Source organism: Dipodomys merriami, unplaced genomic scaffold (genome assembly GCF_024711535.1).
Source record: "Dipodomys merriami isolate MVZ:Mamm:240054 unplaced genomic scaffold, mDipMer1.0.p SCAF_1, whole genome shotgun sequence".
Classification (NCBI taxonomy): Eukaryota; Metazoa; Chordata; class Mammalia; order Rodentia; family Heteromyidae; genus Dipodomys; species Dipodomys merriami.
Window position 1 is genome coordinate 92421467 of NW_027202270.1, and position 69747 is coordinate 92491213.

The window sequence follows — 69747 nt, forward strand, 5'->3', positions numbered from 1 at the left end:
TGCTGAATTTTAGCTTTTTCACTTAAGGTTGTTGCTCTACCACTTTTGGCATTTTTTGGTGGTTAATTGGAGATAAGAGACTCATGAACTTTCCTGCTTTTGCTGGTTTGAACCCCAGTCCTCAGATCTCAGCTTCTTGAGTAGCTAGGCTTATAGGTATGAACTACAGGCACCTGGCAGGAAATAATCTTGTGAATAGTCTAATGTATATCTTGGGGACAGAATGGGCTTCAGTATTCCCTAGCTGATATTGCTCTTCTTCTTGTGCTAGAAACCCCTGTGCTTCCCCCTCTGGCCTGGAGGCCTTTTTACCCTTTGTCAAATTGCTTGGCTTTGGGCCTCTGCTTATTGGCTGACAATCTCATCTGCCATTCTCATCTGTTGAGCATTGGCATGGGCATAGGTGGCAGGAGGGAAATTCCCTTCCTGAGAACTCTGCCTCCTGTGTCACTATCATTCATTTACTTGTTATTTATAAGGTACCTACTGTGTTCTGGGCTCTAGGTGTGGAGCAGATAACAGATAATGTGACTGACATAATCTCTGCCCCACTGGAGCCCATAGTCAAGTGAGGGAGAACAACAACTGAAGAACTAGCTGGTCACCAGCAGCTCACATTTCTAATCTTTGCTGCTCAGGAGGCTGAGATCTGAGGATTTAGGTTCAAAGCCTACCTGGGCAAGCAAGTCAGTGAGATTCTTGTCTCTGATTAGTTAGCAAGAAGTTGGAAGTGGATGTGTGGCTCAAGTGGCAAAGCACCAGTTTTGAGTGGAAAGGCTAGGGGACAATGCCCAGACCCTGAGTTCAAGCTCTAGTACCGGCACAGGCACACACACTTGTACACACATGACAACTGAACAAACACATGCAGTTCAAAACGATAAGGGAGACAGATGTCAGAGCCAATGGATCTCAGTTCACATGTCATTTGGAGAAGGCCTCCCTGGAACCCCTTCACCAAAAGCAATACATCACACTTCGTTCAGGTCAGAGAATAAAAGATGCAGAAGTGGAGGGCTGAACTGGGAAAGCTTAGCAAAATCCCTTTATTTTCTATCATAGATTAAGAAGGAATCAAGTTTTATTCAATTTGGTTTCTGCGTTTTTTTTCCTTCACTGTTGAAAAAAAAATTCTGAGCAGAGATTTGAGATTTCTTTTGTTTTTGGAGATGTGGAGGTTTGTCCACAGTCCAGTCCCTCATTTATACCCATCCTCAGCTTTTCCTTCATAGTTGGGAAACAGGTAGGCTTTCCCAGCTCCAACAGAGAAATGATAAAATAGCCAGTATGTAGATAGTACCATGACTGGGAAAATACTCCATTCCCAAGTTAAAATTCACATAAACAAGTTGGGCATTGGTGGTTCAATTCTGTAATCCCAGTTGCTCAGAAGGCTGAGATCTGAGGACCAAGGTTTGAAACTCAGGCAAAAATGTCTGTGAGATTTATCTCCAATTAAACATCAAAAAGCTGGAAGTGGAGGTGTGGCTCAAGTGGTAGAGCTCTAGCCTTGAGCAAAATAGCCACGTTGAAAGCATGATATCCTGAGTTCAAACCCCCTCCCCAATTTTTTTGTGTGTGAGATTAGAACCACTTAAGCCTGCCATACCAAGCTTTCCTAGCAAGGATTTACTAAGTTTTTGTAGTTCAGAGATACAAGTGAACAAACTTGGGAGAAAGAAACATTGTAACACATCCAAGGCCACTAGTAAATAAAAAAATCATCTCCTATCCTTTTTTTTTTTTTTTGGTTCCGGTTGTGGGGTCTGAACTCTGGGCCTGGGCGCTGTCCCTCAGCTCTTCAGCTCAAGGCTAGAGCTCTACCACTTGAGCCACAGCACCACTTCTGGCTTTTTTTTTTTTTTTGCTTATGTGGTGCTGAGTAATCGAACCCAGGGCCTCATGCATGCAAGGCAAACGCTCTACCACTGAGCCACCTTCCCAGCCCCATGTCTTATCCTTTTAAAACACTGCTCAGGAGTCCTTGGGATACATGCACAATTTGCTTGTTAATTCTTATGGTAACAGCAATTTACAAGTTGATACTGTATATTATACCTCTGCTGAGTGATTTCTAATGTTGTGGGACAGATACAATTAGACCTCCATTTTCTAGTGGAAGAAAATGTGGCACCAAGAGAAGAAAACTCACTGAGGTCAAATGTACCTACCACCATGGGAGCTTGGATCACTGCCTTTATGCAAATGTATTCACTTTGTTAACTCTGGCTTCTCTTTTTGTTACTGCATTATATAGTTTCAGCTAAGATTTTTCCATTTCATTCTGGTGCCAGTGGCTCACACCTGTAATCCTAGTTACTCAAAAGGCTGAAATCTGAGGATCATGATTTGAAGCTACCTGTAGCAGGAAAGTCCATGAGACACTTATCTGCAATTAACCATTACATAGCCAGCAGTGGAGTTGTGGGCTATATAATCATAGAGTGCTAGTCTTGAGCATAAAAAACCTCAAGGACAGTGCCAAGGCTTTGAGTTCAAGCCCCAGGATCAGCACGTGCACACAACATGCACACGCACCACTTTTTGAGTAGTGTGATGATGGGGAGGATTATGTTAGGGGAGAATGAAGTCAAGAATTCAATGTATATCCAAAATTAAGAAAAGTAAAGAAAAGGGTGGATTGGGAGGGATGGGTGAAAATGTTGAAATGAGTGAGGCAAGAGGTCAAGAGGCATTATATTAAAAAACTGACAGTTGTAGACTGACAACTCCTTTGTACAACTGCATAATAATAATAATAGTAATAGGGGCTGGGAAGGTGGCTCAGTGGTAGAGTGCTTGCCTTGCATGCCTGAGGCCCTGGGTTCGATTCCTCAGCACCACATAAGCAAAAAGAAAAAAAAAGCCAGAAGTGGCGCTGTGGCTAACGTGGTAGAGTGCTAGCCTTGAGCTGAAGAGCTAAGGGACAGCGCCCAGGCCCAGAGTTCAGGCCCCATGACCGGACCCTCCCCCCCCCAAATAATAGTAATAGTAATAATCAGTCTGAAACTAAGACATATCCTTGTTTATCTCTCCTGGTCTAAGAATGAATGACTCTTGTGGCTTTGTGTGTGTGTGTGTGTGTGTGTGTGTGTGTGTGTGTGTGTGTGTGTGTGTGTGTATGTGTGTGTGTTTGTGTGTGTGTGTGTGTGTGTGGTTGTGGGGCTTGAATTCTGGGCCTGGGTGCTGTCCCTGAGCTCTTCAGCTCAAAGCAAGTGCTCTACCACTTGAGCCACAACACCACTTCCATGTGGTGCTGTTTTGACTCAAATTTTAAATTCTATAGTATCTTTTCCCAGGAGTATCATTCTCTCTGCCAGGTAGTGTTATTTCTTAGGTCTTCACATCGTTTGTAGATGGTTAAAAAAAGAGTTAGTGGAAGTTGCATTAACTAGATTGTGAAAGACCTCCTCACCTACATTAGGCAATAGGGATTTCATTTAGAGTCCACCTTGAGCTTTAAAAGATAAACATCACAGTTAATTTAGACATAGCAGTAGGGCAACTGGAGGGATCTGAAGAAACTCAGGGAAACTGGAGTCCAGGTAGCCAGTTGGGAAGCTTCTATAAAAATAAAAGGCAATGTCAGTGCCATACACCTGTAATCTTAGCTACTTTGGAGGCTGAGATCTGAGGACAATCTAGCCTTGAGCAAAAAAAGCCAAGAGAAAGCATGAGAGCCTGAGTTCAACCACCCCTACCCCCCAAACATTTGTGAGATTGGAACCACTTAAGCTTGCTATACACAGCTTTCCTAGCAACCACTTACTAAATTTTTGTACTTCAGTGATAAAAGTGAACTTGGGAGAAAGAAACATTGTAACACATCCAAGGCCACTAACAAATAAAAGAAACATCTCATATCCTTTTAAAACACTGCTCAATAGTCCAGTGCAGAAAAACATTCTCAAGACTCTTCTCTCCAATTAACCAGCAAGGAGCTGAAAATGGAGGTGTGGCTCAAGTGGTAGAGCACAAGCCTTGAGTGAAAAAGCTAAGAGTTCAAGGTCTTGAGCTCAATCTCCAGTATTGGCAGAATAATGAGTGACTAAACAAGTAACTTAATGAATTATTTAAATGAATAAATGAATTTAGCTGAGATATAGGTGTTTTGTGCCAGGGTGGATAGAAAACAGTGAAAGAACCAGTAGCTGTGAAGGACTGGGCATGGATTATGAGAGAGGGGTGACTGGGAGGGTAAGAAAACTGAGTAATGAGAGTGTCAGAATAAAGGAAAGGCAAAAAGCAAACTCAGTAGATCAATAGGCTTTATTTGGGAGGGAAGCTGGGGAAAGGTGACCAAGTTTCCTTCAGCCTGGCTGAAGGGGAAATGGTGCACCCTCTTACAACTAGGGTTTTTTAAGTACTAGGAAGAAAGAGTGAAGTTGAGATGGTTATTTGGAGGCAGGGTGGATGAGCAATGTTATTCTGACAGGAGTTTCAAGGTCTCAACAGCATCTGTGTTTGTCATGGGCATCAGCGTCAGACATGGCCTTGGTCTCAGACTCTCTTCCAAGACTGTTTGTTCAGGGGTGAGGGGAGGGGAGATCATTCAGCTAGGTCATCAGCAAGGACAGTCTAAGATACAGCTGTCAGGGGAAAGGTGAGTGTTTTAGGTTAAGTCACTTCCCATCAAGGAGAAAGGCCGGTTTCTGGTTTAGACATTAAGAAACTTCCATTTACAGAGAGAACAAGGGACAGAGGAGAGATTTAGTGAAAAAGTCTGTACGTTTAGTTTTTAGCTGTTTGTCTTTCGGTTTGTATTAAAATATATGAGGTGAGATGTACTAACTGCTGGGGTATATATAGCTGACCTGTATCCCTTTATCTATAGCTTCTTCTATACCTCTTTTCTTTTCTTGTGTATTTGAGAGTCTTAAGCTCTTAAATCTTAACTGGAAGTAAAGAGGGCAGTAAAAGGCAATGTTAAATGTTATATGTTAAAATGTCAAATGTGAGTACAAGGTTAAGAAGGGTTAGGATAGAGATAGGGAAATTGTCAATACACATATGGACATTTGTGCTCTTGATATTGAGAGTATGTTAGAACTAAAAAAAATTCTAGGAAACCAATATTTAAGAGAGGAACACTAGCTAGGTGCTGGTGGCTCATGTCTGTAATCCTAGCAAACTTAGGAGGCTGAAACCTGAGGACTGTAGTTTGAAACCAGTAGAGATAGGAAAATCCAAGAGACTTATCTCCCATTAATACCACAAAGGCAGAAGTGGAGTTGAGGAGCAGAGTATCAGCCTTGAGCCCAAAAGGCCAGTGGATGGTGTTCAGGCTCCGAGTTCAAGCCCCAAGACTAGTGTGGGGTGGGGGGAGAGAGTAAGAGATGAAGGTTTGCTGGATGTGGTGGCATATACCTGTAATCCTAGCACAATGGAGGCTGCAACAGGAGGCTTGAGAGTTCAAGGCTAAGCTACATGGAAAGACTCTGCCTAAAAAGCAAGAGGACATGATGGGAGATTCTGCAAAAGAAGCTGGGGCATGAACAGAGAGGTGGAGGGAAAGCCCAGGGGATCCTCACTCAGGAAAGTGGGGCAGAGTACTCTGGGCAGGGTGTGGGCAACAGGGTTAAATGTTAAGGACAGCCTGGCAGCAAGAGGACTAGGAGGGGTGTGTGGACATTAGTCATGCAGAGTTATGAGTGACTGGCTGAGGTCAGCTTAGGTGGAGCAGTGGAGGCCAAAGTTTACCAATGATTAGCAGGTGAGCATAGAGTTTGTATTAGAATATATGAGGTGAGATATGCTAACTAGCTGCCGGGGTATAAATAGCTGAATTGTATTCCTTTATCTATAGCTTTTTCTATACTGCTCTTCTTTTCTTATATATATTTGAGAGTCTTGAGCTCTTAAATCCTAACTGGAAGTAAAGAGGGCAGTAGAAGGCAAGAACATGTCTGGAGGGAATAAAATTCATGACTGGTGGATGAAGATAGCTACCTTGACAGGAGGCAGAATTCAGCTTTCATCGAACCTGACAAGAAGAAGCAGAGATGAGGAAAGTGAGTTTGTAGGTTGGTGGAGGGAAGGGATCCTTCCTGGTGTCAGGGTGTGTGTGTGTGTGTGTGTGTGTGTGTGTGTGTGTGTGTGTGTGTGTGTGTGTGTGTGTGTGTGTGTGTGTGTGTGTGTGTGTGTGTGTGTGTGTGTGTGTGTGTGTGTGTGTGTGTGTGTGTGTGTACAATATGAGGGCTTGAAGTCAGGGTCAGGGATTTGTCTCTGAGCCCAGCTTTTTTAGTGCTTATTTGGAGATAAAAGTCTCAGGACTTTACTGCCTGGACTAACTTTGAACCTTGACCATCAGATCTCAGTCTCCTGAGTAGCAAGGTTGACAGGTATTTACAGCTATTAGTTCCTGGCTGGTGTCTGTTTTTCAGTGAAGTTGAATTTGAGGTTGTCTGTAGCTAACAGTGGGGGTGATTTTGATGGGACTAAAGGTTGATGGAGAGCATAGAAGGCTGACATTGGATTCTGGGAAGGAGGACAAGGAAGAAAGAAACTGAAAAGAAAACCAGAGATTGCCTACACTATTGAGGACCAGGTGTGGCTGGAGGTTGTGGGTGTACATTCACAGTGGGTCCTTCAACTTCAAGCTTTTTTTCTGTAGTACTCAGCTGCCAGGCTGTGGGCAGAGTAGAGTGAAGGTTGACAGATTCTATTTTTAGGATCATTAAAAGCTGGAAGTGGTTTGATGGGCACTGGTGCTTCACACGTGTAATCCTAGCTACTTAGGAGGCTGAGATCTGAGGATTGTAGTTCAAAGCCAGCCTGGGCAGGAAAGTCTGTGAGACTCTCATCTCTACTAAACCACCAGAAAATCAGAAGTGGCGCTGTGGCTCATGTGGTTGAGCACTAGCTTTGAGCTGAAGAGCTGAGGGACAGCACCCAGGCCCAGAGTTCAAGCCCTATGACTGACAAAAAATAAACAAACAAACAAATAAATAAAAATGGATGCTATCCCAGTCCTTTGGGTGTTTTGGATTGTTAATACATTTTTCATTACAGCCTGAGAATTGATTTATTTTCTAAGATGATTAAAACCTGAATTCATATTTATCTTGTACATTATGTACATTTTCAAGCCCACACATTTTCTTTGCATTTAATATAGATCTTTTCTCTCCAGTTCAAGCTATTGTGTATGTGTGTGTGTTGGGGGGGGGGGGTTAATTGGAGATAAAACTCTCAGGGACATTCCTGCTCCAGCTTTGAACTGAAATCCTTAGATCTCAGCCTCCAGAGTAGCTAAGATTACAAGGCATAAACCACTTCTGCCCAGCAGGAATTGAATTCTAAATGAGTTTGGAAGTGGATTCCTCCTCTCTAGAAGAAGGTCATACTGCTTTTACTTTGCTTATGACCTTGTGAAACCCTGAGCAGAGGCCTAATCATGCCTTTCAAGAGTTCTGATCTAGGTCTGGGAAGGTGGCTCAGTGGTAGAGTGCTTCCCTTGCAAGCATGAGGCCCTGGGTTCGATTCCTCAGCAACACATAAACAGAAAAAGCCAGAAGTGGCTCAAGTGGTAGCATGTTAGTCTTGAGCTGAAGAACTCAGGGACAGCACCCAGGCCCTGAGTTCAAGCCCCACGAGTGACAAAAAAAAAAAAAAAAAAAAGTTCTGATCTATAGAAAATGAGAGAATAAGTTAATGTCTTAAGACTTTGAGGTTGCTGTGATTTGTTACACAGCAATAGTAAACTAATAAGGTGATTTTTGGTCATTATAAACAATTTGCATTTCAAAAAACTGTCTTCCTTAAGATGTAATGTCCCCTTCGTCTTGAATTTTAGTTGGACATGGATGAAGTGTATTTCTTAGCCTATCTTCCTGATTTGGTGGAGCCAGATGTGACTAAATTCTAGGCAATGAAAGTTACCAGAAATGTTGAGTGCAGGCTGGGCACCAGTGGCTCACGCCTGTAATCCTAGCTACTGGGGCTGAGATATGAGGATAGTGGTTCAAAAACATCCTGAGTAGAGAGTCTATGAGACTCTTATCTCCAATTAAATGCCAAACAAAACCAGACCAAATCAACCAAACAAAAAACAGCCAGAAGTGGAGCTGTGGCTTCAGTGGTAGAGCACTATCTTTGGGCAAAAAAGTTCAGGGACAGCACATAGGCCCTGAATTCAAGCCTCAGGACTGGCATACACACACACACACACACACACACACACACACACAATGGTAGGTACAACTTTCAGAAAGCTTTTTTTTTGAAAAGAGTGTGCCTTTCCTTCTTCCTAGGCTGATACAATGACTGGAGCCCAAGGAGCCATCTTGGGTCAAAAGATGGTATGCTAAAGATGGTAGATATTGCATTTTGATTATCATAAAATGAAAATCCATCCCAGAACTCTTTATTTGCAGAATAATCTCTTACCTTGTTTAAGTCTTCTTGGTCACAAAGTATTGTCAAATAGTGAAAAAAAAATCCTTTTTACAGTTCCAGGGATCAAATCCAGAGCCTCATGAAAATCACCATATTTACACTGTCATACTTCCACTCTATTATTTTCAATCACAAATTCACATTTTCTTTTCATTTTAACTTAAGCATTACTAAATCCTTTATATTTGACTATAAAACACAGTGTTACATTTATTCCCTTCACAAAATACCGTACTTGCTTGTATCCTGTACATGCTACATCTCTGTTCTAGTGAAGCTATAGTGTCTCATCTATCACCCTTCTCTAGTTGCTACAGTGATAGGTTCACCCATTCTGGACCATTAGAACTGTAGGATAAAAGACAGTTTATGATACAGGCAGCAAAGTGGTTGGAAGGACAAATCACAGAATTGCAGCAAATAGGCAATTTAGGATGAAGAATAAGCACAACTCAGGAAGAAAAAGAGAAGCAGTAGGGCTGCAGAAAATACAGTAGAGGTAACAGTGAGAGGTGGAGAAAGAAGGTGATAGTCACAATAGAGAGACTGAAGCTTGGACTTCAAAAGTGGGGGTCACTAGGTGATAGCCAAACAAGAGGATGATCCATATATACCTTCTACCTCTATCTCTAGCTGTATCGAGTATCTCTGCTTAACAATCTTGTTGGCCAGAGCAAACATAATACACCCAAGTCTGGGGGGTGGGAGTGGGGGTGGGATGAGGCAAGGGACAGAGTCCACTTGGGACCTGGCACATAGAGATCCCTGACTGCTGGCTATCCCAGTCTAGCTACACAATGCGGATCTTGTTTAAGCTGTGCCTTCTTTCTGTCCCAACAGCCTGGGACTCTACACTGTTTTGTGGTCCTGCCCACACTCCTGCTTGTAACTGAGCCTCCTTCTAGTCTGTATGGTGCTTGGCTGAGATACCGATGCTGGTATTCCTCACAGGAAGAAACCTGCAGGGTACACTCAGGCACTCAGGCCAGTCCATCTGGGCACCAGTGGGAGACTATTAAGCTTACCTGGGCCAACTGTCCCCTAATAGCACTGAGCAGGAGGGAGGCTGGGATGGAGAAACAGTGGGAACAGAGACAGCAGTAGTGTAGGTCTCCTTCCTACCAAATCCTTCCCTGAGCCTTGGGTGGCAGGCAGGAAGAGGTGTGGCATGAGGCTGGGAGGGCAGCTGTGGGGGGTGGGGATGCTGAGAAGGGGGTCCAGGGCTGCAGATGCCACAGTCCTGCTCTATTCTTAACCTTGGGTGTTTGGCACAGAATCTCATGCGAGGAGGAGGGTATAGACAGCTTGAGGGAGTCTCTCCTGTTCCAAAGATGCTGTTTCTGGGTTAGAGGATGGCAGAGAGCAGTGATGAGGAACTGGATTTCTGTCTTTCCGAGGATGGGACCCTCAGAGTGGGAAGATGAGGAAGCCAGAGAAACTTGAATACTTCCAGCCACCCAGCAGATTTCCCCGACGAAGGCGCAGGGACACCCGGTCCCCAGGATCCAGGGGAAGCAGCACAGAGCTTGTAGCTGCCTCTCGGGTCACATCAGGGTCATTGGCAAAAGCAGAGATGACAGGCCATGTGTTCAACATCAGGCTCACCTGGAGAGGGAAGCCTAGTTAATATCTATGACCTCTCCCAGCTCAGGACCCTCACTTGCCCAAGGGTGTTCTCTTGGGGATCTGGGACTTGGTGGACTCTCCTGGCAGGGGCTGCAGGATGACCAGCAATGAACTGTACAATCTTCCACTCTGTGGTACTGCACCTTTTCTCCCTTGCTGGTGGCATCCAAGGTCCCCTTCCCTTCCTCCTGATCTAGGGATGGGGCCCAGGGCTCAGATTACCTGAACTGTTTGGCGGTTGTACACCTTCACCACATGGAACCGGAAACTATAGACTCCTCGAACAGGTGCCACGAAGGAGCCGGAGGTCCGATCAAAGCCTCCTCCCTCATTCACCAGCACCTAGGGGGAAGCAGATCCCACTGAGTGGGGCTCAGGGACGCCTGTGTCCCTGATACTGTGGAGCTGGAGTGAGTAAGGAAGGAAGGAAGGAAGGGGTGTGAGTAGGAGTCAACAGGAACATCCTGATTCAAAAGAAATGGAGAAAGGTAAGGAGGGTGGGAAGGGAAGATGTAGAGTTGTTCGCTTAGTCTAAGGATAGGTGGGCTTAGACATTGATTGTAGGTCATTGCAGGTCCCCTAGACAGGGCTGGGGAATTACCTGATCGAAGTAGATGGCTCCAGTGGTGCCATTGTTGCTGGTCTCCCCTGCTGGCTCATGATGGTGGCTTCGGACTGCAGCAAAAGCAACCCGACCTGGGGGTGCCTCTCCCAGGGCTGCTCCCCCGGGTCCCCCTGCAGCAGCTCGGCCTGGTTCACAGACCACCAGGCACTCACCCTCCAACAGGACAGGTTCTGATCCCTCTTGGGCCCATCCGGTCCCCAGGGCCACAAGCACCAGGGCCAAGGGCAGCCCTAGGCGGTGTAGGGGGGTTGATAGCCATGAGTGCTTTTCTCCCAACATGGCCAGTGCCTCTGCCACGCTCAAGTGTCCCTGTCTTCTGGCCCTGTCTGCTGCCTTTAAATTTTAGTCCTCTGTCTCAGGCTTGCGCCTCTATTCTCACTCTGGTTCTCACTGTCACCTGGCCTCAGCACCTCCCTCTCCATACTCTGTCCCACAGCTCTGCACTGCCTCACTGGGTTTACTCCTGCTGTCACTGTAGCTCCCTCCTCCTTGGCAGGGCATGAAGTGACAGCAAGCCGTTGAGCTCTGGGAGGGAGAGATGAAGATAGGTCTGGAGGGTGACTACCAGGGCTCTGGGGCTGCCCCCTGGATGGGAGAGCAGGGGAGGCTCAACCTAGGGTGATGGGGAACTCGTGTGTGTGTGTATGTGTGTGTGTGTGTCACACAGATGAAGAGGAGGAGGAGGAGGAAGGGGAGAGGGAAGAAGGGGGTAGGGAGAGGAGGAAAGGAGAAAGTTTCTAACTCCGATAGTCATTCTTTGGATCTATTTAATTTGATTATCTTGTTATCCTGAAATCGTTGTGTGAGGAGTTGCATTTAAAAGGTCAGTTTGTGAGTACAACCTATTTTGATCAATTTTAACGAATTTCAGAGGCTTAAACACAAAATCCCTCAAAATCCAAACTGCCCTTCTGGAAAAGCCTTTCCACTTGTTGGGGGGACGTCCCAGTCACCCTCACGGTTGTTTTGGTGGCAAGTGCTGGGGCCTGTCTTGTGACCTCTGAGCTGTCGCCTTATCTCTTTGGAACTTGGACAAGTGGTTCCTCCCCCTCACCCCTGGGAAACACCTGCAAAAGCGTGCCGGGACACACGCGGCGTGGCGCGGAGGAGCTGGCGGGGAGGCCGGGGGGCCGGGGGCCGTGTCTGGGGCTCGGGTTGCTGGGGCGACTGCAGGGGAGGGAGCGCGCGGTGGGCGGCGAGGCGGGACCGTGGGGCCACCCCGGCCGGGGCGGAGCAGGGCTGACTCCGCCCCAGGCCAGGAAGTGACTGAAAACACCGATCCAGTTGAGTGGAGCAGTCCTGGTGGGGTGAAGAACCCGGCAAGGCCCGCCCCGATTCGGGCCCCCTGCTCTTGTCCCCTGGGCCAGGGGTGCGGGTGAAGTGGGGGGCCCGAGGGTACCCAGAGGCGCCGTCTGGACGGTGGCCGGAGCTGGCGGCCCCGTAGGGTAGGCGGGGCTCGGGCCGCGGTGGGCAGCGGGGGCCCTGCAGGGGAGGTGGGCGGGCCGGGGTGGAGCGCGGGGCCGGACCTCGCGGCCCGGTGGCTGGCCGCTGGGGGAGGGGAAGGAGGAAGGGGTGAGGGAGGGAGGGGGGGGGAAGGAAAAGGGGGAAGGTGGGAGTGGCTAGAGGCGGGAAAAAGATTGGGGGCCTGAGGACTGCCCAGTTCCGGCGCCTGGCCAGGATCTCTCTTTGACGACCTTGGATTTGAGGACTCGGACCAGTGTCGTTCCGTCCACTCCTTTTGCTCTCCAAAGGCTGGAGCCCCACCCCTTCTCTGCTCAGGGCTGTGGTCTCCATTGTCCTAAAGCCGTTGTTCATTCCACTTACCCGTGTGTTTGGACACTGGGGACACTGGCCCGTGGTGTGTGTGTGTGTGTGTGTGTGGCCCGTGGTGTGTGTGTGTGTGTGTGTGTGGGGCCCGTGGTGTGTGTGTGTGTGTGTGTGTGCGCGCGCGCGATTTTTGTGCTCAAAGCTAGTGCCTTTAGTTTCTTGTTTTACCACTGTTTTCTTTTTGCTCTGTGTGCGCTAGTACTGGGGCTGGAACTCAGGGTCTGGGCGTGAAAGAGGATCCCACACATCCATCCCAGGGGACCACGCAGAGGCAGACAGGCACAGGAGAAAGATTATAAGGTTTATTAGAGGAGCCACATTTCCCCCAAGAGGGAGCACATGGCCTCTGCCCCCATCCAGGTAGCAGGGGGTCTGAGGGGTAGGAAGTGAGGTAGCTGGGAGTTCTGGTGGGTCTGGGCCGGAGAGGGAGGGGCCAGCTGTTAGGCAGGAACTCCAGGAATAGGAGGGGACCAAAGGTGAGTTTAATACTAACAGGGCACTATCCTTGGGCCCTTTTTCTTAGGGCTAGCTACCATTTGAGGCACAGCTTCACTTCCGGGGTTTTGGGAATAGTTCATTGAAGACAGTTTTTTTTGGCTTTCCTGTGAGAGCTGTCTTTCTATTGTGATCCTCAGATTACAGCCTCCGACTAGCTAGGATTAGGTGGGCCGTTTGGGGACGTAGTCCTGTGGTGTTTTGTAATACCACACCCTCCCTGCCCCCGGGGTAGATTCGTAGTGTTTTGCGGCTGTTTATGAGATGTGTAGGCCTGCAGGCTAGGATTTGGGTTGTGGAAAAGGTGAGAACCAGAGCTACCTTCTTTCTCCTTAGGACAGCAGAAAGAAGCCATGCTTTCTTGGGGGGCTGCCTCCCTGACTCCAGACCGCTTTGCGGTGTCTGCTGAGGCAGAGGAGAAGGTTCGGGAGCAGCAGGCCTACTTGGAACGCATTTTCAGTGTGAGAATGAGCATCCTCCCCAAGGACTGTCCGGAAAACCCTCACATCTGGCTGCAGCTTGAGGGCCCCCAGGAGAATGTCAGCAGAGCCAAGGTGATCCTCCTCTCTGGTATTCCTGGAAGCAGCCCGAGGTGGGGACCGGGAGGATCTCTGGTTGGTTGCTTTACTGATAAGCTGTCCCTGAGCCCTTGGAGACTTCCCTGTTTTCCCTGTGTAGAGTTTTGGTTTCACTTCTGTGTCACCACCCTGGCTGTGCCTGGACTCTGGGAGGAATCAATCTTTGCTCTTCTAGGAGGGAGTGGAGTTAATCCAGCTGAGCAACTGGGCTCCACCCAGGAATTTACTGGGGGGTGGGGTGGGAGCTGGGCCACATTACTTCCCTTCCTGTCAGCCTTGTGATTTGAATTTTGTTTCCTCATCTCCAAGATGTGAGTTATAGCAGTAGACATGAGTATATTCCAGGCACCTCTGAGTCTAGGAGAGCATGAAGAAGGTAGTTTCCAGCATTTTCCTTTTCTGATCTTTCCCTCCAGGATTACCTGAAGGGTCTTTGCAGCCCAGAACTACAGAGTGAAATCCACTACCCACCCAAACTGCACTGTATCTTCCTGGGAGCCCAGGGCTTCTTCCTTGACTGCTTGGTTTGGCGCACCTCAGCCCACCTAGTGCCAGGGGCACCAGGCTCACTGAGGATCAGTGGCTTAATGGAAGCCTTTGTCATGGCTCAGAGCCTGGTGGAAGCCCTGGTGGGGAAGCTGAGCTGGGACTTTGAGCCACAGCCACACCCAGAAGCCTCCTCCCGTGCTGGGGGTGTGTTGAGAGATTTCTCTGCTCTGCTGCGGTGCCAGGAAGATGTCCATAGCGAGGCTCTCCTGCAGCTGCCTCTGGCTGTACAAATGGAACTGCTGAGTCTGGTGCAGGAGGCATCCAGGGGGCAGGGGCCACAAGCACTCCCCTCTTGGGAAGGGAGGACCACAGGCCTGTGGGATGTTCAGAACCAAGGAGTCAAAGGGCTCCAGAATGAAGGTGGGAGGTCTCTGGACACTGCTGTGGCTGTGGGGCAGGAAGAATCTAGGGGAGCAAGAGTTAAGAGTCACACCGTGAAGGAGGGTGGGAAACAGGATGTCTCTAGAGGGGTGGATTCGGGATGGAAGGATGTCGCTGGGGAAGAGGCCTGGGAGAAATCAGAAGCTGTCAGGCCACAGTCAACAGGTGGAGGAGCAGAGGAGGTAGGGTTCCTGCAAGGAAAAGTCCTGGGAAAGGACAGAGCACCTCAGGAAAGAGGAGGGATGAGTGTCCAGGGTGGCTCCTGGCAGAGGGCAGCTCCACCCTCTTTCCTCCATCACCTCCATAATGGGGAAGTCTCCTCTCCAAGAGTGCCTAGCATCCCACCTGCGCCTGAACCCCAATTGCCCAGTGGAGACCGAGGAAGAGATCGGAGAAACAGGGGAGACAAGCAGCAGGCTGTGGCTCGAAGTCGAGGAGGGTCTCCTTGGAAACGAGGCACACGTGGGGGCAACTTGGTGACTGGCACTCAGCGTTTTGAGGAGGCTCTACAGGATCCTTTTACCCTGACCCTTGCCAACGTGCCTGGCAACCCAGACCTCCGCCATATTGTCATCGATGGCAGCAATGTGGCCATGGAGTAAGTAGCTGGTGTATAGGGGGTGCAGAGTCCTGGGGAGGGAGGATGGTACATCTATATATTTGTCTGCCTTGGGGGACATGGGCTGAGGGGTCTGACCCCTCCTCTGGGTGTTGAGTGCAGAACCCCCACTTCAGGCATGGCCGCCAGCAGTATTTCTCCAGTCGGGGCATCGCCCTTGCTGTGCAACACTTCTGGGACCGTGGGCACCGAGATATAACGGTCTTTGTGCCTCAGTGGCGCTTCAGTAAGGATTCTAAGGTCAGAGGTGAGTTGGGTCTGGTCATCTGGATCTGGGATAGGCCCTATTTCCACTTGGAGGAGAACCCTTTTGTATTTTTCTTTTTTCTCTAGAGAGTCACCTCCTGCAGGAGCTGTACTCCCTCAGCCTGCTGTCCCTTACCCCCTCCCGAGTTGTGGATGGCAAGAGGATCTCCTCCTATGATGACAGGTACTTGCTGTGTGCCTGGCCCCCAGGTTTCATATTTAAGGAGCCCACAGCGAAGTTGAAGGAGAAAGAGATGTTCCTGATTGCTCTTTAAGCCTCAGTAGTAGACAGTTAATCTCCAGATGGAATACAGAAAAAACATGCTTGCGCAGTCATCATTTATTTTTCATCCAGTGCCTTGCTGTCTAGAAAATACTAGTTTAGCCGGGTGCTGGTGGCTCACGCCTGTAATCCTAGCTACTCAGGAGGCTGAGATCTAAGGATTGTTGTTCAAAGCCTGCCTGGGTAGGAAAGTCCATGAGACTCTTATCTCCAATTAACTACCAGAAAACCAGAAGTGGTGCTGTGGCTCAAGTGGTAAAGCGCTTGCCTTGAGCTAAAAAGCTGAAGGACAGTGCCCAGGCCCAGAGTTCAAGCCCTATGACTGACAAAAGTGAAAAAAAAAATATCCTGGTTTAGTTTCCAAATGTAGAGAAATCTGGGAAAACATTCTGGGAAAACTAGGGTAGATACTCCCAATAAGTAAAATGAAGAAGCAATATCCACAAGTAACAGGACTATACAAAACTTTGAATAGTAGAGAGCTTGACGATGGACTTAGGTTAGAGGATCTGAGCCAGGTGCTTGTGGCTCACACCTGTAATCTTAGGTACTCAGGAGGCTGAGATTGGAGGATCACGGTTTGAAGCCAGCCTGAGCAGGAAAGTCCATGAGACCCTTACCTTCAATAACCAGCAAAAAAGCTGAACGTTGAGGTGTGGCTCAAGTGGCAGAATGACAGCCTTGAATGAAAAAGCCAAGTGAGAGCATGAGACCCAGTATAAGCCCCAGTATAAGCATACTCATGTGTGTGCATGTGTGCGTGCACCCACATGTGCATACACACACAAAACACATGCACGCACAAAAAAACTGGAAGATCTGAATTTGTGCCCCACATTTTGCTATTCATTGGCTTTTTCTTGTTGGCTCATCTTTACATGAGTCGATCTCTTTGTCGCTGGATCCTTCCCCACTGTTTACCTTTCTTGTGTATTTCCAAGGACGATAACATATGATCTTACCTCCCTCAAGAGTCCAGTGATTTTCTTTCTGAACGTGTTGCATGGACATAACTTAGTGATGTGTAAAATACTATATGTTATAGATGCGGAGATCCAGAGTAAGAATGGGTAAACCTTCACAAAGGAAAAATAGATCCTAAAGCTGCCAGCTAGGTTAAATAGAAAATACAGGCCAAACATGCATGTGCCTGCATGGCATGGGAAATGTGCAGATTTTTTTTTTTTTTGTCGGTTGTGGGGCTTGAACTCTGGGCCTCTGGGCCTGGGCGCTGTCCCTCAGCTCTTCAGCTCAAGGCGAGCGCTCTACCACTTGAGCTACAGCGCCACTTCCGGTTTTCTGGGCGGGGGGGGGGGGGTGGGGGGGGTGGGGTGGGGGTGGGGTGTGGGGGTGGTGGGGGGGATGGGGGGGTGGTGGGGGTGGGGGGTGGGGGTGGGAGGGGGAGGGTTATTGGAGATAGGAGTCTCACAGTCTCTCCGGGATAGGAGTCTCACAGTCTCTCCTGCCCGGGCTGGCTTTGAACCAGGATCCTCAGATCTCAGCCTCCTGAGTAGCTAGGATTACAGGCGTGAGCCACCAGTGCCCGGCTAAATGTGCAGATTTTTAAAGTGAATTAGCCAGTTTCAGACTTTGCCACTACAACTTCTTTATTCCTTAGAACATTATTCAATTTAAAAATACCAGTTTCCAGCGGGGCGTGGGTAGTTCATGCCTGTTATCCTTAGCTATTTTGGAGGCTTAGATTGGAAGGATCTTAGTTCAAGACCAGTCTCAGCATAGACCTTTTAAAACCCCTTCTTAACCAATAGCTGGGCATGCCTGTCATCTCACTTCCATGGGAGTCTAAGATTGGGAAGATTTTAATTCCAGGCTAGCCTGGCACAGAAGATTCTTCAAGACTGTCTCAGTGAATGAATCTGGGCATGGTAGCACAGGTCTGTCATCCCAGCTACAATGGGAAAAGCACAGGTCTGTCATCCTAGTTACACTGGAAGCATAAAATAGGTAGATTACAGTCTAGGTATAAGCCTGGACAGAAAATGAGACCTTACCTCAAAAATAGTGTGAAAGGGCTGGGATATAGCTCAGTGGCCTAGTAGCTCAGCTTGCCTAGCAAGCGAAATGTCCTGGGTTTACTCCCCAGTACTAAAAAGGAAAAGACAAACAAAAAACAGTTTAAAAAAACCCTCAAACAAAAATAATGTAAGAAAGGGCTAGAAGTATGGGTCAGCAGTAACTAGAGTGCCTGTCTAATAAGTGCAAGTCCCTGAGTTCAAGCCCTAGACCTGCCTCCCTCCCCCCCCCCCCAAAAAAAAGAAAATACATTCCAAACTAATGGTTATATGTTGTCTTGTCAAATGCCTTAGTTTTTTTTTTTTTTTTTTTACAAGTAAATGGTATTCTACTGAAAGGCTGTTTACTTTCTCCTGCTTTTTTTTTTTTTTTTTGCTAGTCCTGGGGTTTGAACTCAGGGCTTGGGCACAGCCCCTGAGCTTCTTTTGCTCAAGGCTAGCACTTTACCACTTGAACCATAGCTCCACTTTAGGCTTTTTCTGTGTTATGTGGTACTGAGTAATCAAACCTAGGGGTTCATGCATGCAAGGCAAGCACTCTACCACTAAGCCACATTCCCAGCCCCCTACTGCTGTTTTTTATGCCTAAATTTTACAGTTTATTTTAGATGGAGTGGTCTTCAAATCTTCATCTTTTGTCTCTTAGCCTTGGGGCTTGAACTCAGGGCCTGGGCACGGCTCCTGAGCTTTTGTGCTTAAGGCTAGCACTCTACCACTTGGGACCTAGCCTACTTCTGGCTTTTTTGGTGTTTAGTTCAAGATAAGAGTCACATGGACTATCTTGCCTAGGCTAGCTTCAAACCTTGATCCTCAGATTTTAGCCTCCAGAGTAATCCCGATATTTCAGCCTCCTGAGCAGCTAGGGTAACAAGTGTGGGCCATCAGTGCCTGGCTGGTTTTATTTTCACATTAGTATTAAAATAGAATTGAATCTGTAGGCTGAGTCAGTTTTAATGAATTTAAAATATGTGTCTGTGTAACAAGTAACGTAAACTAGCCTAACAGCTATAAGCATTGACTGAGTAGATTCACCTTTATTTCTTCTTTAACCTATGGTACCCTTGTAGTCTACTGAATAAACACTGATTAACATATCAAAATACAGTAATTGTAAAGTTCCCTTTTGTATACTGTGCATACTGGAGTTATCTTGGCCATTTATTTCCCAGAGAGAACCCAACATCTCTCACAGCTAATCCTGGTTCTGAGTCCCCTCAAATATTGTCACTGATCCTCAAATATTGAGAATACTCACTTCATACATGGTTTTCAGAAGGAAAGCTGAGAAGACCTGATTTTTTTGGTTTGGGTACTGGGGCTTGAACTCAGGGCTTGAGCACTGTCCCTTCAGCATTTTTACTCCAAGCTGACACTCTTTCACTTGAGTTACACCTCCACTTCCAGCTTTTGTTGTGGTTAATTGGAGATAAGAGTCTCATGGAATTTTCCTGCCCAAGCTGGCTTTGAACCTCCATCTTCAGATCTCAGCCTCTGGAGTAGCTAGGATTACAGGTGTGTACCTCTGACACCCAGCTTCAAGACCTGATTCTTGATGTCAAAGAGCCAAAAGAAAATATAAAGTCAAACACTAAAGGAACTCTGAGGAAAAGGAGCCTTCTTCTACTGGAATTTTGTAGGAGGAGAGGTTTCTGACTTTTTTGTTGGTTAAGAAGGATAGATAGGCTAGATCTCTTGTATTGTAAATCTGTTGACCCCTCCCACCAGTTTAATCATTACTACCCTGTAGAATCAGGATTACTGAAATGGGGGCCGGCATCATTGCTTACTAGCCAGGTTTGGGAAGCACTTTCCAGATACAGGGAATAGACTGAGAAACAGGGAAGTCAGACAGCAGTGACTTGAGAGCAAGGTATAATCTGGTCAATTTTGGCTGGAGTACACTAGGGAACACCAGGAGAGAGAAGGCTGTAAGGGTGGCACATAGCTTGATTTTAGAGGCCCCTAGCTGGACTTGGGAGATGAAGGACAAGTGTAGAAGAGCTCTGGGTAGGGCAATAGGTTTTGTGGGGGAGAGGAGGTAACTAGAGGGTGGTAAAAATTAAGAGGCAGTTGAATTGTTTAGGATGCTGTGTACATTTCATTTGTAATAGCCGAGCCACTCAAATGGTAATAGTGGAACTGGAGGGCAGTGTGGAAGTCTTTTCAGGAGAAAAGCATGTTTGATTTGTGAGTGATTGATGAGGTATACAGTAGAAGACGATGATAACCAGATTTTAACTGTGGAAGTGATACTATTGGGATACCATGTTGGATTTATCTTTGTTTTCTAACCCATGACATCTGTGTCTAGCTGTCACCTGTCATTGGGTCTAGGAAAGGTGAGGGGGTCAGATATCCATCACCAGAAATGGGTCACAGGAGTTGATAGCCCTCTTCGGTGTTGGGGACTTGGAAAATACCCAAATGAGTGCCTTGATTTTTAAAGGAAATCTACAGAATGTTTTGGTAATTTATAATTTACTGTTACTTTAATTGCATGTATTTAGAGGTGTGTTATAATTTGATAGATACAATGTGAAATCATTAAACCATGGCTTATCTTGCTAATGCATTTTTAAAATGACTGATGTGTTAATTCATCTGAGCACTACAGCACTGATGCATGGCTGGCTCTTCTCAAGTTTAGTGCTGTACTCAGTCCTGAAAGTGTGATTATCTTACTGCAGCAGGCCTTCTTAACTTGGGATTATGGATATTATGGGTGAGACAATTCTTCATTGAGGGGGATGCTCTGCATAATATAGGGTACACAGCCCCGTATCTAGATCTATCAATTGGATGCCAGTATCATCATCCACCCTGGCTTTCTGACATCTATGACAAACACATCTCCAAACGTGGCCAACATCCCTTATGTTTTTCTTGATTTCTGACAGGTTCATGGTGAAGCTGGCTGAAGAGACCAATGGGATCATTGTCTCCAATGACCAGTTTCGGGACCTGGCTGAAGAGTCTGACAAGTGGATGGCAATCATCAGAGAGCGGTGAGGGAGCTCTCGCTTGAGAATAGGGCACGGACTCAGGCCTTTTCTCTAAAAGCAGCTCTTCTCTGGCTACTGGGTGAGAACTCTGGGAAGGGGCTTGAAGATACCTCAAAGGATGATAGCCAGTGGTTTCTGGTGGTGTTGGTCCCAGCCGTCTGGGAGGTGTTTGGGGGCACCTTTGTGACAATATTTCCCTTTCTTTGTCTAGACTGCTGCCCTTCACTTTTGTGAAGAACCGCTTCATAGTCCCTGATGACCCACTGGGGCGAAATGGCCCAACCCTGGACAAATTTCTAAAGAAGCCAGCCAGGTAGCCCTAAAGTTTGTCCCTTTCTCTGTTAAACGGGGAGGCTTGGGTAGGAATTTCAGTTTGGGTCACCTTAGATGAGCCTTTAAAAATGTTCACAGAAGCCAGGCATTAGTGGCTCACACCTGTAATCCTAGCTACTCAGGAGGTGAAGATTGAGGTTCACAGTTCAAAGCCAGGCTGGACAGAAAAGTCCATGAGATCTTATCTCCAATAAAATACTCAGAAAAAGCTGAAAGCTGTGCTTTGGCTCAAGTGGTAAGAGTGCTAGCCTTGAGCACAAAGAGGCTCAGGGAGAGAGCCCAGGCCCTGAGTTCAAGCCCCAGGACTGGCAAAAACAACAACAAAACAAACCACAAAACAACCTTCACAGAGCTTTCTGACATCTTCCTGATTGGGAGAGAAACTGTTTCTTGTTTCTCCTAATCTGTTTGGCAGTTATTTGGCAGAGAATTGCTTGAACTGATAGCCAGTTGTACTCAGCACACCCTCTTCTAGCCATTAAGTGATTAATTTGGAAACAGAAGTCCATTATATAGTCAGAATTCACCTTCCTGGTTTCAAAGGCTGCTCTCCTCATCCAGGTGGATGGATGCTGCCACTCAGTGGTCAAAATAGGGAACTTCACTGTTGCTTCCTGAGAACTAGGAATAGGCAGCCAATTTCAGACTGAGAAGTCAATTGAAGGCTAATTTCTGTTTTTCTTTCTTTCATCTGAGACCAGGACTTAAACTTGTACCTGATAGTTCCACTCATTGGCTAGTGCTCTACCAACTGAGCTATGCCTCCAACCCCTGAAAGTTAATTTCCCTCCAGGATGCTCATCACCTCTTCTTGTTCTCCTTTTTCCCAGGCAACAGGAGTCTTCTAAGGCTCAGCATCCTTCTAGGAGCTTTGCAGAACATGGTAATAAGCAGCAGGAGAGGGAAGAGGAAAAGGGAAAGAGGGAAGAGGAAAAAGGCAGTGGTGGCATTCGGAAGACCCGGGAAACAGAGCGGCTCCGGCGCCAGCTGTTGGAGGTGTTTTTGGGTCAGGATCACAAAGTGGATTTCATCCTACAGCGGGAGCCATACTGTCGGGACATTAACCAACTGTCTGAGGCTCTGCTGAGTCTGAACTTTTAAGCCTACCTGCCCATATGGCTGCTGCCCTGCTAGCTAACCCCAGCTTCTCCCAACTCAGTGCCTTCTGTGACAAGTTCCTTTGCTGCTCGGACTTTGACTCAAGACACACGTGGAGTTGGTGCCTTGAGGAAGCATTAGGAAGAGAAGTGGGGGGAATGCTCTTGCCTGGAGCATTGGGACAGCTCCCTAAAGTGACCTCATCTTGAGTCAGGACCTCAAGCAGCTCTTGAGAGGTTCTTCTCAAGTCTTTTCTACCTTGTCTTAGCACAGGGTTTTTTGTAGGGAGTGTGGGACAGTTCCTACAAATCTGGATTATTGGCTCCAACCTCAAGCTGAGTAGAAGCTAGTGGACAGGATGCTTATCAGACCAGGTAGTGTTTTGCGAGTATCACAGAAAATGCTGGTTTTTAGGTGGGCTGGGCTGCAGGGGTGACAGCAGGTAGCTGGGGAAAAGGCAAAGTAGGCCTTCAGCCTCAGCTATGCTCATTTGGGATGACTGGCCTTTATTTCTGCCTTTAAAGAGTAGGAGTAGAAAATACCCTGCTTGTGGCTGCACAGGCTCCCTAGCCAAAACCTCACTTTTAGAGCATTTGTAGGCCAAGTGCAGGGCTGTGCCTTCTACATGTGTCTTCAGTATAACTTCCCCTAACATTTGTGTCTCTTTTGGATAACCTTCAAATCTACCTTTACAAAATAGTTAAGGCAACTGTTTTCCTTATCAGTATACTCAGGGTTCCTATAATGTGTTTGTTCAGAGATTAACAAATATGTCACCAAGTCCCTGGTAAAATCCTCTTGCTACAGTGTTTGCAGTGTATTTACCAAATTGATGCAATTGTGCTCTTCAATGACAATGTGAGGGTGATCTGCCCCACAAATTTTCTTCACGGAAGACAGAAGGTGCACAAGGTGACCCACACTTCTGCTGTGTGTGTATATACTGTGATGGTTTAGACAAACCAATTATCCAGAAAATGAAAACAAGAATCAAGAGTCAGAAGGTGCCTGATTAGCTACCAAACCAATTTCACTGTCACATGACATGCCTTCTCTATCCTGATTGCTGTAAGTCATTTCCATGTCTCTGCTTAAGTTCTCCCTGTGCCACGGATTTGCTACCTTTAATGTAGCATATTCTTCACACAGGCAATATTAATCAGTAGTTTTTTTTTTTTTTTTTTTTTTTTTTGGGTCCGGTCGTGGGGCCTGAACTCTGGGCCTGGGCACTGTCCCTCAGCTCTTCAGCTAGCGCTCTACCACTTGAGCCACAGCGCCATTCTGGCTTTTTTCTTTTTGCTTATGTGATGCTGAGGAATTGAACCCAGGGCCTCATGCATGCAAGGCAAGCGCTCTACCACTGAGCCACCTTCCCAGCCCTTAATCAGTAGTTCTAACATTGACTAAAATATGCTTTTGTTACTTCTTCCTTTGAGGCAAGTCATGCCCTAGAATAATACAGAGCCAGCCACTTCTTAGAGTCTTAAGAGAGAAGATGGAATGGACGTCCCTGGATTCTGTTCTGTTTGTGCCCTGTATCAAGTTCCTGAATAAGATCCAATTTTTAGGCTCTGACTTATACTTCCTTCACTGGCACAGGGACTTGAATACTGTACAGGGAGCTGAATGATGGGGGAAAAGGGTCTTTGGTCCCAGTATTTTTGCTCTTGTTTAAGATTTACATAGCTAGATCATATTGACTTGGGCAGGTGTACTAGACAGTTTGGTCAGGGAAATGCAGTGAGTCTCCAGTATCCTGGGAAAGAAAGGAGATTGGTTAATTTGGTCTGAACTGGGGGAATTGCTTCTGGCTAAGTTGTGGCAGCTATAACAACTTTAGGTAAAGAAGGTTCTAGATGAGCACTTCTAATTTATTTTTTTCCTGATAGGATTGAGTTTGTAATTCATGATTAGTTATCTGTCCTTTTCACTTTCCACGTGGTTGGTATACAGTAAATAGGCCAGAAGTATCTTCTGCCCTTTTGTGCTGAGGGCCCTAGTCCACTGAAGTGGCCCTAATCAGATGAGAGGCATAGCCTTCTTTACAGTCAGGAGAGTTGGCTTTACCTACTACTGCCTTTGTGATAGAAGTTGAAGGTGACCTATACTGGGTCTTTGTCCCTTCTTTTGCTGGTGTTCTGTGAACAGGTTTGCAGGGTTGTCATTATTCCTACTCTCTACCTTTATCCTACCTTCATACTTCCTATTTGTGACCAACTCTTTTGATAACATTAACCAAGAAAGGAAAGGGTGAGGAGAATATTACTTATTATAACTTTCAAGAACCCATGCAGGGAAGAGTCATCTAAGATGACATCCTTGAAATAAATTCCAGGAGGATCTGGCTAAAGAGATAAGCTGAAGCTAGTGAGATAATTTATCTTTATTGCCAAAAGTGCAAAGCAGTCTCTATATAACTTAAAGAATTGTGACAACCATGTAGAGAAACCAGACTTGGGCATTCTTTTATAAGGCGCTGAAGAAGTCAGGGTCTGAACTTCATGACTAGCTGTGGAGTTTCTCAGTAAGATGGAGCAACAGCACAATGGGGAAGAAAGTTGTGGGAGAAACCTCCCTAAGAATCACCTGCACCTATTCACAGTATCTACTGGGCACAAGCCTCAACTCCTGCTGTGAACCTCCCTACTTACGATGCTACGACTTCCTTCAAGGCAGTCCCCAGCTCTGGGAAGGAATATCGGTAGCCACTGGCCAGTGTCCGCCGGGGGACCACCTTCTGGCCCTCTAGCAGCATGATGGCACGCTCCCGCCCAAAGATAGCTTGCACCACAGAGGTGGGGACAGGGATGAAGGCTGGGCGGCCCAAAGCAGCACCCAAGGCCCGGGCAAACTCAGCATTAGTAGTGGTGGAGGCTGGAGCCACTCCATTCAAGATCCCATGCACACGGCTTGTTTCAAGGGCATGGGTCAGGATTCCTGCCAGGTCCCCGATGTGAATCCAAGGGAAGAACTGGTGGCCTGAACCGATGGGACCTCCCAGGCCCAGACGGAAGGGCAGCAGCATATGGCCGATGGCACCACCCCCACGGCCCAGCACAACTCCTAAGCAGGCAAAAGAGATGGCATTGGGAAGCCAGACCACCTTCATTTTTCCCTCTCTCCCCCGCCCCCCCATATGTTGACTTAACTGTAAGAGTGAAGGACTTTGGCTCTTGGGCTTCCCATCCTTCCCTCTGCAAGTTGGCCAAAAGCCATGACTCCCTCTCTTGCTCTCCCCATCCCCGTGTCCCTTACCACAGGCCAGAGGTCATTCTACCCTGCCTGGTACCCAGGCCCTTGATTCTCACCAGAGCGTACCACCACCTGGCGTGTAGAATCTCCGGGAATCTTGGCTGCAGCTTCCCATTTGGTTACTAGGTTGGAGAAAAAGTCAAAGTCCCCTCCTGGGCTGTCCTCATCATACTTGGCAGTCAGGCTGGGTTGGTAGTATGCTGTGGGTGAAACATGATTGGTTTGCTCTGGGTATCCTGTACGTTTGTAGTTAAGGCTCCACTTGGCCTCACTCTCTTTGTCCCTTGCGGAGAAAGCTACAGCTACTTTTACTTTGCGTTTCTCCTTGACCTGACTTGTACCTTCCTGGAAGAAGTCTTATCTTTGGCTGCCAAGAGTGGTTAACAGAAACCTGGATCAGGCAGCATGGATTTTAATTCCTGCTCTATCACTGAACTCTGACATTTGGTAAGTTACTTTGCCTGTTTGTATGGAAGTCTTGTATTTTTATAGTGGGAATAATAGTACCTACCTCAGAGGGCTGTTACAAGGAAATGATGTGATGTATATAAAACACTTAAGAATAGTGACTGATACGTGCGTTGTAATTCTTTGCAATTATTTGTTCCCAAAGGTGACAACAGGTCTTCTGTTCCTAAAGAACTGTGGTGCAAAAACACTTGAGTCGTGTTTCCCTGAAAACAGGAACGACACTAATTCCTCCTCCTCTTGCAGGTCTCCAATTCTCAGTTAAAAGTACCCAGAGGCGCGGAGAAACATGCATGTAGGAAAGGCCCAGAAGTTATTGTGTCTGGAAAACAACAGTTTTCTGGGGGTGTGTACAGCCTAAAGACCTCGATTACTCTCTCTACTCCCTTCTTTCCCCTAGTAGGTAGTTGGGGATTTTTTTTTGGGAGGGGGAGGGAGCATACCTACACCTGTGACTATGATCCAGGCCTTTGGGGGTTGTGGGGCGTTCGCGATGGCGTTAGCCAGCGTTTGGGTGGTCTCCAGTCGGCTGCGGAGAACCTCTTTTTGGAAGGCTTCATTCCACCTGCAGGACAATCGTAAGAGGATGTAAAAGTCCACGAGTAGTCGTACAGCGTACACACATCGACTTGTCCCTCCCTCTCCAATCCCTGGGGGGGGTCTAGCTGGAGGATGGGGTGAGGGGCCGGCTGACCTTCGGAGGGGGTTGAGGATGTTCTCCCCGGCCAGGTTGACGGCAGCATCGCAGCTGGGCAGCCCGGAGCTAGCGAGCTCATCCTAGTGGAGAAAGCAACACAGTGCCGCTCAGCCCCGCCCCCCTTCCCGCCGGTTCCCGCCCTCCCGGGCTCCCAGGCCGCCCTCCGCGTACCCACGTGATCCGGCCCGGCCCGGGCTTCCGGGACACCAGCGTCACCTCGTGGCCCTTGGCTTTCAGCAGCTGGGTCAGGGCGGTCCCCACGAAGCCCGTGCCGCCGCCTGCTCCGAGAACACAAAAACCGTTTCAAACGTCCCCGCCGCCCGACCCCGGGCCTGGCCCTATCCCTCCCCGCCATGCCGAGGTGACGTCCCCGCGTCACCCGACCCCAGGGATTCCGCTTCTGGGGTTAGGAGGCCAGGGTCGCGTTTTCAGTGCGGGAGGCAGCGTTCTCTCCACCTGGGACGCCGGCCCTCAAACTCTAAGCCGAGCCCGCCCCGTACTCTCCCTCTGCCCGCCCTCACCCACGAGCACCCGCATAGCGACCGGGAGCTAGAGCGCACGCGCACCCCCCCCCCCCCACGCTGCGCGGCTGGACGCTCGCGGCCGCTCGCGCATGCGCTCTACCCCGGGGGCGGAGAGAAGCCAGACTGGGCGGGTCAAATGGTCTGGGAAACCAGGCCGAGTGCGGAGAGCGCCTTCCTCCCGAGAGACAAACGTGAGCCCGCAAACTCCGGGTTACCCAGTCCGTACAGTTCTGGATGTCCACTCATTGTGAGGTCTGTCATCTGAGGACCCGTCCACCGGCATCTGTCCCCTTCCTCACCGCTCTCGTCTCTCCTGGTGGTTAGCTGTTCTAGACTTCCTCTCTGCGGTTATTTTGTGCGGGCCCTGGAGCTGGAACGCAGGGTTCGGGTGCTGTCCTTGGGCTCAAGGCTCACGGTCCACCACTCCACTTCCGACTGGTTTTGGAGATAAGAGGTTCATGGACTTTCCTGTCCCGGCTGGCTTTGAACCTCGATCTTCAGATCTCAGCCTCCCCAGGTGCATCAGCAACTATCTGGCCCTGGGTAAAGCATTCCGTTCCGGGCTTGACCATGAACCTCTGGATTTCCACAACCCCGGGGGGGGGGGCATTCCAGGACTAACCACAGGTCTCCATCCTGTGTCCTGTACCTGCCCCCTTGTGCCACGATCTGCTCCCTTGAATCACGAACTATCCCGGCCTCAGGCTGTGACAACCTCCAATCCCGCGGGAAGGAAGGCCACTCCTGACTGTGCCTCAAAGTCTTCACCCGTTGAATCCGGTCTTCTCCATTTTCCTCACACCGAGTAGCTAGGATTACAGGTGTAAGGATTACACGTGAGAACCACTGATGCCAGGCTCCTGTCTTTTCAACACTCCTTAGCACCGTGTTTTGTCTGTTCGTGTGTGTGTGTGTGTGTGTGTGTGTGTGTGTGTGTGTATGTACTGGGGCTGGACCTCAGTGCCTATGCATGTCCTTTAGCTTTTGTGCTCAGGGCTTGAGTCGCTCACTTCTCACTTTTTTTTTTTTTTTTTTAACTAGAGAGAAGAGTATTACATGCTTCTTAGGCCAGAGGTGGCTTCTAACCATGAGGCCACACTGCATCAAGTCTTCATGTTTTTCTTATTTTCATAAGCTTTTTTTTTGTTTTTGTTTTTGTAAGTTAGCTTCATTTTCGGGAAGAGTGGCTTCCTCAAGAGCAAAGATGGATTCTTGGCTTCTGTTTCCATCAATGCAATCATCTCAGGATTGACTGTTGTTGACCCATTAAGGATCCTCTTTCAACCAACCAACCATTCTGGCCAAGTAGGAAGGGTTCTAAATGGCCAGGAATAGGTCATATGTCTATTACTAGAGCAGAGGTTCACCCGTTACTATTCACCATTGTAGAAATCCAACTATGTTTCCTCACCCACATACTCTAGTTATTGACAAAACCCTTTCCTTTTTCTCTGGGCTTTATCTTTCCTTTCAATGAATTTGGGGGTGGCATGAGACAAGTTCTTCTAAACAGATAGACGAAGACAGTGGCCTGTTAGTAATCTTATACAGGTAAGATAGGAACCCTGTGCCCAAGGTACAATAGAACGGAGCTGCAATCCCAGAGACCAATTCTGGATCTCCAAGGAGGTTGATGGGTGACAGGCTCTGCCTGCTTCTTCTCTAAGCCCCTTAAAGTTTTTTATTTTTCAGGTTCTGAGAATTAGGAGGATCAACTTTTTTTTCTACACTTCCGTTTACAACTGAAGTATTTAAGTTTAATTATTTTCAGCTCTCAAGACCATTTGGCACTTAATAGTCTATTAAACTTCGAATCACACAGCAAGATACAAGAACATTCTCTCTGAGTGGATGGGAAAGTGAAGTTTCTTTGCTTTGTGGGAAGTGAGGAACTGAGCCAGGTCATCTCTTTGGACAGGATAGGAAATCAGCATGGAGCAGGATTCTGGCTGCAACTTTGGCTTAGGCCAGGGAAGGGTAGAGTAGGGCTGCTATCCCTTGTCTGTGCTTTCTCTAACAGTATAGCTGCCCTTTGCTTCATTTTACAGACAGATTTTGTGAGACTCTAGATGTTACTTGATAGGTGTTATTTATATTGTTGTCATCATTTAATATAGTTTCTGATGAAACTATGGTAGAACTACAGTGAGTAAATGAATCAACCCAGAATAAACCCACCAAAATTTCATCTATGGGGACATATCAGATAATAATATTGTTATTTCTAATCCTAAAAAAAAAGATGATCTTCTTTGACCCTGGATTCTGGGGCATAGCTTGCCCCTTGCCTTCTGGAGATGCCGGCTCTTCAGGGTTGCACTTTCCCTCCATTCCTTCTTCTCCATGAAGACTTCAGATGCTGCCCTCCCCATCTGATCCAGACATCTGATCCAGACATCCAGACAGATGCCCTTGGCTGAGTTCTGCTTCAGAAACCCACAGCAATGAATGAGCAATGGGCTAAAAATTTCCTTTCTGTGTGCCCTCTCAGTATTGTAAAGGAAGGGGTGGGGAGGGAGAGGGAGAAAGAGGTGAGAGGGACAAAGGAAGAGAGAGAGAGAGAGATGACTGTATTGATAGTGGTCTTTGGCCAGGCTATGGCTGAGGAGCACTGTTCAGTTAGAGCACTACTTGCCACCAGAGGCTACAGTAGCCCAGATCTTCTATTTCCATTCACTCAGTGAATTTGAGGCAGTACACCCTTGCCACTGTTGTGGCCCTGGGCTTTAAAATCGACATTAAAAGACTTTTCCTCAGTTTATTTTCCTCCAGTCCTAGCACAGACCTCTGAAATGATGGAGAAAGCTCTTCCCACCAGAGTGGTCATGGCCCTTCAGGAGGAAGCAGTCATAGGCAGAGCAAGACTGGGCCTCAGGAGAGGGCCCCAGGGAGATGTAACCAAGGGGGACTGTAGAGCAGCTCTGCCTGGCCAGTCCTGTGCAGGGAGGAGGGCTGCTTCTCACATTGCTGGATCGCAGACATGATGATGACAGGGTCTGTTTTTCTCTCTGCAATTCAATAAGATGAGGAAGTTAATAGGAGGAAGGATCTCTCAAACAAGATGCTTGTACTCAATGTGGAGACGAGGCAGCTTGGAAATCCTCTACATGCACATGTGCATGTTTGTGAGTGTGTATGTATATGTGGGGTGTGTGCACTGAACACAGGGGATGAAGTCTGTAGCCCTAAGCAGTATTGAGGTAATACTAACTAAGGCTGGTTCTTATTTTGTCTTCTACCTGCTACCCACTTAATTCACATTTTTGTTTCTTATGCCAACTCTAGGGCTTGAACGCAGGGCCTGGGTGCTGTCCCTGAGCTTTTTTGCTCAAGATTAGTGCTCTGCCACTTGAGCCATAGCTCTATTTCTTGCTTTTTGGTGATTGTCTCATGGACTTTCCTGCCCAGGCTGGTTTCAAGCCTTGATTCTTAGATCTCAGCCTCCTGATAGGTGGGATTGCAGGTGTGGGCCACCAATGCCTGGCTTATAGTTATGATTTTTTTTTGTTGGTTGTTGGGCCTGAACTCTGGGTTTGGGTGCTGCCCCTCAGCTCTTCAGCTCAAGGCTAGTGCTCTACCACTTGAGCCATAGCACTACTTCTGGCTTTTTCTGCTTATGTGGTGCTGAGGAATCGAACCCAGGGCCTCATGCATGCAATGCAAGCACACTACCACTGAGCCACCTTCCCAGCCCAGTTATGATTTTTATATCCTATGTGTGTCGCTACCGCCTCGGCCGGTAATGACGACGCGACACCGGACTCTTCTCTCCGCAGTTTATTCAGGACCTTTTAGTAATCTTCTGACCCCAACCCCGGGGAGAATTCTCCACAGCCTTAAATACCCGCTGGGTAGCCAACCCTGATACGCCACGTGGGAACCGCCAATAGGTTCAGGTGCACAGAAGCAAGCCAGATTCTTCGCCTTAGCCATATCAGGAGTTGTTTACCACGAGAGCACTTGCCATCGGGAAGGCGGAGGGCGGAAGCCGGCGCCATCTTCCAGGTGCGGCCTCTCGCAGCTCTCTACAGTTCCCCCTTTTTTGTTTAAAGAACACAGATGAGAACAGAGGTCTGATCCCTGTTGTGCAATTGCAAGGACTGCATACAAGCCTTCTCCCAGAGGGTACCTTCTCTAGGGATGACTCAGCCTGTCCATTGATTCGTTTTTCACAAGGACGGGAAAAGGCGAATCGAACCCGTCTGCAATCAAACATGCTCTCCTCGAGGGCAAAACTCATGCCTCTCGACTGCAGTACTTTGGCTTTGCAATCTGTGTTCATTGTTTTAGGGTGGCAAGCCACGCTTAGGGGGACTGACCTGCTCCAATGACTGTAAAGGCTTGGATAACCATGGCTGCACTGCGACGCTGAGAACCTCTAATTTGGCAAATACACCACAGACATACCAAGGAGGCTAACACCAGAAGGCCTATCAGGGCTCCCAAACCCGCCCCCTCCTTGAGATGAATCATAGCAGCGGAGATCCATGAAGATAACCCCTCCGCCAATCCGGCATCCACTCAGGTCGAGTTCACCATGACGATGGCAACCCTGAGCTGTTCCATCAGGCTGTCGAACTCCCCAGTTCAATTACCTAAAAGATAACTAGACAACTGTTTAGACAAATTTGCAGCATTTTTTGAATAGGTTTTTTTCCTGGGCCTGAACTCTGGGTCTGGGCGCTGTCCCTCAGCTCTTCAGCTCAAGGCCAGCGCTCTACCACTTGAGTCACAACGTCACGTCCGGCTTTTTTCATTTTGCTTATGTGGTACTGAGGAATTGAACCCAGGGCCTCAGGCATGCAAAACAAGCACTCTACCACTGAGCCACCTTCCCAGCCCCCATTCTTCTGGGTTAATTGCACCACAGCAGCAGCTAATCCAGCATTAATTAGTGGTCCACCCAGCTCTCTGCAAACTCTCATCCATGCTTCTAGTCCCCTATTCTTATATGGGGTTATGGCGGCTCTGCATTCCTTAGTGCACTGCTCGTAAACAAGCTGTTTAATTAATGGCATGGCTGCATCTGGGTCACCAAAAATTCTGCCAGCAGCTTCGACCATACGGGCAACAAAGTCCGAAAACGGCTCCGTAGAGCCCTGCAGGATTTTGGTGAGATTGCCACTCACCTCGCCTTTATTTGGTAAGGCTTTCCATGCCTTTATGCCAATTTTATTGATTTGTTCATAAACTTGAACCGGGTAGCCTATCTGCTGATTGGCGAATCTCCCCTGTCCAAGCAGCATATCTCTGTCCCAAGCTGGGTTTCCCCCAGCCTGATTGGCCGCAGCCTCTTCACTAGCAAATTCAATCAAAAAGGCCTTCCAATCTAAATACTGACCTGGGCTCAAACAAGCTCGTGCGAGCCCACTCCAATCACCGGGTGTCATGCAGTGTCTGTTTAGGGCCTCCACCTGGGCTACAGTAAAGGAGGCTGTGATTCCGTATGTCCGCACAGACTCAGCTAAAGATCTTATCACCTTAAAATCTAAGGGTTCATGATATCGCTGTCCCTGTGGATCCTGAAATATTGGACAGGCTAGATGTAACTCGGTTCTGACCGCTTTCCACACGCCTGGGCTGAAAGAACAGCCGGGGCTGCCACTTCCAGGGTCCTCCACATAGAGCGGAGGGGCCGAAGGTGTGGGGCGGTGCACGGAGGGCGTGCATTCGTCTTTATCTGGGTCCTCTCTCTCCTTCCATTTCCTCCTCTTTCTTATCTTTGTTTTTTCTATTTGTTCTATGATTGATTGTAATTCCTCTGAGTCTGTAGACTCAGAGGTCTCTAGTTCGGCAAAATCAGGGCATGACCCCCCCCTGCTCTCCTCCTTTTCGCTGTCTGCCCTTTCTGATCTTTCTTCCTGCAGCATTTCTAAGGCGGCCTGACCATTCTCTACCGCCTCACTGCAACGCTGGTCCTCGAGACAGCCTCTTATCAGTTTCCATATTGGTCTCACTCCGCTCTTAAGCGTTCCTTGTTCAGAGGCAAAATCTAGGTCCCTCCCTAGTTTCTCCCAAGAGGCCACCGTGAGGCTTCCAGAGACAGCGAACCATGGGGCAACGGTGTCACATTCATTCAAAAATCTCTCTAAAGTACTCTTTTTTATTTTTAACTTTTTTGAGTGCAGTAGCTCATTGAGAGCCAAAAAAATTGGGTGCGAAGAAGAAGCGCCCATGTTTTAAACATTTAAAGCTGGTAAACAAACTTTTACTTTCACTTTTGGCTACTCTACTGACTAGCCCCAGGTTCTCACTCTCTCTTTATCTACCGAGAAGAGCAAAAATCCCCCCCGCTCTTGTGGCGGATTCCCCTTTTACCTGGGGACTTATCCCCGCTCTTGTGGCGGATTCCCCTTTTACCTGGGGACTTATCCCCGCTCTTGTGGCGGATTCCCCTTTTACCTGGGAACTTACCGGTGCACCACCCTGACCACAGAGAGTTCTGAGTCCTCGTTGGGGTTGTGGCTGAGTTCCCCGTACGGGCCACCACGTGTCGCTACCGCCTCGGCCGGTAATGACGACGCGACACCGGACTCTTCTCTCCGCAGTTTATTCAGGACCTTTTAGTAATCTTCTGACCCCAACCCCGGGGAGAATTCCCCACAGCCTTAAATACCCGCTGGGTAGCCAACCCTGATACGCCACGTGGGAACCGCCAATAGGTTCAGGTGCACAGAAGCAAGCCAGATTCTTCGCCTTAGCCATATCAGGAGTTGTTTACCACGAGAGCACTCGCCATCGGGAAGGCGGAGGGCGGAAGCCGGCGCCATCTTCCAGGTGCGGCCTCTCGCAGCTCTCTACATATGTGTCTCTATCTATATATTTTTTTATATTTCTATGTGTCTCTATCTATATATTTTGGGTCTAGAATTCACATATAAAAATATGCTTTGTTAGTCTGACTTTGCTTAACATGATAATCTCCAGCTCCATTCATTGACCTACAAATGCTATAGTTTCATTCTTCTTTGTGTCTGAATAATATTCCATTGTGTAGTTATATATCATATATTTTTTAATTCATCAGTTGTAGAGCATAGATTTGCTATTGTTAATAGTGCTCTAACATGGATGTGCAAGTGGTTACATTGTTTTCTGACTTACATTACTCTGATGTATATCTAAGAGTAGTATTGCAGGATCATATGATAGTTCTATTTTTGGTGTGTGTGTGTGTGTGTGTGTGTGTGTATGTGTATGTGCACGTGCACGTGTGCCAGTACTGGTGCTTGAACTAAGAGCTTTGTATTCTTGCTCAGCTTTTTTTTGCTCACAGCTGGTAATTGAGCCATATTGCCAGTCTAGCTTTTTGTTGGTTAATTCATTATAGAGTTTTAGAGTTTTCTGTCTGGGCTGGCTTTGAACCATGACCCTCAGATCTCAGTCTCCTTCTCTCCCCACCTCTCTCTGTGCCACTCCTGGAGCTTAAACTCAGGGACTTGGCACTGTCCCCTGAGCTTTTTTTTTTTTTTTTTGGGTCTGGTCGTGGGGCCTGAACTCTGATCCTGGGCGCTGTCCTTCAGCTCTTCAGCTCAAGGCTAGCACTCTACCACTTGAGCCACAGCGCCACTTCTGGCTTTTTTCTTTTTGCTTATGTGGTGCTGAGGAATCGAACCCAGGGCCTCATGCATGCAAGGCAAGTGCTCTACCACTGAGCCACCTTCCCAGCCCCCTCCTGAGCTTCTTTTGCTCAAGCCTAGCACTTTACCACTTGAGCCACAGTTCTACTTCTGGCTTTTTCTGAGTAGTTTAGTGAGGTCCTCAGATCTCAGCCTTTTGAGTAGCTAGTATTACAGGCCTGGCTTTCAGTCTCTTGGGTAGCTAAGATTATAGGTATGAGCCACTGGTGCCTGGTCCTCTTTTTAGTTTTTTGGGGGCTGCATATTGTGTTCCATAATGTCGCGACCACCTCGACCAGCGACCCGGGATTCTTCTCAATGCGGTTTATTCAGGAACCTTGTAACAAGCTTCTCTCCCACTTCTCTCCTGCCCGCTTCTTCCTGGTTCTTCCTGCTGCTTCTTTCCCTCCGCCCCGGGCTCCGGTTATAAGTCTCCTGGATGGCCAATCCCGAAGCGCCACGTGGCATATACCGATAGGGCAGCAAACACGGAAGCAAACTAGGAGCCAAGTCATAGCCATATAAGTTGTTTTTTACAGAGAGCACTCGTCACCAGGAAGACGGGAGCCAGGGCCATCTTAGGTCGCAGCCGCACCACGTGGCCCCGCCATTTTTGCAGTCGGGCCTTGAACCAAGGAGCTACAATGTTGCTTTTGCAGCTGTCTTTGGTCGCGGCTCCAGCAGCTCTCCACACCATAAAGACTATAGTAATTTACATTGCTACCAACAGTATATTTTCTCCCACATCATTATTAATATTTTTGTTGTGTTATTTTTTATGGTTATTTTATTATGTTTGTGCTGGCATACTGGGGCTTGAACTCAGAGCCTGGGGACTGTCCCTGAGCCATTTGAGTGAAAGCTCTACTTCCAGGTGTGTGTGTGTGTGTGTGTGTGTGTGTGTGTATTCAATTGGAAATAAGAGTCTCAAGGACTTTCCAACCTAGGCTGGGTTTGAACCACCATCCTCAGATCTCAGCCTCCTGAATAGCTAGGAATGTAGGTATGAGCCACCAGTGCCCAGCTTGCTGTTGTATTCCTGGTGATCTGATTAGAGTGTAATGAAATCTCAATATAATTTTATTTATTTATTTTTTAATAATAAATTCTGCTCTGGGGTTTGAACTCAGGGCATAGATGTTATTCTTGAGCTTTTTTTTTTTTTTTTTTTTTTTTTTTTTCTGCTCAAGGCTAGTACTCTACCACTTGAACTACAGGCTTTTTTGGTAGTTAATTGGAGGTAAGGGTCAGGATTTCCTGCTCAGGCTGGCTTACAACCTTGATTCTCATATCTTCCCAAGTAGCTAGGATTACAGGTGTGAGCTTGGCTTCAATGCTATTTTGATTTGTATTTCCTTCATGTTCAGGGCTGTTGAACATTTTTTCCTATATTTATTAGCCATTTCTATTTCTTTTGAGCATTGTTCATTAATTTGCTCATTTATTAATTGGGTTGTTTGGTCTTTTGGAGTTCAGCTTTTTTGAACTCCTCATATATTCTAGTTATTATTCACCTATCATATATATCTGGCAAAGATTTTTCTCCCGTTCTGCAAGCTGTCTCTGTTCTAGTGTCTTTCTACTTTCCTGTCCACCCACCCACCCCCAGCCCCAGAAGATTTTAGTTGGATGCAATCTCATTTGCTGAGTTTTCAGAGTCTTAATCAGGAAGTTACTGCCTATGCTCCTGTTTCTCTGTTTTCCTCTATTAGTTTCAAAGTTTCAGGTTTTGCATTCAGGGAAACTGGAGTCTTTGCAGGAAAGCCAGAGTTTATTTGCAGGGGTGACAGTGACTCTCCTCCACCCTGCTGAAATGGTTCTTGCCAGCCATCTTCACTTGGCTGAGTTCATAGATCTCATTTCTGATCTCCATGTACTCTGCCTGCTGTAACATTTGTTTAAGTACCTTTTTTCACTTAATTTCCATGTTATGTTCTTCCACCTCTTTCTTACTTTGTTAGCCACTCTTCAGTCCCTTTGCTGGTTTTGATTGTTTCCTCCTCATGTCTAGACTCTGAAACACTCCACCTCTGTTCTTGGACCTCTTCTTTATGTATACTACTTACATGCCAGTATGAATTGTTTAAAAATAGTATCCTGTAACTCCTAAATTTATGACTCTCCACTTTGATCCCAAAGCCCCTTTCCCTGAAATCTAGAATCCACATCTCCATGTAGACTGTTAAAAGCATGTAAATTTTATATGTCCCAGATTGTACTTTAGATTTTCCTGACCCCAAACCTATTTTTGCTTTTAAAAAAATTAGTTCTCCCGGTCTTAGCAAATGGCACTTGTAGTTTTTCTATTTGCTGAGGAAAAATTTAAAGTCACCTTTGACTCCTCCATTTTTCTCCCAGAGCTGATCTGTGAGCAGTTCTTCAGGCTCTGTCACTAATAAATCAATGCATAATTCTTATCAACTTAACCACCTAATGAACAAATGCTATCCTATTCCTACATTAAAAGAAAATGCCAGTCCTGGGGCTTAACTCAAGGTGCTGTCCCAGAGCTTTTTTGCTTAAACCTAGCATTCTACCACTTGAGCCACAGCTTTACTTCTGTTTTTTTTTTTTTTGTGATTAATTAGAGATAAGAGTTTCACATGGACTTTCCTGTCCAGGTTGACTTGAAACCATGTTCCTCAGATCTTACCTCTTGAGTAGCTAGAATTTCACCTGTGAGTTACTTTTTTGTACTGGTTCCGGGGCTTCAACTCAGGGTCTAGGTGCTGTCCCTGAGCTTTTTTGTTCAAGTCATAGTGCTGTACCACTTGAGCCACAACACTACTTCTGGCCCTTTTGGTGCTTAATTGGTAAGAGGTAAGAGTTTTATGAACTCTTCTGCTTGGTCTGGCTTTGAACTGATCTCAGCCTCCTAAGTAGCTAGTATTACAGGTGTGAACCACCGGTACCTGGCTGTCTCCATAGTTTTTGCTCAAGTCTAGCACTCGAATCACAGCCCCACTTCTAACTTTTTGATGGTTAATTGGAGATAAGAGTCTCATGTGCTCTCCTGCCCTGGCTGGCTTCAAACTGCAATATCAGATCTTAGCCTCCTGAGTAACTAGGATTACAGGTGTGAGCCATCAGCACCAGTCTTCCTATATGAAGAAAGCCTTTTATTGATTTTTCTAGCTCCAAATCTAGAATATTCTATTCTTCCATTTAAAAAATTATTATTTTGTTTTGGTATGGGGCTCAAACTCGGCGCCTTGCCTGACTCTTTAGCTCAAGGCTGAATCATATTTCCACATCTGGCTTTTGGCTAGTTAATTGGAGATAAGGGTCTCTCCAATTTATCTGCCAGCTGGCTTCAAATTGTGCTCCTCAGATCACGGCTTTCTGAATGGCTAGGATTACAAATGCAAACCACCAGTGCCTGCTCAAACTCTAATTCTTGGTGGTCTCTTATGGTTCTCCAAATGGCTGACCCTTTCAAAAAATATATATCATGCCATTTCTCTGCTCAAAGTCCTCCAATGTATTCTGGCTTTAGTGTAAAAGCCAAAGACCTTATAAAGACCTCCAGGACCCAAAATGATCTGGTCCTAATCTTTCCCCATGACCAGCAACTATCACTCACCTGCTTGTCCTATCTAACGCACACTGGGCAAGCCAAATAACTTCTGCCCAGGCCCTACTTACTGTTCCCTTGTAAATTTCTTCTTTTTAGTTTTTTTTTGGAAATTAAGAAAATGAGGATAACCTCATAGGACTGTTTTAAGGACCAATAAATTACTATATTTAAATCTCTTAGAGCAGTTTCTAGCACATAGAGTTCATAAACGTTAGTTATCATCATCCATCATCATTGCTATTATAACATCATCATCAGATGAAATTACTAGCAAAGATATCAGAAATATAAAAGGCAGAATCCTGCAAATTTGAGAGAAGTAAAGAAGGAAGCTCATTGGGCTGGGAAGGTGGCTCAGTGGTAGAGTGCTTGCCTTGCATGCATGAGGCCCTGGGTTCAATTCCTCAGCACCACATAAATAGAAAAAGCCGGAAGTGGAGCTGTGGCTCAAGTGGTAGAGTGCTAGCCTTGAGCTGAAGAGCTGAGGGACAGCGCCCAGGCCCAGAATCCAAGCCCCACAACCAACAACAACAACAACAACAAAGAAGGAAGCACATGAGGATGGGATTGGTGGAAGCTTTCTTGGTGACTTTGCATTTTTCAAAGATGCCTGGAACAGCATCTCAGTTTTACACTGTTAATTCCTCATCAAAAGGTGGAATACAAGCCCGGCACTGGTGGCTCACACCTATAATCCTAGCTACTCAGGAGGCTGAGATGTGAGGATCACAGTTCAAAGCCAGCTGGGCCAGGAAAGTCTGTGAGACTCTTATCTCCAATAAAAACCACCGGAAGTGGCATTGTAGCTCAAGCGGTACAGTGCTCTCGCCTTGAGCTGAAGAGCTGAGGAACAGCGCCCAGGCCCAGAGTTCAAGTCCCATGACCGACAAACAACAACAACAACAACAACAAAACAAAAAAAGGTGGAATACATATGCCTTCTCTTGAGCCAGATAGGTAGTCATAACTACCTCAAAGAATGTGACTTCCAAGACTAGGTCATAAAATGGCCACACTTACTATTTTGAGATGTTAGAAATTGTGCTTAGAAACCTTAGTGACTTATGAGCAGAACAAAATTAGCCCATGCAAAAAGACTGCATGGAAAAGCTACAGGGAGATGCTCCAGCTGAGGTCTAGCCAACTGAGGTCTAGCCAAAAGCCAGAAGCAGCTGGCAGATGTGTGGATGGCATACTAGGTGACTCTTGCCCCTATGAGTCACCTCAGCCTTTGAGTCTTCCTAGGAGAAGCACTATACAGAGACCAGATGTCCCTGCAGTGCTCTGTATGAATTCTTGAACCACAGGAGCAATGACAATATTGCCACAGTGGTTTCATGTCAATAGATTTTGGAGTAGTTTTGTAGCATAATGGCAGTAAGTGGATATTTGGGATTAGCTATCAAGCAGGGTGCCAGTGGCTCAGACCTCTAATCCTAGCTATTCAAGAATCTTTGTTGGACAGGAAAAGTCCATGGGATTTTCATCTCCAATTAACTACCAAAAAGCTAAAGTAAAGCTGTGGCTCAAGTGATAGAGTTCTAGCCTTGAGCAAAAAAGCTCAGGGATAGTGCCCAGGCACTGAGTTTAAGACCCAGGACTGGCACAACAATAGCAACAAGACCTCCTAACTCCCAAAATCCAGTTACCAATGTAACAAGGCCGGTGAAATGGTCCTCTTTATTGCTGGTTCATGGATTATTAAATGGGATATGTAAAGCCTATAGCAGCATATATGGTCAGCAGGGGAGATGGCCAATGGAATGTAATTTCACAGTGAAAAAAGGATTTGGACAAACAGATGACAGGCGTGTAGTCATTTATGCAGGAAAGACATAAGAATTGCTTGAATTCAGGGTTTGGTCATTGTTGCTTGACTTTTTCTGCTTAAGACAGCCATTCTTCCACTTGAGCCACATCTTTACTTCCACATGGTTAATTGAAGATAAGAGTCTTCTGGACTTTCCTGCCTGGAGTGGCTTTGAACTGTGATCTTTAGATCTCAGCCTCCTGAATAGCTAGGTGTACAGGTGAGAACCTCCAGCAGCCAGCAAAAACATACTAATAATATTAACAAAAAGTTATGAAATGTAACAATGAGATGTACAAGACACCATGTGGAAAACGAACTTTACAATTTTGGCAGGGGGGGTGGGGGTGGGTGGGGGGTGGGGGGCGGGGGGTGGGAGAGAGTAGTTGTGGAGATGGGAGGGCAGGGATGGAAGGGGAAAAACAAAAGAGGAGGCAACAATGCTCGCTAGGAAATGTACTCATTCCCTTGCTTGCTCATGTAACTGTAACCCCTCTGTACAGTACTTTTACATAAAAATGTACAAAAAATGTAAAAAAATTTATGAAATGTCCATGCAGCTAAATCCACTTTCCTCATGAGTCTCCAAATCATATTTACATATAATTAAAAGCTTGCTGGTTTTATGATATACTCTTTGAAGTATGATGCTAGATAAAGAAATCTTACCTATTCATGGACCTACTTGAACCATTGGATAAGTCAGTGAGGTGGTAAGACGTATACTTGGAACATTTTATGGTTGAAACAATGAAATATGAATATAGAAAAGTGGAGAATCTGGGTGCTTGTGGTTTATACTGTAATCCTAGCTACTCAGGAAGCTGAGATCTGAGGATCATGGTTTAAAGCCAGTCAGGGCAGAAAAGTCTGTGAGACTTTTTTTTTAAATCTCCAATCAACTACCCAGAAAGAGCTGGAAGTGGCACTGTGGCTCACGTGCTAGCCTTGAGCACAAAGAGGCACAACGAGCACGGAGGAACATCTCCACACCCTGAGTTCAAGACCCAGGACTAGCAAAAATTAAAAGAAGTGGAGATGCCAGATGCTGGAGGCTCATGCCAGTAATCCTAGCTACTCAGGAGGCTGAGATGTGAGGATCACAGTTCAAAGCCAGCCTGGGCAGGAAAGTCTGTGAGACTTATTTCCAATTAACCTCCAGAAAACCAGAAGTGGTGCTGTGACTCAAGTGGTCGAGTGCTAGCCTTGAGCTGAAGAGCTGAGGGACAGTGCCCAGGCCTAGAGTTCAAGCCCTATGACCGACAAAAAAAAAAAAAAAAAGAAGAGGAATTCTCAATGGTGCATCACCAACCTACCTGAAAAGTCTAAGAAATAATATATATGCGATTAGATGGTATTGTTCAAAGAGACAAGCGATAGAATTAAAAATGATTTTTTTCCCCACTGTTAGTAGGGCTTGAAGTCAGGGCTTGGACACTTTCACTTGGCTTTTTCACACAAGGTTGATATTCTACCATTTGAGCCATTTCCTGCAGATGGTGTTTTTAAGATCTTGGGATACAGAGATAGACTGGCATACAAAACAGGCTAGCTGTAACTCCTCTAGCAATAGTGTTTATGCCCAATTAAATTCAACATCCTTGTGAGAGAATGGAAGTACCTGTGATGAAATAGGAAAATTAGTTAATGAAAAGTTGAAAGATAGGCTAATAAAAGGCAACAACCCATAGGAACTCTGAGTTACAGACACGTGTGTTGGAAATGCACACTCCTCCAGTGTCAGGAATGTACACACACACACACACACACACACACACACACACACACACACACACACACACACACACACACACACACACACACACACAGGAGATGTAGGAGGTTTTCATCAAGGCAATTTACCTCTGTACCAAAGGGTGGTCCTCCATTCTCCCTAACCAAATGGAACTACGGCTCAAGTGGTAGAGTGCTTGATAGCCTTGAGAGCAAAAGCTTAGCTACAGTATCCAGGATCTGAGTTCAAGTCTTAGTACTGACACACACATCCACACCACATTCACTATGAGGTATCTCCCAGTGAACTCATCTGTGCAATTTGTTACCCACGATGCATGACTGGAGATTTTAGGGGCAAGATCCTATCCTGGGAACCAGGTGGTAGTATCAAAAGGTGGTGTCCCTTTTAGGACTGTTGATCTGACTTTAAAGTTGTTTTTTTTGTTTCAGCTAAGGGTCTTGGAAGAAACTGGTAAGGAACCAGCCCAAATTACTGCGTTGCTGTGACTCATTTTTTCAGTGACCTGGAGTAAACTTGCTTATTATCATGTCAGGGCCATTCTTTGCTCTGGGCCATTCCTGTCCCACTTGTTTTGAACATGCAATATGATCCTGAACATTTCAGGAACGTGCCTCCCTTTCTCTGTGAGGATGAGTCTAACCTATATAAGTTAGTATAATGTTTCAGTGAAAGTTCTTTGCCTGCTTTTTGAGGAGAATAATTTAATTTCAGTGCTCTTCTTACTTGTGGTGAGTGATAAACTTCCTGGTCAGGCTTATTGGTTTATCACTCATCAAGAGGTTAACCTATGGTGTGTGTGTGTGGGTGTGTGTGTGTGCGCGCGCGCGCACGCCAGTACTGGGCTCAGACTCAGGACCTCCCACTTTTACTTGACTTTTCTGCTCAAGGTTGGTGCTTTACCATTTGAGTTACAACTCCAATTCTCCCACTGTGTTTGGCTATATAACCACTAACCCAGTCAGCAAATACAGCATCACCCTCATTCTGGATGGAAGCTTGCTTCCCACCTTAGTCATGTCTCCTCCCAATATTTTCTTTTTTTTTTGGGTCCGGTCATGGGGCTTGAACTCTGGGCCTGGGTGTTGTCCCTCAGCTCTTCAACTCAAGGTGAGCGCTCTACCACTTGAGCTACAGCGCCACTTCCACTTCCAGTCTTTTCTGTCCATGTGGTGCTGACGAATCTAACCCAGGGCCTCATGCATGCAAGGCAAGCGCTCTACCACGGAGCCACCTTCCCAGCCCCTTTTTTTACTTTTAAAGGTATCATTAAAATTTTTTTTTTCTGGGGCAAGGCTTTGAACTCAGGACTTTACTTTCAAGATGCTGACTTGATCATGCACCTAAGTCTCAGAGTCATTATTAAATAGCTATTATCTTTCTCCTCTAGCACTGTTCCTACCCCTGTCTACCCCCTAACCTCTTGATAAGCGTGTCAGTTGGTTGATTATCCAGTGGCAAAACCTAGACCTTTATCTCTGAGGTTAAGTTGCCTTCTTGGGGCAACTGCATGTTATACTTACTCTTGGGTATAGAATCATAAAGATCCCTGCCCCCTGACTACAGTGTTATGTGACAACTCTATTCCTTCATGATAATCGGGGTCACTTGGTAGTTTCCCTGTTGCCTACAGGTCTCTTAAGAGAAATTTGACATGACAGCTGGTAGCCATAGCTATACATTTGAAGACACTCTTGCTGTAACTCTGGCCCTGTGGAATTGAAACAGGATCTTTGATTAAGTGAGACCTAAAGTTGTGGGAACAGAGAAGCCAAATTCTCTAGGTGATTACTAAGAGTTCTGTGTGTGTGTGTGTGTGTGTGTGTGTGTGTGTGTGTGTGTGTGTGTGTGTGTGCACGCATGTGTGTGTGCATGAGCACCCATATTGGGGTTTGAACTCAGGGTCCGAGTGCTGTACTTTAGCTACTTTGCTCAAGGCTGGTGCTCTATCACTTGAGCCACAGGTCCACTTTGGCCTTTTTGCTAATTAATTGAAGATAAGACTCTCATGGACTTTCCTGCCCAGGCTGGCTTCAAACTGAAATCTTTAGATCTCAGCCTCCTGAGTAGCTAGGATTCCAGACAAGAGCCATAGATACCCTGCCTAAGTACACTTCTTAAACACTATGTTTCTTACACCAAAACTACTTTAGCGTGGATTGAGAATATGTCCTCTTAGTAATGTAACTTTGTTTTTCTTTTTCTCTCTTTGAAGTGGAAGAATTGAGGAAGCTCCTGTGAAAAGAACAAAGTATGGCTTATTTTGGGACTTTCAACCAAAGGCAGGGAGAGAAAGCAGGCTGAAGGACTGTATGGAAGGAACTCTTGGTGTTTGGGCTCAGGCAGGAAAGAGATCCTGTGTGGCTGGTCTCCATTTACCCCTTGCTATGGTTTAGACATGAATTGCTCTTTAAAGCTTCACATGCTAGAAACTTGGTCCCAATATTGTGCTATTGAGAAGTGGTGTCTCTTTCAGGTTGATTAGGTCATGGGGCTGACCTTGGCAGGGATCAGTGCCTGTCTTGCAACTATGGCATAGATATGGAAGGGTTGCATTGGTGCTTGCTAGATGAGTTATTATAAAACAAGGCGCTCCCCCACCCCGGCTCCTTCTGCATGAGGCTGGTTCCTGTCCCACTTCTCTGCCATAGTTTGTTGCAGTCAGATTCTGGACCCTTCAGCCACCAGAATTGTGGGCTACATTTCCTTATAGAATCCCCAGACGCTTGCATCTTGCACTTGTAGTAACACAAGACAGACTAAGGGACCCACTCTCCATACCTCTTGGCTCCATCTTTGTAGTTTGCTTTGAAGGCTGGCCTTTTCCTCTGGCTTGCAGTTGGAGTTGGCTATGAGTAGCAGGAGAATAAAGAGGTAGAATTTATTCACACCAGTGATCACGGTAGGTTCTTTTCCTATCACTGCTTATAACTTCTATCCTGTATCTACAATGAGCACTAGCACAGGCAGAACTTCAGCTCTCTTTTAGTTCTGTAGCCTCTTCCAAAGGTCTCTTTATGTTATGTTAAAGAGGTAAGCTAGCTTCTTACTCTTCTAGTTCTGGGGGTACAGCATGAGCTCCCATTAGTTCCCTCTGCAAAGAGTTCCTCCATCAGACATTCCCCCAATTATCCTATGTGACTGTATCATCTGTCACTGTCAGGACCCGACAGAAAGGCCCTTTGAGTAAAAAAAGCCCCAAGAACAAGCCAAACAGATTGTTTTGCAGCCCAGAAGTAGAAACGGAAAACATATTGTGGGTTATGGTGCACTTTTCAGAGTCATCATGCCCAGTAAAGATAAGGTCATGTGCTGGATGAAGGCCACAGCAGATTTCCATCTAACAAACTATCAATGAAAACTAGCAGAGATCTTAGCTACCTGGTTATTTGCTTAATGATACAATGAGTGATGAAGAGATGAATCCAAATAAATACAACCAATTCTTAAGTTGCATTTGAAAGCCTCAAATCCATATAACAAAACCACAATCCCTATACCCCAATTAGCCAAAGAAGTTGAAAGTACTGAGAGGTTGAATGAGGACAGAAGCCTTTTGTCATTTAATCAAAACCATGGGCTCAGTAAATAACTGCCCAAGCCACAAATCACATAATCTGGACAGAGATCTATAAACTACTTTTTTCCATCTCTCTAGCTTGGCAGGCAGAGAGATCTGGTGCACGGAAGGGTAGCCACAGATGGTCTTGGTGAAGAATGTTCAGTCACAGGATATTTTACAGGGGAAAGAGAAAAAGTCCAGATTCTTTCCAGAAAAAACTGAGCCTGCTGGAGAGCTCTCACACATGCACATAAACATCCCTCCCCTTTAGCTTCATATACCATGCTGTCTTCTTTCATTTTTCTTTTTGTGCCAACAGTGGGGCTTGAACTCAGGGCCTACGCTCTGTCCCTTAGCTCTTTCACTCAAGGCTGGTGCTGTACCGCTTGAGGCATACTTCCACTTCTGGCTTTTTACTAATTAGTTGGAGATAAAATTCTCTTGGATTTATCTTCCTGGGTTAGCTTTGAATAGGGATCCTCAGGTCTCAGCCTTTTGAGAAGCTAGGTTTACAAGCCTGAGCCATGGCACCTGGATTATGCTGTGCCTTTTTTTTCCCTGTGCCAGTCCTGGGGCTGGAACTCAGGGCCTGGGCACTATCCTTGAGATTTCTTTCTAAAAATAAAAAAAGCTCCAGCTACTGCGCTACCCCTTGAACCACAGCTGTACTTCTGGTTAATTGGAGATAAGAGTCTTATAGACTTTCTGCCTGGGCTGGCTTCCAACCATGACCCTCAGATCTCAGCCACCTGAGTAGCTAGAATTACAGGTGTGAGTCACTAGCACCTGGCAGTATAATGCATCATGAATTAAATCACTCCTGTCATCATTATTTTCTATCCCTCTCCACCTCCCCTGCTCCCCTCAATTTAATTTGAGAAGTGCTAGTTTTTCTCTTTCTCTTTGCACAGGGCACACATCTGGACAGTGTCTGTGCTGGGCAGGCCTGAGTTTCCCACCCCAGCAGTTGTGTAAACCTCTCATAAGGAGGGATGAAAGTCAGATGAGTACTTGCCTTTGGCTTTCAGTGCCTGCCAGGCAGGAGCAAGCAATGGTAACAGCCTCTCACAACTCAGAATCAAATCTGTACTGCTGGGTGATCTTGTCCTTTCCAACACACAACCACATGGAGTTTGCTCAATGGTGCCACTGCCATGGGCTGAGATTAGGGAAAATAAGACATGGTAAATGGCAGCCAGGAATTAAAAAAAACTCATCTTAAAGCAAATACAGTAGACTGATATTCACCCTTCAACTTCCTTTAAGTTTCAGGACTAAAGTTGGTTCAGGAGAAAATGAGGTAGGATAGACAAGGGAAAATAAGGTGAATGGCAGCCAGGAATTGAGAAACAGGGAATTTAAAAACATAGCACTATCTTTGTTTTAACCCCTGCACCCCTTTATAAGCTGCAATATTAACACAAGAAAAAACAAAGAGCAGGAACAGCTTTCTCCATCTGATCTTACCTGCTGTCCCCAAATAATTAGTGTGCTCTAAAAACTGAGAAAGGACTTCATAAAAAGACATGTTTCCTGGAGAAGCAAATACTTGGAAAAATGGCTCCTCCTGGCACTAACTGCTTATCTCAAAGGATAAACATTTGTGGTAAGATGCATTCTATCTCAGGAATAAACATGTTTTAAAATATGTGGCATTCTTTCTTAAAAGTGATGCTCAGATGTAATGATCATATATTTAAAGTACTGGTCAGTCTCAGAGTCCCTGAGCCCCAGTGGTAAATGTGTAACATCAAGAGTGATTAGGAGCAAAGCTAAATACCTGCCCGCATAACTTTAAGTCAGTTCTTGCCTTGATGTCAAAGAGCCAGGTGCATCTCTTTCCCTTTGAGAGCACTCACAATCTGTTAGAGTGTCTCTGCTGTTTTGCTTGTCTGCTTGCCTGCTTGCTTACTTACTCAATAAAGCCCTGCTGAGTGTTCTTACTATTATAACTTGTCCAGATATTCTTATTCTCTGATCGAAGTCAAGGACCTTAGGTGAAGAGTCAATATCTTTAGAGAGGAATTTCACAAGCCCTCACCTGCATTTGGTGATGGTAACAGCCCCTCACAACTCAGAACCAAATCTCTACTGCTGCGTGATCTTGTCCTTCCCAACACACAACCCACATGGAGCTTGTTCAATGGCACCACTGCCATGGGCTGAGTCAGGACTGAGTCAGTACACTGGGCTCTGGATAAGCCAGTCATTTGGAATTAAGTCTTTTAATCAGCTCCTAATGGATCAAAGACCTTGAAGTCAAAGCAGACACCCTGAAAACATTAGAGGAAGGAATAGGAGAAATTCTAAGGCTCCTTAGCACAGGATAAAAATTTCTTAATAAAGACCCAGCAACACAACAAATCACAGAAAGGTTGAACAAATGGGATTGCATGAAACCACAGAATTTCTGCATGGCAAAGGACATAGCTAGCAAGATCAATAGAAAGCCCACGGATTGTGAGAAGATCTTCACCAGACATATAAGGGTTTTTTTTTTTTTTTTTTGATAGGTTATGGGCCTGAACTCTGGGCCTGGGCTCTGTCCCTCAGATCTTCAGCTCAAAGCTAACACTCTACCACTTAAGCCATAGCACTGCTTCCAGCCTTTTCTGTGTATGTGGTGTGGAAGAATCGAACCCAGGGCCTCATGAATGCAAGACAAGCACTCTTCCACTGAGCCACCTTCCCAACCCCCATACAAGGCTCTTGTATCTAAAATATACTTAGAACTCAAAAAGTTAAATCGCCCAACAACAAATCCTCAAAGAAACAACTGCCCAATAAATAAGTGGGCTAAAGACTTAAAGAGAAACTTCTCTGAAGAGGAAAGAAGGATGACCAATAGACACATGAAGAAATGCTCAACCTCTCTAGCTATAAAAGAAATGCAAATCAAAACAACCTTGAGATTCCACCTCACCCCAGTTAGAATGGCTATAATCAAGAAATCTAATAACAACAGATGCTGGAGGGGATGTGGCCAAAAGGGAACCCTACTGCATTGTTGGTGGGAGTGTAAACTTGTTCAACCACTTTGGAAAGCAGTATGGAGGTTCCTCAAAAGACTCCACATAGAGGTCCCCTATGACCCAGCAATCCCACTTTTGGGCATTTACCCAAATGATCACAAACAAGGCTATACTAAAGCTATGTGCAAAACTATGTTTATTGCAGCATTATTCACCATAGCTAAGATATGGAGCCAACCCAGATGCCTCTCAGTAGATGAATGGATCAAGAAAATGTGATACACACACACACACACACACACACACACACACACACACGCACACACAATGGAATTCTATGCCTCCATCAGAAAGAATGACATTGCCCCATTTGTTAGGAAAGACTTGGAAAAACTTATATTAAGTGAAGTAAGCCAGGCCCAAAGAAACATAGGTCCCATGATTTCCCTTATTTGCAATAATGAGTATAAGTCTAGGACAAGCAGAAAAAGTCAAATACATATGACCATGTAAGACAATGTTAAATGAAATAAACCCCATGATAGTGACACAGTGTTTTTTTTTCTTGCTATTGTTTTTAATGTATTTATCATGTACTATGTGATTTGTTTTTTTTTCTTTTGTATGTTCTTCCCCCTAGTAAAACCACCATTTTCACTGTATTTGATGTTAGTGCCCTGCATCTGTATATACATTTTTCTAGTTTGGGGAGGGGAAGGGAAATAACAAAATGATTAAATAAGGATACAGGTTGACTCATTGTAACAATGAGATATATAAGACATTATATTGAAAATGAACTTTACAACTTGGGGGTGGGTGGGAGGAATCAGGAGGTGGGGAGGAAAGGGATGGTAAGGGAAAAACAAAGGAAGGGGTAACAATGCTCAATAGGAAATGGACTCAGTACCTTACTGATGTAACTATAACCCCTCTGTACAGTATCTTTATAATAAGAATATATTAAAAATATATAAAAGTTAAAAAAAGAAATTAAGTCTTTTCATTTTGGTTTGTCAGTAAATTTCCTTCCCTCATGTCTCTGTTGTAGCCTTGATTTTATTCAATTTTTTCTCTGCTACTATCTCTTCTCTCTCTTCTATTTTAATTTTCATTATTTGTTTATTTTTTGTTTGGCAATACTGAAGTTTGTACTCCTTGCACTTGCTGGGCAGGTGCTCTACCATTTGAATTATAGCCCTAGTCCTTCATTGCTTTAGTTTTTTTTTTTTTCTTCTGGTCATGGGGCTTGAATTCAGGTTCTGGCAGCTTCTCTTGCTGAAGGCTAGAGCTCTACTACTTGAGCCATAGCTCCACTTCCGGCTTTTTTGGTATTTTATTGGAGATAAGAGTCTCATGAACTTTCGTGCCCAGGCTGGCTTTGAACCATGATCCTCAGATCTCAGCCTCTTGAGTAGATAGGATTACAGGTATGAGCCACCAAATACATACTTTTAAGGCTATAATTATATTGCTGAAAGGTTGTGTGTGTGTGTGTGTGTGTGTGTGTGTGTGTGTGTGTGTGTGTGTGTGTGTGTGTATCATTACTGGAGCTTGAACTCAGAATCTTGAACATTCACTTGTCTTTTTTATTCAAGCCTGATTGATGTTCTACCATTTGAATCACTCTTCCACTTCCTTAAACAAATTTTAAATGGGGCTTTTTTGTTGTTGTTGTTGGTCTTGGGCATGAACTCAGGGTCTGGATGCTGTCCTTTAGTTATTTTTGTTCAAAGCTAGCACTCTACCAATTGAGCCACAGCTCCACTTCTGGCTTTTTGGTGGTTAATTGGAGATGAGAATCTTATGGACTTTCCTGCTGGGCTGGCTTAGAGCCATGATCCTCAGATTTCAGTCTCCTGAGTAGCTAGGACTACAAGAGTGAGCCACCAGTGCCTGGCCTCATCATATTTTAAAATCCATAAATAAAAATTGCATTAAATTATGGTATGCAACATATGTTATATATATGCACACATACACTAAATCAAGCTAATTAGTGTATTAATTCTCAGTATTTTCTGTGGTAAAAATACTTAAAAATCTCAGTGATTTTCTTTTTGGTAGCTCCATCATTCTTCTTTTGCCTTTTTATTGTTATTATAAAGGTGATGTATAAATGATAAATTACATTGCTATTAAGTATAGCTATCATGTTACACAATATGTCTTCAGTTATATTAGCTTTCCTGTAATTATGGTTTACTTTTACAAGTAAATCATAAACTCACCCCTGTAATTGAAAACCTGCAGGGTAAGGACAGAGAGTACATATTTTGGGGACTTTCATGCCAGTGCCCAAAGGTACTGGTACAGTTTCCAGACTGCCTTGATTTACACAGAAGCTTATTTTAATTCTAATCATTTTTCTTTTTTTTGGGTCCGGTTGTAGGGCCTGAACTCTGGGCCTGGGCGCTGTCCCTCAGCTCTTCAGCTCAAGGCTAGCATTCTACCACTTGAGCCACAGCACCACTTCTGGCTTTTTTCTTTTTGCTTATGTGGTGCTGAGGAATTGAACCAAGGGCCTCCTGCATGCAAGGCAAACGCTCTACCACTGAGCCACCTTCCCAGCCCCTCTAATCATTTTTCTTGCCTTTTAGTTAGCATGTAATTGTACCTATTTATGGGGTGTGTTATGTTAATTTGATGCATTTTGTAATTCAACCAGGAAGCTTCACACACAGGCCTTTTGAGTTTTCTCTGCCTTGGTTGCATAGGTTGAGTACATCCTTTTTGATTTTGTCTGTATAACATTGGGAGAGAGTCACATCTCCCCCTATAATAACATCTCCCCCTATAAGTGATAGGGTAAAATGTTTGTAAAGACTTTTCTTGAAGAAAAGACAGCTTCTGAGATAAGCTGAATGTGGTGGGCAGTGTGTGGACAGGAGATCTACGAGCAATCAGAGCACAATATTTTGAATAAAATCTCCCTGAACATTCTGGAGCTATATTCTTACAATAGGATAAGCCCCACCCCCCCAATTTTTGACTATCATTTATTACATAGCAACTTTAATATATATGTGTAACTATCATTATTTACATAGCAACTTCAATACATTTATAATGTGTGTACATTATACACACACCCTTTTTTTGTGCCATCCTAGGGTGGCTTGAGTGTTATCCTTGAACTATTTTGCTCAAGGTTAGCACTCTACCACTTGAGCTACAGCTTCATTTCCAGATCTTTTGGGCAGTTAGTTGGAGATAATGAAGGGTTAAAGTTTTGAGGCAGTGACCACTTGTTGCTTGTTTCTAGCAGAGCAACACATGGCGGTAATCCAAACACCTGGTTGGTTGTGTGCCTTTATAAACCCTGCAAATGTTTAGCTCGGGGCTCTCCTCCTAGGCTCCGCTGTGTAGGAGTATAGGACGAGGCCCAAGCTGCAGTCCTTTTAAATAAAACCTTAAAACAGCTGTAGAGTCCTACTCTCGGTGGTCTTGTTGGTGGGGGTCCCGTGACCTGGGCACAACAGATAAGAGTCTCATGGACTTCCCTACCTGGGTGGATTTAAACCGTGATCCTCAAACCTCAGACTGTGGAGTAGCTAGGATTACAGTTGTGAGCCACAAGTGCCCAAATCACTTTAAAATCACAATAGTCCAAAAGCTATGTACATATGACCATATGAAATGATGCTAATCGAAATAAACTCCAAGATGTGGAAACAAGAAGTTTTCTTTTCTTTTTAGTGTACTATGTGTAGTTGTTTCTTTTCTTCCTCTGGTTCATCATTCTCTGTGGTCACTGTTTTTGATTTCTGTACCCTTTGTTTTGTATATAAGTTCATTTAATTTAGGGAAGGAAGGGGAACCACAGAAATGGTGGGACAAAGGGTGAGCCAATGCAACAGCAATACTCACTAGATATTATGTTGGGAATGAACTTTACAACTTGCTGGGAAGAGGGGTCGGGGGAAGGAAAGTGGAAGAAAATGAGGGGAGTGGTAACAGTTCAAAAAGAAATGTAGACATCACCTTACTTATGTAACTGTAACCCCTGTGTACATCACCTTTATAATAAAAATATTGAAACTATATAAATATATATAATGCCTAGCACAATGCTTGACACAATACAACTTTATATATATGAACAACTAAAAAGTATTTTGTAACATAGAGGGAAGTAAATTTCTCCAACATACCCTTTCTCAGTATCACCTAGGATTATGAATGCACTGAGTAGTTAGAGGAATGATGGACTATAAAGACAGGACAGCTTATATGCTTTAGGTAAAGTTTGGTGCTATGTGTGTGTGTGTGTGTGTGTGTGTGTGTGTGTGTGTGTGTGTGTGTGTGTGTGTGTGTGTGTGTGTATCACTGGCTTCAGGTCTTCTGACTCCACTTTTTCTGCAAAATCAGAAGAAGCCTTAGCTATTTTGGTAACTGTCTAATGTTTGTGCTAAGAAGTTCTTTCTTACAATGGGGAGAAATCTCCATTATATCTCTGCAGATACCGAAGAACCTAGCATCTGTCAGCAGAATCGATTCTCTGAATCTCTGAATCATATCTACACTTTTGGTCTCATGCCAAGTTTGATTCAGGTTGATTATCTGACCTGCAGCAGTAGAGACTGTCAATGAGTTCTTGAGATGGCACTTGTCTTAGCAAGATCAGTTAGCCACTTGTAAGCAATTGATAGTATCAGATCCTTTCTACTTTGGAGGGCATAAACATCCTAGTGGCTCTGATATCTATCTACTCTGGAGATCACTTTTTCTTCTCTGCATTTGAGGCCTTAAAGATTGACTGATTTACTAACCTTGTTCCCACACAATATTACCTCACATAAAGGGACTCATTTTATGGAAAAGAAGAGTCAATGATGGATCCATTTATCCTCTCATATATAGTCCATGTTGCCCAGAAGCAATAAGCTGAATAGAATGATGAATTGACCTTCTTTCTAAGTGTCAAACCAATGGTTCTCAACTGGTAGTGCTTTTCCCCACTCCCTGGGTACTGTGGATCAGTGTTTGCAGACATTTTGGCTGCTACACTTTGGTGGTAGATTGTAGGATATTGCTATTGGTGTGTAGTAGGGAGAGGCCAGGGACAGCCCAAAGATTCCCATATCTTGTTTGCTTACAAGATCACTTGTAAGCACTTGTAAGCACTCTGACTCTGTCTCTCCCTATCTCTGTCTTTCAGTATTTCTGTTTTTCTGTGTCTGTCTCTTGCCCAGTCTCTCTCTGTTCCTCTGTCTTATTCCCCCCCTCCGTTTCCCCTCCCAAATCTTCAAATTGTTTGGGAATCAGGTTTCTTTTTTTTTAATAAGTTTTTTTTATTGTGAAAATACTCTACAGAGGGGTTACAGTTACATGAGCAAGGTAATGAGTACATTTCTTATCAAGCATTGTTGCCTCCTCTTTTGTTTTTCCCCTACTATCCCTTCCCTCCCACCTTCTCAACTACATCCCCTCCTGCCTAAATTGTAAAATTCATTTTTCAACTATTTAAACAGTTTGTTTTTTTGAGAATCAGTTTTCTGTGTGCACAGAGAACAGCCAAGAGAGGAAACACATATTGAAATTTGGATCTTTATTAAATTTCACAAAGATTGTGACGTGTAGGAACCTGCTAGTGGCTCAGGGAAGTGGCAAGACTTCAGCCAGAACCAGAGATGGGCCAGTGTAGGTGGCACAGAGGACCTGCTCAGCTCTAGTTTCAGATCTCATTTCAGGTTGTCTGGGCTCTTGGATTAATTCTCCCTCAAGATCTTGTTGATCCAGTCCCGGTAGTAGGAGATTCGGGTGAAAACAGCAGGGGGCCTCACATTACTATGTACATAGGATGCAATGCCCTGGGCTATCCCAGCACACAGAATTGGGCCTCCAGAGTCCCCCTAGGAAGGAGAGAGAAAACAGGAGATGAGCCAACAAGTTCACCACAGCAGGTCCACCACACAGAGTTAGCCCCAGATGCCTGACTCCTCTACTTATATGTGTAGTCTCCTTTCCTGGGGCAGACACCCCACTTCTTCCTATCACTCCATATGTCTTGTACAGCAGACGGGATGCACGGTCAGAGAATGTCCTGCATCATGGGAGGAGGGCCACTTTCAGTTTCCTCACTCTTGTGACCCCCAAACCTTGTCCTTGGTGACAGTTATCTTTATCTATCTGATGCTACTAGAATTCTGACCCCTGAGTAGTGATGGATGGAGAACATAGTTAAAGGATCACCTTGTAAATATTCTTTATCTTTGTGGGATTGCCCACGCACAGCTGACGCTTGTGGTTAAACTTTGAGAAGTGTTTGCAGGCCCAGGGAGGTAAGAGTCTCATCTTCACCTCCTGCAGAACGTCAGAGCTGGGCTCATTCACACTTGTTTGTCCCCAGCCAACTGCCCGGCACATTCTTCCAGGGGGGATGAAGTTGAATTGGGATGGGAGGGGCAGTGTTCCCACCGCCAGAGTCAGTTTGGCTTTCTCCTTCAACTGTGAAAGGAATGAGGGGTTGTCAGCACAGACCATGGGCTATGAGGTAGTTTGTGGCAACCCAGGCAGGGCAGAGCCAAGAGCTTCGTGTTAGAGCCAAACCACAAAGGAATGGCGAAGGAGTACCACTTAGACACTGGGCAAGGAAAGTTAAGCTGAAGACAAAGTCTATAAAGAGGTAGAAAAGGAGGAGAAAGATACTGTCACCTTTAGTAACATGATATCGTGGACAATGAAATTATCATCATATTTTGGATGAGGGAATTGCTTTTCAACCTCAATCTTCTGCCATGTGTCTTTGTTCCCTGTTGTGTTATGGGCTCCTAGGGTGACTGTTATGAACCTGTAAGGACAAAGAAGGAAGGACAAACACAAACAAATGTTAGCAAGAGGTTTCTCCTGACATGTGTCTATTTTCAGTAGAGGCTAGAATCTTTCACTGGGATAACAGACTCTACCTGCCGTAGACTTCCTTTTTGGGGTCTCATATTTCAGTCAGGGAAGATTCAGGGCAGATTGTCTAGGAATGGCTGGGGGATGAGCCATGGAAGAGCTCATGGATAGGGCTCAAGGAAGCCTATACAGAGTCCAGTCTTCGAGAGCAAGAGATGGCAGAGAAAAGGGGAAGAGGTGGTGCTCTGTGAATCCTTTTTTCCACCTCCCATAGAAAGGGTGTGCTCTGGACCCTGGGCACTAACGAATGGTGTTGTTGAAACAGCATGAAGAAAGTGGCTCAGAGAACTGGGTGTGAACTATAAAGTGCATCTTATATATTGGAGCGGGGGTGAAGAGAGCTACTTCTAGGAGACCTTGAAAAGGGCCTCCTTTTTCCTTTATAGGATGCTGTACTCATAGTGACTGAAGCTCAGGGCATCTATGATAAGCGCACATTCATTAAGCCCAATTCTTTTTTTTTTTGGTCCTGAAAGTGGACTCAGGACTAGAAACCCCATTCAGGCTCCTCCATAGGCATGTCCCAGGTTGTTACCCCAGTTGTTTGTCTTCAAAAGTGAAGATCTTACTTATAGTCTCACCTTCCTGCACAGTGAGCAGCTGTTAGCACAAAGTCTCGCCTGATCAGGAAACCACCACAGCCATAAACTTGACCTTGGGAATGGACAATGTCCAGGTAGGCCATGTAAGGGCGGGAGTGTGGCTTGCATTCTGTGCCCCCGATGATCTCCTCTGAAACACAAAAGCCCAAGCCATGAAGACTGGCATTGATGCTTTATCTTGAGAATGCACAGTTGGGTTAAGGTTGGGAGAAGTTTCCCTTGAATCTCACTCTTGTCCTGATTTCTGGCCATCACCCACTCTCTTTATCTGTTTTTCCCTACTTACAACCTTCACCTCCATTCTTATTCTTTCCTCTGGACACAACAATCAACCTGCCTCAGAAGCCATGTAGACTTTTTCTTTTTCATTTCATATTCCCTCCACTCCCACCTTGCCTCGTCTCTGTATAGAGCATGTGATGCAGGTACCTGGTCTTCTCATTGTCCATGAACAGCACCACACAGTGGCTCAATCACACGGTTATTTATCTGTAGTCCTGAACTCAGAGGATGTCAAGAATGTGCTTATTTTCTGAGGATCCTCTTCCTCTTCCACTAGCTCTGGGATTCCCCCAACCAATGTAGAATTCTTTGCTCCTGGAAACTACTGTAGGTGACAGAGTGGGTCTAAGGATCTGGAGGGGTGACTTCACTCTTGAAGAGTGATCTTGGGACCTGTTTAAGAATCAGTGATATTCAGCTGGGTTCCAGTGGGTTATACCAGTGGCTTATATCCTAGCCACTCAGGAACCTGAGATCTGAGGCTTGTGGTTCAAAGCTAGACCTGGCAGGAAAGTCCGTGAGAACTCTAATTAACCACCAAAAAACTGGTAATGGAACTGTGCTCAAGTGGTAGAGCACTAGCCTTGAGCAAAAATGCTAAAGGACAGAATCAAGGCCCTGAGTTCAGGCCCAAGTATCAGCATCAAAACAAACAAACACAAGATTTGTCTATATTCAGACTAAACACCTTCATTTTAGGGCTTGATCCTGTAGATTACAGAGGAAAGGATCCCAGTACTCACCAGCTTTGGCTCCGGAGCATAAGAGGAAGAGCAGCAGAGGGAGAGAAAGATGATGCATCTTCTCAGAGAGGCTGCAGTGGGCAGTGATGATTTTAGCTTTCAGTCTTTGGATTTATTACTCCCAGTAAGCAAGCAAGCAAGCAAGAGGCAGGGCCGGTAACCACAGGAAATGCACAGTCACGTTTCTTCCCTTACCCTAAATTGTCTTTAGGATCAAAAGTTTCCCCAGTATCATACTAGAGGTAAAGCTGAAGACTGAACTCCTATATCCTGGCTCCCCATATGAGTTTTCATGCATACATCCTGTCTGGGGAATGGATATGAGAAACAGGATCTTATCTCTCCCAGTCAGGGAAGCTTGTTAAAGGCCATCAGAAACTTTGGGCCAGGGGTAGTCTTCACACTGAGCATTCAGCAGCATGCACGCTGTTGTCACTGTGGCTCACAGTAGTACATGTATCTTGTGGAATGCACGGATATATGTATGTACAAAGAGATGTACACAAATACACATACCAGTAAGCAAAAGTTGCAGGGATACTATTTATCCTCATCAGGTGTAACCCTCTCCATTTCATTCTTGCCTCTTGCCTTGCTGGATGGTTACTTGCAATTTGAAAAAAAAAATGTAAGTCTGCATCTTTTCCTTGAGCCAGTGTTTCATTGGCAGAGGAAGAGAGAGACCCAAAGGAGTAGACTGCGAAAGGAAACAGAGCTTAGGACAGGACTTGACACATACTGTCACAAAGGCAAAAGGGATGAAATGAGCATATCCTCATAGTCATGATTTATTTTGGTCACACCTATTATGTACATTATTATTTTGACAGCAAACTTGTGAAATAGATATAATCTTAATTGTATTGATCTGACCATCAAGGTTTATGGTCCAGAATTAGATTTGTGTATGTACTAGTGGTAGTAGGATTTGAACTCAGAGTCTGGGTGCTATCCCTTAGCTTTTTTGCTCAAGACTGGTACTCTGCCACTTGAACCACAGTTCACTTTTGACTCTGTGTGTGTGTGTGTGTGTGTGTGTGTGTGTGTGTGTGTGTGTGTGTGTGGTTAATGGGAGATAAGTATCTCATAGACTTTCCTTCTTGGGCTGGCTTTGAATAGTGATCTTCAGATCCCAGGCTCCTGAGTAACTAGAATTATAGGCACGAGTTACCAACACCTAGCTTGACCTACTTCTACAGTTGACATTTCTATGTGGCCAATTTTTCCTTTTAGAAGTTTAAAGTATATATATAATTGATACTAAGCTGATATTCATCATCTGTAAGGTAAGCTGAAAGACCTTTTTTCAACTTATTTATTTTATTATGCTATTGCTTTAACTGCATATGTGGTATTTTCAATATCCACTCCATTCTACTAAAAAATGCTTTTTAATGCCAGTCCTTGGGCTTGAACTAAGGGCCTAGACTTTTGTGTTCAAAAACACATTATCACTTGAGCCACAACTCCACTTCGGGCTTTTTGCTAGTTTATGATAGATAGTCTCAGACTTTCCTGCCTGGGGCTGGCTTCAAACTGTGATGCTCAGACTCAGCCTCTTGATAGGATTACAGATGTGAGCCATCTGCACCCAACTCTTCTTTCCCTTTCATCCATCTGGGTCCACAACCTATAGGATGCTCTGCCCATATTCATGGTAGCACTACTTAGTTTCTCTCTTCTAGAAACTCCATCACAAACATACCCAGAGCTGTGCTTTACTAATCTCCCAGGCGCTTCTCAGTCCTTAGCTATCAGATGTACAAATAGTCACAGGCTACTGTTGTGTAATGTATTACCTTTTTTGTCTATTATTCCTAACTTGTTATAAATGTTTGCAGAGAGAAAAGAATTGAATTTTCTAATGATTCACACAAGTGTTAACTTCTACAAGTAAGCATTTTAAAATGTTAAAAAACTGAAAAAATTAATTATCTCAACAATTTTCATTTGGTGGTTTATTTCCATGATTTTTCTTTCTAATTACCATTCATTCAATAAGTGAGAATTACAGGAGGGAGAGTGCAAGAGTGTCCTTTCTCATGAGTTTGGGAAAGGTATTTTACCTGGCTGCTTTCTCTTATGCATCCTTTCCTGTTTTCTCTTGAAATAGGTCTTGGTTTGTAACCCAGTCTGCTTTCAACCTGGTGATTCTCATGCCTCAGCCTCCTGAATGGTAAAATGACAGGCATATTCTAGGTATACAGGCACACACCAGTCAGAAAGCTCACTCTTTGGGCCTTTATTGTCTACATCTCATCTGTGTGGCCATGCTGATCATATCTTTTCTGTTGGCCTATGGGGGAAACAAGATGAAGTGATAATTATACTTCCTTTTCCTCTGGTCCACATAATGTTGATTTGGTCTGTTCTGGCTGCCAGTGGTAGAGTCATGCTTGCAAAGTCACCTCTGCTCCTCACCATCACTTCAGAGCCAAGCTTCTGTGTATATTTCTGGAATTGGAAGTGATTGTCTCCTACGATGGCCCCAGAAAAGCCTCATATTCTTCTTCTACAAGGACTGTTGTATTATGTTGGGGACTCACAAGCCTATCCTTTTGGTCTAGTATTTCCTCCATGCCTCACAATCTTCATTGCATTTGTGTCTTCAATGGCAGATATATGGACTACATGGTTTTGGTAAGGCAGATGGGATAGATAGAAGGAAAGGGAACAATATGAGGCTAATGAGACAGGTAGTTTCAAAAGTATGAAACAACAATCAGGGGTCACTTGTGAATTTTTTTTTTTTTGGTCATGGGGCTTTAAATCTGGACCTGGTGGCTGTCCCTGAGCTCTTCAGCTCAAGGCTAATGCTCTACCACTTGAGCCACAGCATCATTTCTGTGTTTCTGGTGATTAACTGGAGATAAGAGTCTCACGGATGTTCCTGCCTGGATTGGTTTCTAGTCACTATCCTTAGCTCTCAGCCCCCTGAGTAGCTAGGATTACAGGAGTGTGCCACTGTTACTTCTATCCAACCGTAGTTGAAGAAAGGACTGAGGAAGAAAATCAGCTCCATAGGTGGCTCCTAAAGCCTTTGGTTTCCTGGGACAAAAAGTGTGCAGTTCAAAGAGCTTGTTTCACAGCTGGAGATGATGTGGACAGTGGAAGTGAACATGAGATGTTGATCAGGTGGTCAAAGAGAAGGTAACCCAGCCTGTCTCTTTCTTCCTCAAATCTGAGCTTCTTTTCCCCAGTTTTGAGAATTTTTGATGGGTATCAGTAGCTTACAACTCTAGCTACTCAGGAGGCTGAGATCTGAGGATTATGGTTCAAAGCCAGCCCAGGCAGGAAATTCCATGAGAGTCTTATTTCCAATTAACCATCAAAAGCCTACAAGTGAGGGGCTGGGAAGGTGGCTCAGTGGTAGAGCGCGTGCCTTGCATGCCTGAGGCCCTGGGTTCGATTCCTCAGCACCACATAAGCAAAAAAAAAAAGCCGGAAGTGGCACTGTGGCTCAAGTGGTAGAGTGCTAGCCTTGAGCTGAAGAGCTGAGGGACAGCGCCCAGGCCCAGAGTTCAGGCCCCACGACCGGACCCAAAAAAAAAAAAAAAAAAAAAAGTCTACAAGTGAAGCTATGGCTCAAGTGGTAGAGCACTGGCCTTGAGCATAAACGCTCAGGGACAGCACCCAAATCTTGAGTTTAAGCCCCGGGCTGGCACAAACATGTGCATGCACATACATGTGCACATACACACACACAAGCAATTAAGATGTTTAAGACAGAGGAGGAGTTCCGGGAAGATGGCGGAGGAGAAGCTGGAATCTGAACAAGCTCTCGCATAGAAAGTAGTTTTAGAGTTCCAGTGAACAGTCCTAAGCCAGAGAATCACACCAAGTGTGCCATCACAGGACAGAGAGTTAGACAAGAGAGGGGAAGCCAAGGAAACGCATCAGCTGCCGCTCCGGCGGCGGGGTCGCGGCGGCGACCACCGCCGCGGAGTCATACCTGAGACACAGAGAGTCGGGGACGAAGGAGCCAGACGCAGCGGACGAGCGGATTCTACTCAACACCAACAAGAACCGACAAGGAGCGAACATCTTCATCCTGCTGTTTGCAGACCAGAGACGACCCAGGATCCAAGACTCGGCGTGAGTACAAGCCCGACGTCCTCACTCCTCAGGGAGCAGAGGAGGGAAGGCCACCCCTCCCCCCCCCAGCACCGGTGATCTCCATCTTGGATACCAACAAAGCTCGGAGGAGCTGCTAGCTCCAGCTCAGGCCTTGGAATAAAATGAGTCATTTAGCAGGTCACAAGAACTTAACGGTGAAGTGACCTGCCAGACTCAGCTCCATCCAGGGAAAAGTCACCCAGCTCAGGCGCCAGCCATCGGAGTGCCTTGCCTCACTGGGTAACCAGAGCCAGAGGCTGCCCCTCCCTCTAGCAGCCACCACAATCAATTGAAAAACAGAAACCCTGAGAATGGCTCCAGGCTGGGCGCTGTGAGCTTTATCACAAAATAGCCCCAGGGAAAAGCTACTGTTTGTTGAAAGGCCTCAACTCTACCCAGAACCTAGCCTCATCACCACATCCCCCTCTTTTGTGACTCTCAAAGCAGACCACCCTCCCAGAAAACTAACCTGGGAGGGGGATCTCAAAATCTTGGGTAAAGCAGAGCATTTTTCTGCCTCTTCCAACCAACCGACTTAAGAAATCAATCAAGCCACAGGGCCTCAAGCTGACCAGAGACTCCAACAAGAGACTGGTTGCAGACAAAAGGGAGATACAGGATTCTTCCCACTCCTCCCCCCCCCCCCCCCCCGCCCCGCCAAAAAAAATCAAAAGACATTTTTTTTCCTTCTTCTTCTTCTTTTCTTTTTTTTTGCTTGTTTTTTTGTTTTTTGTTACCATATATATATATATATATATATATATATAAATTTTTTTCCCTTCTAAAACTTTTATTAATCTTTAATTTTTGCCTCTTCTGAAAAAATAATTGTTTTCCAGTAACTTTTTTTTTTCTCGTCTTATAATTTTTATTTTAGGAATACGTGAATGAGAATTTTCCTTTCTTTTCTTGTCTTCTTTCTCTTTTTCTTTCTTTCTTAATTATCTTTTTGTTTTTTATCTAGCTCTACTGAACTTCTGATCTTTTCTTCTCCCTTTCCCATCCTTAAAGCTTTTCACATCTCCTCTATGTCCCTCCCCTTCTCTGAACATATTCACATTCCTCTCTAAATGGACGGTCTTTTAACCTCTATAATAACATTAATTTTTACGTTTCTATTCTTTTTCTGGTCTCTCTTTATTCCCCTTTCCGTCTCTTCTTTTTCTCTCTCTCTCTACTTGCATCCTACCCAACCCATTTCCTGCACTGTGATTAGGACATAGTTAACTCTCCCTGTGCCTCCCCACACCAATCTATTCCTATTTTTTACCCACATCTCTCCCTAATCCTAATAATTTCTGGTTTTCCAAATTCTTTTCTGCGGTTCAAAGTCCTTTAACATATAGTCGTTTATGTTGAATAGATGTATCTGTTGAACTAGATTGTATCTGTAGACTATTGACTGTACAAATGCAAACTTTGGTTGATGGTTGCCTTAAGATAGTGTTCTAGCACAAAACTGGTGCAATCTTTATCTCAAATGGGCCGAGTAAGCCGGAAAAACACAAGAAAAATGGCAAATTCGGGTATCTCAATTCCCAACCTTGATAATCAGGGATTAGAACAGATAAAGAATAATCCAGAGGAGAGTTCCCAAATAGCTCTACAAACACTAATAGCAAACATGATAAATGAGAAGTTTGACAATGTACAAAGGACTCTGTATGAGCGTGATAGGGAGAGAGAGGAGGCATCCCAGAAGTTTATACAGGAATATCATAAGCGTGAGGAAGCTTCTCAAAAACTGATACAGGATTTGCGTGAACAACTTTAGAATACTCAAAGAGAAAGGGAGGAATGGCGTGAGCAGGCAGAGAACACTCAAAGAGAACTGCAGGAATCCCACAGAAGGGAGGAAACTAATCAAAGAGTAATTCACGAATTAAGAGACCAGGTAGAGAATACACAAAGATCACTAAAGGCATTCATGGAATCCATTAACAAAGAGCTGAAGGAAGTCAGGGAGACCACAAAGGGAATGCTGAATGGAACCCAACAGAAGGAATGGGAGTCCAAAGAAACCAGAACCAATCAACTAAGTGATTTGAGAACAAACACTGAACACCAAATTAAGGAAGTAAAGAAATTCATACAAGACCTAAAACAGAGCTTCAACAAAGAACTTGAAGCCATCAAAGCTGACCAATTAGAAGGAAAAGAGATAAAAAACAAAGTAGAGAGTCTTGACAGCAGGTTAGACCATGCAGAAGATCGAATCTCAGGGATTGAAGACAGCCTAGATATTATAGAGAAAGAACATACAACCATCCAAGACAAGTCCAAGAAATATGATAGGTCTATCCAACACCTGGAAGACACCATCAGAAGGCCCAATCTAAGGATAATGGGTGTAGAGGAGCACCTAGAAACAGCAGTTAATGGTCTAGGAAATTTGTTTAACAGGATCCTAGCAGAGAACTTCCCAAACATACAAAAAGATAGGCCTATTCAGATACAAGAAGCTTTTAGAACCCCAAATAGACCAGACCAGAATAGGACATCCCAGCGTCACATTATAATCCACACAGGATCAACCCAGACCAAGGAAAAGATCCTTAAAGCTGTCAAGGAGAAAAGGTTAATCACCTATAAAGGGAAACCAATTAGAATTACCTCAGATTTCTCAGCAGAGACAATCAAAGCAAGAAGAGCCTGGAATGACGTATGCCATGCCCTAAAAACAAACAACTATCAACCAAGAATACTGTACCCAGCTAAACTCTCCTTCATAACTGAAGGCCAAATAAAAACCTTCCATAGCAAAGAAAAATTGAAACAATACATCTCCACCAAACCAGCCCTGCAAAAGATTCTTAAAGATGTCCTACACATAGAAAACCAACAAGAACGCAACAAAGGCCAAGAAACTGCACCCAAACTGAGAATCCAAGAACCTTAGGAAGAACCCAGTTTTCACAGCCCCCAAGAAGGTGGATAACATGGCAGGAACTCCCAAATACCTCTCAGTCCTATCTCTTAACGTTAACGGACTGAACTCTCCAATTAAGCGACATAGACTGTCTAGTTGGATTAAAAAACAAGACCCTTCTATCTGCTGCCTGCAGGAGTCACATCTTGCCCGTAAAAACAAACATATTTTCAAGGTTAAAGGCTGGAACAAAACCTACCAAGCAAACGGCCCTCATAAACAGGCAGGAGTTGCAATCCTAATATCAGATAAAATAGACTTCAAATTAAAATTCGTGAGAAGAGATAAAGAAGGTCGCTACATACTAATTAAAGGATCTCTCCTTCAGGAGGATATTACAATTCTAAATATCTATTCGCCAAACAATGGAGCACCCAAATTTATCAAAGAAACACTACTTTCCCTCAAATCCCATATAGATCCAAAGACATTAATTGTTGGGGATTTTAACACACCACTCTCCCCACTAGATAGATCAACTCGGCAAAAACTCAACAGAGAAACCGCAGATCTAAAGAGCTGCATAGATCAACTAGACTTAACAGACATTTACCGAACATTTCACCCAGCAGCATCAGAATACACGTTCTTCTCAGCAGCACATGGAACGTTTTCTAAAATAGACCACATTTTAGGCCACAAAGCAAACTTGTCTAAATTCAGAAACATTGAAGTTATACCTTGCATTCTCTCTGACCACAAGGGAATAAAATTAGAACTCAACACCAAAAGCCACCAAAGAAAGCCCGGTATCACATGGAGGCTGAACAACACACTGCTGAATCATGAGTGGGTCATGGAAGAGATTAGAAAGGAAATTCAAATGTTCATGCTATTCAACAAAAATGAACACACAAATTACCAGCTCCTCTGGGACACAGCAAAGGCAGTACTCAGAGGCAAGTTTATAGCTCTGAGCTCCTACATCAACAAATTGGAGAGATCGGAAACTAACAATTTTTTTTTTTTTTGGGTCCGGTCGTGGGGCCTGAACTCTGGGCCTGGGCGCTGTCCCTCAGCTCTTCAGCTCAAGGCTAGCACTCTACCACTTGAGCCACAGCGCCACTTCCGGCTTTTTTCTTTTTGCTTATGTGGTGCTGAGGAATCGAACCCAGGGCCTCAGGCATGCAAGGCAAGCACTCTACCACTGAGCCACCTTCCCAGCCCGGAAACTAACAATTTAATGACACATCTTAACCTCCTTGAAAAAGAGCAGCAAGATAAACCCCAATCCAGTAGACGGAAAGAAATAATCAAAATTAAATCAGAATTAAATGAATTAGAATCCAAAAAAACTATAGAAAGAATCAACAAAACAAAGAGTTGGTTCTTCGAAAAACTTAACAAAATTGACAGACCCTTAGCAAACCTTATCAGAAAAAGGAGAGAACACACCCAAATTAATAAACTCAGAGATGAGAATGGAAACATCACCACCGAAACAACCAAGATTCAGAACATTATAAGGGAATACTTCTCAAAACTTTATGCTAATAAGTTTGAGAACTTGACAGAAATGGACCTTTTCCTAGCAAATATTGACATGCCAAAACTAAACCAAGATGAGTTAAACCAACTTAACAGGCCCATATCAAGCATTGAAATAGAAACAGCAATAAGAGACCTCCCAGCTAAGAAAAGTCCAGGACCAGATGGTTTTACAGCGGAATTTTACAAGGCCTTCAAAGCAGAGCTCACACCAATACTCCTCCAACTCTTCAATGAAATTGAAAGAGAAAGCTCACTACCGAACACATTCTATGAAGCCATCATAACCCTCATCCCAAAACCAGGCAGGGACTTATCAAAGAAAGAGAACTATAGACCCATTTCTTTGATGAACATTCATGCAAAACTTCTCAACAAAATTTTGGCCAATCGACTTCAACAATTCATCCAAAAAATCATACACCATGATCAAACAGGATTCATTTCAGGGATGCAAAGCTGGTTCAATATATGCAAATCAATTAATATTATTCATCACATCAACAGGAGCAAGAATAAGAACCACATGGTTATCTCGATAGATGCAGAAAAAGCATTTGACAAGATCCAACACCCCTTTATGATGAAGGTTCTGGAAAAATTAGGAATCCATGGAACATTCCTCAATACAATAAAGGCTGTATATGACAAACCTACAGCCAGCATTATACTCAATGGTGAAAAACTAAAGCCATTTCCTCTTAACTCAGGAACAAGACAAGGATGCCCACTCTCTCCACTTCTCTTCAATCTAGTATTAGAATGCCTAGCTACAGCAATAAGACAAGATGCAGACATAAAGGGGATCCAAATAGGGAAAGAAGAAATAAAACTCTCCCTCTTTGCAGATGACATGATCTTGTATTTAAAGAATCCCATAGACTCCACTCCCAAATTACTCAAGCTGATTCAAAACTTTGGCAAAGTAGCAGGTTATAAAATTAACCCCCAAAAATCAATGGCTTTTCTATATGCCAACAATGAGAAAAGTGTGGCTGAAATTAGGAAAGCAACTCCATTTGTAATAGCCCCACAAAAAATAAAATACCTAGGAATTAACTTAACTAAAGAAGTGAAGGACCTCTATGATGAAAACTTTAAAATCTTGAAAAAGGAAATCAACACAGAACTTAAAAAATGGCAAAACCTCCCATGCTCCTGGATTGGCAAGATTAACATCGTGAAAATGGCAATACTTCCCAAGGCTATCTACAAATTCAACGCGATACCTATCAAAATTCCACCCTCATTCTTCAAGGAAATAGAGGAGGCAATCCAAAAATTCATATGGAACAATAAAAGACCCCGAATAGCAAAAACGCTCCTCAACGGAAAGAACACTGCTGGAGGAATATCAATACCAAATTTCAAACTCTACTATAAAGCCATAGTAATCAAAACAGCTTGGTATTGGCATAAGAACAGACCTCAGGACCAATGGAATAGAATTGAAAACCCAGAAATGAACCTACAGACCTATAGCCATCTAATCTTCGATAAGGAAGCTAAAACAATAGAATGGAAGAAAGACAGCCTCTTCAGTAAATGGTGCTGGCAAAATTGGTTAACTACATGTAGAAAACTAAAGCTAGATCCTTATATATCACCCTGCACCAGAATCAACTCCAAATGGATCAAAGACCTTGAACTCAAAGCAGACACTCTGAAAACATTACAGGATGGAATAGGAGAAACCCTAGGTCTCCTTGGCTCAGGTCGAAATTTTCTGAATAGAGACCCGGAAGCACAACAAATCAAAGAAAGGTTGGACAAATGGGATTGCATAAGATTGCAGAGCTTCTGCAGGGCAAATGACATAACTGGCAAGATCAATAGAAAGCCCACGGATTGGGAGAAGATCTTTACTAGCCATACAACAGACAAGGGTCTCATATCTAAAATATACTTGGTACTCAAAAAATTAAACCACCCAACAACAAATCCTCAAAGAAACAACTGCCCAATAAATAAGTGGGCGAAAGACTTAAAGAGAAGCTTCTCTGAAGAAGAAAGAAGGATGGCCAATAGACACATGAAGAAATGTTCAACATCCCTAGCCATAAAAGAAATGCAAATCAAAACAACATTGAGATATCACCTCACTCCAGTTAGAACAGCAAAAATCAAGAACTCTAACAACAACAGATGCTGGAGGGGATGTGGACAGAAAGGAACCTTACTTCATTGTTGGTGGGAATGTAAACTTGTTCAACCACTTTGGAAAGCAGTATGGAGGTTCCTCAAAAGACTTCACATAGAACTCCCCTATGATCCAGCAATCCCACTTTTGGGCATTTACCCAAATGTTTACAAACAAGAGCACACTAAAGCTACCAGCACAACTATGTTTATTGCAGCATTATTTACCATAGCTAAGATATGGAACCAACCCAGATGCCCCTCAGTAGATGAATGGATCAAGAAAATGTGGTATATATACACAATGGAATTCTATGCCTCCATCAGAAAGAACGACATTTCCCCATTTGTTAGGAAATGGAAAGGTTTGGAAAAAATTATATTAAGTGAAGTAAGCCAGGCCCAAAGAAGCATAGGTCCCATGGTTTCCCTTATTTGCAATATCTAGTATAGGTATGAGTCAAGCGGAAAAGGTCAGATAATGTGATGTTAGGAAAATGAACCCTTAAATATGTATTTTAATGTTTTCGTTTCTTTCATGCATGTGTTTCTAACGCATTTATAAGATTATTTCTTTGTTGCTTTGTATGTCCCTCCCCCACAGTGTAACCCCCGCTTTCACTATATTTGCTGTCAGTATAACATGTGGAGGAGATGGGGACAAACAAGTCGTTTAAGGATTCAGGTGGACCTGTTGCAACAATGAGAAGTACAAAATGTCATGTCAAAACCAGCTTTACAATGTCGGTGTGGGGGGGGGGAGGGGGGTATAATTGGGTGGGGGGAGGGGGGTAGAATTGGGTGGGGGGAGGGGGGAGGCGGGGAAGGGAAGTGAAGGGTAAACAAAGGAGGAGGCTGCAATGCTTGGTAAGAAATGTATGCATTATCCTGCCCATGTAATTGTAGCCCCTCTGTACAGTATGTTCTCAAATAAAATAAAATACAATTAAAAAAAATAAAATAAGATTCATTAAATTAAAAAAAAAATGTTTAAGACATATTAAATGTATGAGTGTGACCCTAAACTATCCTATAGGAGCTTTGTATTTAATAGGATAAAAATCTATTCCCTCCAACCCCATGGAATTAAGCTGATACCCAACAAAGTCAAAGCCTGCCACAGTCCAATAGCTCACTATTTTCTGGTGGTACAAAAATAAGCAGCCAGAGAATGACTTTTTGTTTTGTGTTTACTTTTGTTCTTTTGAGATAAGGGCTTGCTATGTAGCCTGGAACTTATGATTCTCTTGTTTTAGCCTCAAAGTGCTGGGGTCACAGCCGGGCGCTGGTGGCTCATGCCTATAATTCTAGCTACTCAGGAGGCTGAGATCTGAGGATCGCGGTTCAAAGCCAGCCCGGGCAGGAGAGACTGTGAGACTCCTATCTCCAATAAACCACCAGAAAACCGGAAGTGGCGCTGTAGCTCAAGTGGTAGAGCACTCGCCTTGAGCTGAAGAGCTGAGGGACAGCTCCCAGGCCCAGAGTTCGAGCCCCACGACCAACAAAAAAAAAAAAAAAAAAAAAGTGCTGGGGTCACAGGTATGCTACTTGCCCAGCTTGGTTTCACTTCTTTTTCTAGGTCCGAGACTGGGACTTGAACTTAGTACCTGATGCTTTTGCTCATTGACTAGTGCTCTACCAACTCAGTCATATCTGCCACCCCAGATTTTTTTTCCTCTTGTTATTGTAGAGGTGATATACGGGGGGGTTACAGTTACATGAGTCAGATAATGAGTGCAATCTTTTTTGAACCATGTCTCTTTTCCTTTGCTTTCTCCAAGTTTTTCCCTCTTGTCCCAACCCACAAGATCTACAGGTCGTTTTCCACATAGTGTCTGGTAAGTACCACTGGTATTTCTTTACTCTTTGTTCCACTTTTTCTGTTCCCTTCCTTACCCTCCCAATACAAACTAACAAACAAAACAAAAGGAAAAGAAAACAAAAACAGCAATGACAGCAACTAAAAAGAATCTGTTTCCTTTTCTTGGAGTTCATTTAATAAAATATTATTTTATATGATCATATGCACATAGCTATTGAGCCTTTGTCTACCACTCCTATGCATATCCTTCTTTGGCTTCAGTGTGTGACTGTCTGAAACCCTATATAATTTATCATGTTCCAGTGTGTATATATGTATATATACTATATATGTATACACATACATTTATTCTATATATTCTATATTATATACTATATACATGCAATATATATTA

General features: G+C 44.9%; 4 protein-coding genes across 6 annotated transcripts; 1 reads left to right on the forward strand and 3 right to left on the reverse strand.

Annotated features, from left to right (window-relative positions):
• The first annotated feature begins 5833 nt into the window (after positions 1-5833).
• Khnyn (KH and NYN domain containing) lies at positions 5834-24369 on the forward strand. 3 transcript variants are annotated; one of them, XM_070026012.1, is made up of 8 exons: positions 5834-6011; positions 13307-13524; positions 13965-15076; positions 15214-15344; positions 15431-15527; positions 20557-20664; positions 20873-20974; positions 21825-24369. In XM_070026012.1, the coding sequence occupies exons 1-8, from the start codon at positions 5903-5905 to the stop codon at positions 22093-22095; spliced, it is 2148 nt and encodes a 715-aa protein (XP_069882113.1). In that variant the 5' UTR covers positions 5834-5902; the 3' UTR covers positions 22096-24369. The 3 variants fall into 3 exon arrangements, with proteins under 3 accessions (XP_069882113.1, XP_069882130.1, XP_069882123.1); XM_070026029.1 differs by lacking the exon at positions 5834-6011 and adding an exon at positions 11911-11931; XM_070026022.1 differs by lacking the exon at positions 5834-6011 and adding an exon at positions 11921-12093.
• On the reverse strand, positions 8300-11735 carry Cbln3 (cerebellin 3 precursor). The gene is made up of 3 exons (XM_070042864.1): positions 10625-11735; positions 10246-10365; positions 8300-10002 (listed from the first exon to the last, which is right to left on the reverse strand). The coding sequence occupies exons 1-3, from the start codon at positions 10925-10927 to the stop codon at positions 9805-9807; spliced, it is 621 nt and encodes a 206-aa protein (XP_069898965.1). The 5' UTR covers positions 10928-11735; the 3' UTR covers positions 8300-9804.
• Positions 24370-24457: 88 nt separating the features above from the next.
• Positions 24458-27082, reverse strand: Sdr39u1 (short chain dehydrogenase/reductase family 39U member 1). Its single transcript, XM_070026043.1, has 6 exons — positions 27031-27082; positions 26681-26787; positions 26507-26589; positions 26256-26377; positions 25401-25544; positions 24458-25155 (listed from the first exon to the last, which is right to left on the reverse strand). The coding sequence occupies exons 1-6, from the start codon at positions 27044-27046 to the stop codon at positions 24740-24742; spliced, it is 888 nt and encodes a 295-aa protein (XP_069882144.1). The 5' UTR covers positions 27047-27082; the 3' UTR covers positions 24458-24739.
• A 26802-nt stretch (positions 27083-53884) lies between these two features.
• On the reverse strand, positions 53885-56940 carry LOC138841942 (chymase-like). The gene is made up of 5 exons (XM_070043003.1): positions 56860-56940; positions 55814-55964; positions 54987-55122; positions 54525-54779; positions 53885-54184 (listed from the first exon to the last, which is right to left on the reverse strand). The coding sequence occupies exons 1-5, from the start codon at positions 56915-56917 to the stop codon at positions 54041-54043; spliced, it is 744 nt and encodes a 247-aa protein (XP_069899104.1). The 5' UTR covers positions 56918-56940; the 3' UTR covers positions 53885-54040.
• Positions 56941-69747: the final 12807 nt, after the last annotated feature.

Bases quoted from the DNA above. Each gene is read 5' to 3' on its own strand.
- Cbln3 (XM_070042864.1), bottom strand. From the start codon at position 10,927: ATGTTGGGAGAAAAGCACTCATGGCTATCAACCCCCCTACACCGCCTA. The intron at 10,366-10,624 runs GTAATTCCCCAG...GCTTCCCCCTAG, and splicing joins GAGCCATCTACTTCGATCAG to GTGCTGGTGAATGAGGGAGG. The intron at 10,003-10,245 runs GTAATCTGAGCC...TTCCCTCTCCAG, and splicing joins ACAACCGCCAAACAGTTCAG to GTGAGCCTGATGTTGAACAC.
- Khnyn (XM_070026012.1), top strand. From the start codon at position 5,903: ATGTCTGGAGGGAATAAAATTCATGACTGGTGGATGAAGATAGCTACC. The intron at 15,077-15,213 runs GTAAGTAGCTGG...CCCCCACTTCAG, and splicing joins GGCAGCAATGTGGCCATGGA to GCATGGCCGCCAGCAGTATT. The intron at 20,665-20,872 runs GTGAGGGAGCTC...TTCTTTGTCTAG, and splicing joins ATGGCAATCATCAGAGAGCG to ACTGCTGCCCTTCACTTTTG.
- Sdr39u1 (XM_070026043.1), bottom strand. The intron at 26,378-26,506 runs GTCAGCCGGCCC...ATTGTCCTGCAG, and splicing joins ATCCTCAACCCCCTCCGAAG to GTGGAATGAAGCCTTCCAAA. The intron at 25,156-25,400 runs GTGAGAATCAAG...TTGCCTGCTTAG, and splicing joins CCAGGTGGTGGTACGCTCTG to GAGTTGTGCTGGGCCGTGGG.
- LOC138841942 (XM_070043003.1), bottom strand. From the start codon at position 56,917: ATGCATCATCTTTCTCTCCCTCTGCTGCTCTTCCTCTTATGCTCCGGA. The intron at 55,123-55,813 runs GTGAGACTATAA...TTGTCCTTACAG, and splicing joins GCTGCTCACTGTGCAGGAAG to GTTCATAACAGTCACCCTAG. The intron at 54,780-54,986 runs GTGACAGTATCT...TTCCTTTCACAG, and splicing joins ACGATATCATGTTACTAAAG to TTGAAGGAGAAAGCCAAACT.